Source organism: Musa acuminata, chromosome BXJ2-11 (assembly GCF_036884655.1).
Source record: "Musa acuminata AAA Group cultivar baxijiao chromosome BXJ2-11, Cavendish_Baxijiao_AAA, whole genome shotgun sequence".
NCBI lineage: Eukaryota > Viridiplantae > Streptophyta > Magnoliopsida > Zingiberales > Musaceae > Musa > Musa acuminata.
Window position 1 is genome coordinate 21,207,923 of NC_088348.1, and position 72,089 is coordinate 21,280,011.

Below are 72,089 nucleotides of genomic sequence, written 5' to 3' on the forward strand. Positions count from 1 at the left end.
TGTCTAGACTCTATTGAAGGAAATTTTAGGGTAAGTTGATTAGAATCAAAAAGTCGGGAGTCATAATTTTCATATAATCTCCTCTTCCCTTTATCCCTAGAGGATCTTCTAGAAGCCATGAGTCTAAACACATAAATGATAAGAGAGCCACACATAAGAGGTAAGATCTATTAATAAATTGAGAGAAGAGGTTTGAGAATTACCCTTGTAGTAATCTTCTTGAAAGGTTGAGATTAATCCTTGAATTTGAAGGAGAGAAGGGTTTCCTTGAGTTTCTAGAGGAGGATCAAGAAGAATAAGGGGTGGAGAGGTGTTTAGAGGTGTGAGGAAGAAGTTTAGGAGGGCTTGGGGTCAGTTCTACCGCCAGCCCTAAGTTGATTTTTATGGGGCAGAGGTTACGAGCGGTGGCACCACCTGCCAACCGAGACAACTGGCGGTGCTACCGCCAGCTGGACAGTGCTACTGCCTGCCACCCGAGACAACTGGTGGTGCTACCACCAGCTGGACGGTGCTACTGCCTACCACCCGAGACAACTGGCGGTGCTACCGCTTGCCACCCGAGACAACTAGCGGTGCGACTGCCAGTTGGGTGGTGCCACCGCCTACGGGCAGTGAGCACTGCTCACATTGGTGTGTGATGCTATCATAGGTGATTCCAATTTTGTAAGATTTTTATTATTGTGAAGCACACAACCTTATTTACTTCATCATGTAAAAATTCATATCATAAGAGAAGAAAATTATTATTAAATACTCTACGTTCATGATTCATCATATAAAAGACACACCATACTCAAACGTTATATTGAACTCGTATTGTAAAATGCCTACCATAAGTTCATGATTCATTATTTGTACGCAAACATCGTAAAAACTCGTATGGAAAAATACATATGGCTTATTGCGCATACTATAAGATAATGATTCAGGTGAGTGATCAAGAAAGTCCAAAAATAAAAATTTAACAAATTCATGATCTTGTTAGATAGAATTCGATCCGAAAAAAAATTGGGAGGGAATGTATCCTAGAAATTTAGAACTCCAGAAGAAGTTAGAAAAGGAACTCATGCATAAGAATTTTCAGGTTTGAGAGATCAAGATCAAGTGTTTATCACTTAAGATTTCAAATAATGATTACATCATCAAGTTATCAAACATGATCTTATTTTAATTCTAATGATCTTCTCTTTATGTTTTCTGTTTTTGGCTAGAAAGCTTTATGGGTTATTTTGGATCTCCGGCCTTGAGCATCCACTATTAATGTACCCTCTCTTACTCTTAGCTTGTGATGGTAAATGTTTCTATGAAAAAGGATGATTTTTAGGTACAAATTTGACCTTGGGTGCCTCAAAAGTCGATCTACATTGCTTATCATGTTGCATTGAGCCATTTGAGGTTCTTTTAGGAACTCAAATCAATTTATATAGACTACATTTCTTAAATGGACAATAATAAGCTATATGCCCAAATTTGTAACAAAAGTTGTATTTGTTTCGGGGTGAGACATGTAAAGTAGGAATTTTAACAAAAGTGGTTGGATTTTGGTGAGAGCTACTCACAAATCCGATTCCACCTTTTCTATGAACGTGACCCTTGTTGGCAAATCATGTTCAAGGATTTAATATCAACCTCAAACTTTTCTTAGGTTTTTTTAAGTAGCAAGTTTTCTTTTTGAAGTAATTCTAGTTCATCACATTTCGTACATAAAGCTAGACTATCATTGTACTCAACTTTTAATCTATCAAAATTGCTAATAAGAGAAGCATATTCCTCTTTTAAAAAGTTATATTTTTTACTCAAGATTCTACATTCATCAAACAATTTATGAAAAACACTTAAAAGCTCATCGAAAGTTAAATTTGCATCTAATGAACTTGTTACCTCATCTCCAATAGCCATTAGCACATAGTCAGTAACTTGCTCGGTGTTGGTTGGCTCCTCTTCTTCGAAAGCACTTGAGTCGTCCCATGTAGCTTTGAGAGCCTTTTTCTTTGGTTGCCTCCTATTTACTTGGGGACATTCACTCTTGAAGTACCCCGATTTCTTATATTCATAACATATTACTTATTCTTTCTTAGGTTCAAATTTATTTTTAGTATCATTTTTAAATTTATTTTATTTTATGAATCTTTTGAACTTTCTTGTTAAGAGTGTCAAATCATCATCAAAGTCCTCATCACTTGAGTTTTCTTTCAAGTGATCTTCTTGAGTTCTCAGTGCTATGTCCTTCTTATTCTTTGGAAGGGTGTCCTCAAGCTCTTCATGAGCTTTACATGTAATTTCATAGGTCATTAGTGACCCAATTAGTTCTTCAAGTGGAAAATTATTTAGATTTTTAGTCTCTTGAATGGCCGTTACTTTAGGATCCCAACTTTTTGGAAAGAATCTTAAAATCTTATTAACCAGTTCAAAATCTGAGAATCCTTTACCAAGTCCTTTTAGACCATTGACGACATCCGTTAATCGGGTGCACATATCTCCAATGGTCTTACTCGGTTTCATACAAAATAACTCATAAGAATGTATTAAAAGATTAATTTTTAACTCCTTCACTCTACTAGTGCCTTCATGAGTCACTTCAAGTGTGTGCCAAATGTCAAAAGTCATTTCACAAACCAATACTCGATTAAACTCGTTTTTATCTAATGCACAAAATAAGACATTCATAGCCTTTGCGTTTAAAGCGAAAGTTTTCTTCTCCAATTCATTCCAATTATTCATTGGAAGAAAAGACTTTTGAAAGCCATTTTCTACAATATTCCATAATTTGAAATCCAATGAAATTAGGAAGATTCTCATTCTAGTCTTCCAATATATATAATCCGTCCCATTGAACATGGGCGGACGAGTAATTGAATGACCCTCTAGGTTGCCAGCAAATGACATCTCTCTTGGGTTTAAAACCAAATGAGAGTGAACCTTTCTTTAATATCAATTGTTAGGATCCAGAGCAGCACTAAGAGGGGGGGGGTTAATTAGTGCAGCAAAAAATTCTTCGATTTTTGTATAAAATATTTCATACATTCGATGAAAATCGAATCGGAAGGATAGCAACTTGAAATGTATGAGAGCGTAAGCAAGATGAGGAGGAGAAATAGTTTGCTATGAAATAAATTACAATTAAAGTAAATTACACTAATGAAAAGCAAACCAGAATTTAGAGTGGTTCGGTCAACGTGACCTACATCCGCTTTCGGATTCCTCCTTCGATGAGGTCTCCGGCATCCACTAAAGGCCTTCCTTCAATAGGTGAAGACCGAACACCTATTTACAACACTTTCTCCTTTTCCTGAGTTTAAGAGATGAACCCTTACAAGTCTCACTCCTCTTTCTTTAATGGTTATAAGGCTAAGAGATGAAGGAGGATAACTCTAACTTTTACAATCCTTTAAGACTCAAGAACTCAAGATTATGCCAATAGGTTTCGTGCCCTTTTATGCAGAAAATGGTGGTGTTTTTATAGGCCCCAATGGCTTCAAAAAATGGAGCCAAAAAGTATCTAATCTCGGATTTCTGGGGTCCTAGCGGTACTATCGCCATTACTAGGCGGTACCACTTCCTGACACCTGATATTGGGCAGTGCTACTGCTCAGTCTGGGCGGTACCACCGCCTAACGAAGCTCATAGACCGAGCTCTGGCGGTACCACCACTTGATAGGGGCGGTACCACCGATGGCAGCAATAACTGCCGATGGTACCACCACCCAGTCTGGGCGGTACCACCGCCTAACGAAGCTCATAGACCGAGCTCTGGCGGTACCACCACTTGATAGGGGCGGTACCACCGATGGCAGCAATAACTGCCGATGGTACCACCACCCAGTCTGGACGGTACCACCATCCAAATTTCTTAAGGTACTGCTTTCAAGGCGATGCCATCGTCGGCCAAGAATTCAGGGGTTAAATTGGGTGCTCAATTCGGCCCAATTCAACCATGTTAAGGGCCCAATTGGCCTCTAATTAAGTTAGTGGGATTATCTCCCAATCTTAACTTAATTTATGCTCTAACTACGATAATTAAGACATGTTTACTGCACTTTTTGTTCTGGTACGTCAATTGCTCTTCTGGCGAGCTTCCGATATACTTCCGGCGAACATCCGACAAACTCTCGGCAATGCTCCGGTGGACTCCCAACAAGCTCCTGGACTTTGCGACAATCTTCTTGGCGAGTTCCGATGAGCTTCTATGGCAAGCTCCTATACTTCTCGGTTGGTTCCCGCAGAACTTCCAATGAACGTCCGGACTTCCGTTGAACTCTCAAACTTCCAATGAGATCTCGATCTTGACTCCGGCACAATACCTGCTTTATATCTTACTACCATCGTAGTTAATCCTGCACACTTTTCTCAATATATAGATTAGATCAAATAAATTATAATTGACTTCATCATCAAAATCCGAGATTCAATAATATTTTTGCTTCTTAGGATAGGCAAGCTAGCAATTTTTTGTGATGTTCAAAATAGCAAGTTCTTTCTTCTCTTTTGAGAAGTGTAATTTTTTGCCTCCTTAGAAAAGCGTAAGCTAGCAAAATTTTATATCATTTTACAACATGTAAGCTAGCAATAATGTTGAGTTTTGCAAGTTTGCAAATTTTGCTAGATGAGCATGTTAGCATATTTTGCTTTTGAGATAGGCAAGATAGCACTTTTGCTTCTCTTGAGATTGCAAGCTAGCAATTTAAGATAGCAAGTTCTTTGGTTCCCTTTGAAATATGCAAGCTAGCAATTTTTCTCCCCCTTTGTCATTGTCAAAAGAAAGGGAAGGATACAATAGTACAAAATATTTTAATCATTACAAGGCATACAAGCCATAAATATAAAGAAATCATGTCATGAAGGATTAAATCATGAATACTAAAGGACATGATTTATTTTAATAAATATCCCTTTTAGTAAATAACAAAAAAAAACATGGGAGTTCAAAAATAAGATCTTGATTCATAAAAAAATCTCATGCATCAAATATTGAGAAATCAAGATGAAAATAAATCTTAACCCATAAAATTATCTTATATGAAATGCCAAGTCATCATTAGTATCACGTTAGGTATTATACTAAATCAATAAATGTTCAAATCAATATTACTAAGGTATACATGATACCAAAACATTGTTTAAGTTTTCAATATATAACATGCATAATTTCAAACCATTACATTTCATCCTTGCTTCATGCATGATACCAAAAATAAATCAATCATCACTATGGGCATATCATACATGATACTAAGACGTTAAAATTTTGAAGTATTTATCACTTAATGTATTAAATTAACATTTTGATCATGATACCAAACATTCATCATTTATTTTCTCCCCCTTTGTTATAGGCAAAAAGAGGGGAATAGTACAAAAGTGTAAATATTTAAGTCATCACATAGAAGATATCAAGAAAAATTTAATGATGAGATATACTTCATGGATATAAGGAATTATACAAATAAAAATCATATCATGAAAGATGAGATCATGTGAATACCAAAAGACATGATTCATTTTGACAATTCTCAAGGAAATCTTAGGAGATCAAATAAAAAAGATCTTCAAAAGAAATTTTTAGTCATGAATTCTGAAAAAGATATTCTCTTTAGTAAATAATAAAAAACTTGTAGGAGAATAAATAATAAATGATCTCGATTCATGCATAAGAATTCTCAAGATTCATATAGAAAATCTCCTCTTAAGAAAATATTAAGAAAAATTATAAGAGGAAAATTAATGAAGAATCAAGATTCGTTTGAATGAATCTCTTCTTTACGAAAGAAAAAAATCATGATTCATAGAAAACTTTTAAGTTGTAATCAAACAAAAAATTTAGATAAATTTTTCTCTTTAGCAAATGGAAAAAAGAGACATAAGAGATCAAATGAGATATCTTATCATCAAAATCATCATGACCAATCACATTAAACATAAGGCTTCTTTTAAACAAGCGATTTGATTTATCATTTTGATTCCAATGATAATACATTTTTCTTTTTATGTGTTTGATTTTATGTGATTGATTTCATATAAATATGCTCAAGTTTTTCATATGAAATTATTCATCTTGTTTAAAATCAAAAAAGTAACTTTCATTGTGACAAAGATCAATAAGCCATAAATCACAAAAATCATCATGTATAATAACTTCAAAATCTCATGTATAGTATAAAATCATCAAGTATGGTATCAAAACTTTAATATTTTTATTACATCTTATATCATTATGTCATTAAAACATCAAGCATGATTTCATTGAGCATTTTCAATCAAAGTCGAAAATCTATACAGAAATAATCAAAATACACATTATTGCTTCTTAAGAGCATTCATAAGATTAATCTTATTTGGTGTACAAGTATTAGGTTTATTTCTAACATTTTATTATATTTTCATAAAACATGCAATTGTCATTATCATTTTTAAAATTACTAGCATTATCCTAAAATTTTTATTTTTATTACATCATGTAATTTTTAAAAAATAAAAAAATTATATATAATTTTTTAACTAATTTAAAAATAACTCATGAAATGTATTATGTAATTTTAAAATAAAGCAAAGGGGTTTTGGTTACCTCGTCGTCGAAAGTCGTTAAGGCATAATTTGCCATCTTGTCTTTGTTAGTTTGTTTTTCATCTTCGGATGAACTCGATTCGTTCCAAGCCACCTTGAGTGCTCTTTTCATCTTTGGCAACTTCTTTTTAAGTTCATTTTTATTCTTTAATTCTTGTTTAATGAACCTTTTAAATTTTATAGTGAGAAGTTCGGGTTCATTATCACTTGAGCTTTCGTTCGAGTGGTCTTCATTTGTTCTAAGTGTCAAATCCTTCCTATTCTTTGGAAGGTTGTACTCAAGCTCTTTATGAGCTATATAACTCATTTCGTAGGTCATCAATGACCCAATCAGTTCTTCAATGAGAAAATAGTTCAAGTCTTTTTATTCTTATATTGCTATGATTTTAGGATCACAAAATTTTAGAAGGGATCTTAATATCTTGTTAATAAGTTTAAAATTTAAAAAATATTTGCCAAGAACTTTTAAACTATTGATGGCATCCGTAAGACGAATGTACATGTCAATAATAGTTTTGCTTGGCTTTATATGAAACAACTCAAAATCATACATCAAAAGATTAACTTTAGAATCTATAACCTTACTTATGCATTCGTGTGTAATTTCAAGTCTATGCCAAATGTCAAAGGCCATTTCACAAATAGAAATATGATTAAACTCATTTATGCTCAAAGCATAAAATAAAGCATTTATAGCTCTAGTATTCAAAGAAAAAGTTTTCTTTCTCCAAATCATTACATTTATTCATTGAAGTATAAGACTTTTAAAAATCGCTTTCAATAATATTCCATAAATTCAAATCCATTAAAAGCAAAAAAACTCTTATTTGAGTTTTCCAATAAGTGTAGTCCGTCCCATTCAACATGAGAGGACAAATGATAGAAAAGCCCTCTTGAAAGCCGAAAAGAGTCATTTCTCTTGGGTGTTAAACCAAATGAGAAATAACGTGACTCTAATACCAATTGTTATAAATGAGTCGGCACTAAGAGGGAGGGGGGGTGTGAATTAGTGCAGTGGATAAAAGTCATCGATTTCAAAAAATATTCGTTCGTTGAAAATCAATCGGAAAGATGTTAACTTAAAAATACTTTCGTAAGCATGTAAAATGATTTTCAGCAAAGGTAAACAGCAAAGTAAAAGACAACAAACCAATTTTATAGTAGTTCGGTCGTCGTGACCTACATCTACTCTCGATTCCTCTTCACTCGAGGCCACCGACTTTCACTACCAGTCTTCCTTCAATGGGCGAAGACTACCTACCCTTTTACACCTCGATTCTCCTTTTGATAGGTTCAGGAGAGAACATTTATACCCCCTTTTTATAAAGTTTCCCTCACACTCTCTCTTAGAATGGTTTTTAAACTCTAGAAGGAGGGACTCTACACTTTACAAGGGTTTTCAACTCTAGAAATATAGAGTTTTTGTTCACTTTTCTTCCTACTCTATGTAGAAATATCTAGGGTATTTATAGACCCCAAATTACTTCAAAACTTAGAGCCAAAATTCAAATCCCCGAAATTTTAAGGTACGAGCGGTACCACCGCCTACACTAGGTGGTACCACTACCTAGTCTAAAGGTACCACTACCTAGAAGACTATGCCTAGGCAGTACTACTGCCCAGACTAGTGGTACCACCGCTTGACACAATCTCGGAGATTGTGCCATGATGATTTCACTTGTTAAGTCACTGTTTGAATCTTTTTACTTGGCCTAACATAGCCCAAACTTGGGCCTAGTTGACCCTTAATTGAATTGACCTAATTATATTCTAAATTAACTCAATTAGAGTCTAAATTAACTTGATCTAGACATAATTGATTACAAGTGAATCCTATATTGTCCGGCATGTCATTGGTTCTTCTGGCACATCATCCTCTCCTTCGGCGTATTGCCCAATTAGCATGTTGTCTTCTTGTAACTTTTGATCTCCTTAGCACAATGTCTGATCTTCTTAGTCCGATGCCTGAATTCATGGACCGAAGCCTTCTACCGACACGTCAACCGATCCTCCGGCTCGACGTCTAATCTTCTGATATGTTTGCTCCGGCCTAACATCTAATTCCTCCTGCTTAAATCGATTTGCCTCTTCTGATCGAAGCTAGTTCTGCATCACTTAAACGCATATCAGATTAATACTATCAATTGGTTTCATCATCAAAATTTGAGATTCAACCAGCTAAACAATAATAAAGAATAGAATAACTCATAAGAAAAAATATAATTTATTAAAAATATAAACCTGATTAAAACCCTCCAATACTTTAGAGCTCATATGCTGCTCCTCTCATTTTGATGTAATGCTCTCGTAAATGGAGACATATTCCTGTTTATAGTTTAGATTTATGACACTAATACATAAAAAAACTCATCACAATACTATCCACATTAGTACTCCTAACTTATTTAAGCTATTGTTAACACAATCTCAACTTCTACTAAATTAATTAAACTCTTGTTAGTATTATCCTTAACCCTCCAACGTAATATATTATATCATTAATTTTACTTTCATCCCTTCGAAATAAAAAGTTCTCCAATGACAAAAGTTTATTGAAAATATTCATAAGATGATCTCTTCTGTTGTAGAACACCTGTGATAGACTTAATTCTTAAGAGTAATACGTGTAGTCTTATCAAGAAAATCATCTTTATAAAAATAAAAATAAAAAACCATTTCTAAAGTGTTCACTAGATTCATCCATACCCCTTCATCAAAAAATTGAAATTCATTATCTTCGATCTCTTCGAATAGTTTTGTATTTTGCTTCATTCCCCTGATTAATGGCTTTCAACAAACTCACAACTTTCAAAAGTTTTAATAAAAGTTAATACTTTAGTAGTTCAAGCTTCTTGTGTAGAATTGGATAAATTCTGAAGCAATTAATAACTATTGCTCCCAGTGTTTGTAGAATTTTCTTTAACGATATTAAGATTTAACACTGAAGTTGCAAAGTACATATTATCAATTCAAGTTTAAACCAACATTAATGTTAGTTTTCAACTGAACATTGACTTTGAGGGGATTCAAATATTGATAATAACTGTATCGTGATCATCATCTAGAGCTATAGTGTCACCACCTTCATCAACATAAGAACGAATAATATTGTCTTCTGAACCAAATTTTTAAAGGTCGAATATGTTTTTTCTCACTTTAGTCATGTTGTAATATGTAAATACTAAGTCGCTAGAAGTGTAGCACCGTACTTTACCTTAATAAAAAAAATCCCATTTGTTTGATGCATCATCGACATGTAAAATATAATTTTCAGATTTATCATCTCGCCGTGCAAAACTAACTTATTAATGCTTCCTTTTTAACAAAAATTTCAATATGATTATGCCTTTTGGAATAATAATATTGGATTTTTTTTTTATATAGAAGTTTGATTATTACCTTTGTTGTTTGTTTGATTTTCGATCGTCAGATTCATAGTGCCTCTAATTGTTTGGACCTCTTACATCACTACCACAATCTCATCCTTGGCAGTTAAAATTTTGTTTGCTTAATTTTTCTACATCACTATTTTTTTTTATCTTTGAAATATTTAATTTACTTTGCAAGACATGCTCCATATTAGTACTTTAAATTCTATTGAATTTATCCTCATGTAATTGTAATGAACTAAGTAATTTACTAACATGTAATTTATATAGATCTTTTGACTTTTCAAGAATAGCAACTACATAATCATATTTATCTAAAAGACTTTTAATTTATTAATTTTTTGATAAAAAATAATTTCTCATATTTTCTGTTCTGATATCTCCACAACTCTTGAAAAGTAAACTTATATTGTTTTATTTTTCGTTCATAAATAGATTTTTAAAATTTATTTGAAGAGTTTGAAACTTAACGACTAATACTTTAGAGCTAGAACTCTTACTTCAAGGCCTCCCAAGCCTTCTTAAAATTTATTGCTGTAAAAAATCTAAGGAAATATCAACTATAATCAATTGACTGTTAAAGCGAATAAAAAATATGTAAATCTTTTCACTGATTTTCTTTGGTACCTGTTACTACATCATAATTTTTTTTAATAACCTTTCATAAATCTTAGTATCAAAACCAAGTTTTCATCTATATGTTTGATGTCAAATAAGATCTCATGGCAGCACTTGTACTTTTGCTCACCATTACAAATAAAATATATCAGAACTCTCATATCACTTTATTGAAAAAGAGAGGATATAAGGCCAAATAGTAATAAAAGAACTATACAAAATAAAAAAAAAAAGATTACTTGATTAATAAATAAACCTGATCATAACCCTTATACTAACCTTGACCATAATTTAGTTCAAACTGAATGCAAATCAGACTCGAACCCGTTCGATTTCAAGCAAATATTAATAACTCTAATATATAAAGTAAGCTCTAGAGGACTCATGCCAGATGAAAACCCGGTCAAGTATGACTCCTGCATCAACTAAAGCTCAAACATACATTGACAATTTGATCAAGACAGGATAAAAATAAAGGATTGTTTACAAGGACAATAAATTCTTATTCCGATTGAAACATTTAGCGCTAGAAGCGATTGAAAATTTTATAATTTTATTTATTTATAATCATCAAACCCATTATACATCCATTTTTCAAAACTTAGAAAGAAAATTATGATTTTTTTTATACTTTAAATTATTATTAATTTAAATTTAAAAAAAAAAAACAGTGGTTTGAACTCGAACAGTTGGAAGCAGAAGTGTGGGTTTCCAGTTCGTCCAATGCTGTTTGGTTTTGGTTTCCAATTTCTAGGAATTATAATCTTGGTTCCAATGATCTTGGAACCATAATCACAGGTCATGTCTATCGTCCATTGGTATCTTGTAGCTCATATGCTACTTCTTTAAATCTGATTTGACAATCTCATAAGGGGGTGGGGGAGATCACACCCCTACTTATAGTCTAAACAGATGACGGTTGAATAGATAATGACTCGTCACAATCTATTAAGACTCCTAGTAAATTAAACTATTATTAAAAATAATATAACATCTTCTAAATTAATTATTCTTATTAGTATTATTATTAACAGTTTGAAATCTCAATGGACGCCTTCTGAGTGGGGTCATATGCGCCCAGATTGTGTTTGCAAGAGAAAGTAAAAACATGATCAATTGCAATACCTAGTGTCATTAACCCTATTTAGAGGTCACTGATGATGACACTGATTTGAGCACCACTGTGCGGCTATTCCCTTCTCATCTTCTAGGGTTTGTGAAGAACCCAACCCTTCCTGCTTCCAGTGCAGTCACCATTACTTTGGTGATCACCTCCACCATGCACTTGTTCCCCTTGAACGTAGCCTTTCTGGCCAGATTCCCTCACCTTCGCAGCACTCCTGGCTCAACCAGATCGTTGGCACTGCCCCATTAGTTCATTCCCAACCATGGATCATAACATGCTACTGACACAAGGGAGGGCAGGCCAAATGATCGAGGAAGAAGAAAAGAAGAGACGAGATAGGAAAGCCAATATCAACACGTCACCCTGAAGCGCCAACACCAATATGATAAGAAACGCCTTACCATCGCAGTGCTAATCCAGGCAGTCGAAAGCAACAGCGATATGGGATAAGACGCCGAGAAAGACAGTAGAAAAGAAGTTGTGGCATAGTGCAGATTACAGCGGTGCGAGGTTTGACGGACTGGGCGCCGATGGGTTGACAGCAGGAGCGCAAGAAAGGGATAGAAGAAGAAAATGATGGCAACCTTCACCACTGACATCTCTATCTTCATTCCACCCACACGAGATATAGATGTAGACGGAAAGGACGAGAAGCTTGTTCTACAACGACGGAAGAAGGCAGGGGGAAGACGATGTAGGGAAGGCAGTAACTGAGATGTTGTGCAGCTCTTTCGTATCTCACAAATTCTTTCTCATCCCACGGCTGCATTTGACAGGACCAGTGATGATGTGGGTTAACTGATCATCCATAACATGTCTCCGTTGTCTGCCAACTTAATACATTAATACTTTTCTTTCTTTCTTCTCCAGAAAGATGTATTATATATATATATATATATATATATATATATATATATATATTTATTTATATTCATTCATTCCTTCTTAAATTGGATTTCTTCCTAATTTATGAGATTAGTAGTCACCAAAATCAAATTATTTATCATTGTATCAGAGGAGTTTTTATATTATGTTTATCTCCTATTTGTGTTGCCATACACTTGGGTTCAATTGAAAATTTAATATATAATAGGTCATTTTTTTTAACAATTTAAGCTTTTGAATTAATGAGTTTGAGTACTTTGTCATGTAAATTTACTATGTTTGCATTTTTTTATGTGAACAATTAGTTACATATTTAGCACTTTGAGTAGGTAATCCTATATTTTATTCATGGATGATTTCATGATATATTCTTATGAGTGTATAATCTGAAGAAAGAAAATTTCTCTTTTCCCACATTAATGCTCTCCAGACTCCATATATTCATAAAAATCTCGTGCATTAGATTGCTCTTTGTAATCAACAATAAACAGTGAATTTTCTTTTATTGAGAATATGTTTTTTGAGTTTGACAGGAATATGTATGTGCAATTTCAACAAAAAAATGGTATTTTTAATTCGATGAAAAGATAAATTCCATGCCATTGCATTTTGTTGTTATGTGATTACAAATTCCACCATAAATCTTTAAGAATGGTTTAAGGGGGAGTGGCGGGGCATTTTGGGAAACCAAAGCAACAAGATCATGCACCTTTACAAAAGGTAATCTAAAGTTTGGCCGCTTTACATTTTGTGCCAAACCAACATGAAAATGCCGGTAGAGCCTAAGATTCTCTAACAAATGTAGATCCAGTGAGGGCGGGCAACCCCAACTTACATGAAAGTGATTTGACGGGACTATTCTTATGAATTATACCTTTAACCATTTTGTTCAAGTTAATATCTTAATTATCTTATGGAAACAAATAACTAATATCAAATATAGTGATGAATAAAGTGGATAGGTCTAGAGGCAGATCATGCCACGAAATATTTTTTTTTGATGAGAATGATAATTTTTAAGCAAGAGAGATCACAAAACTCTTCATTTAGTTTTTATATTAAAAATAAAAATTAAATTAGTATATAAGAGTTTGATGAGTGTATTATCCTTGTATTATGGTGTTGTATTTTTAACTAATGATTCAAGCTCGATACATTAATGAGTTAATTATCTTGACTTGTGATTGACACCTAATTTTAAATTTTAGGTAGGTTTTAGATGAGATTAGATAGTGAATTAATATCATGTGATTCTATGATTTTTTAATTTTTAAAAATTTTCTGCATCATTTTTATTGACACTTTCTTTCCTTTATTTTAGGCCTCTCAGCCTTTTGAACAACTATTTCTAGAGGAAATTCTTTTTTGGCCAAAGCTTTTGGTTTTTTTGCCTTGCTTCACTCTTGTCCATACTATTTTCCCCTCTTACCACATTTCTTACATTTTAATTTCTACGAAACATTATATATCCAATAAAATTGTAAAGTCCATATATTTTCTTCTATCAAATCTCATCCCCCCTGCCATCTACATTAGTGTATAGAATTATGAGATTGAAACTTCCTAAGCCAAACATCCCTTGCTCATCATTTAATATTAGAATTATCTATATTCTGTCTCCATGCTCATTAAACCATCAAGAAAAATGTATCATATTTGATACGAAAAACATTTTTCATTAGTCACACTGTGAGAGATGGTCTCTGAGTCATCTAATTCCTGACCAACATAAAATAAACTAGATTTTTTCCTCTTCTTGAACATATCAAATACTGTCTCATCAAAGAAGAATAGTTCCAGTAATGTTCTATCATTCCTAACATGCAGAACCACATTAATTTCTGAATAGTTGTCTTGAAACTATTCTTTACTGATTGTAATTGTCTTGGAAACAAAGCATCAATAGACCACTCCAAATAAAAAATCTGTGTCTAATTACATCAAAGAAACAAAAGAAATCACCATTCTGATCAAAGAAAACATCGATAAACATCACCATTAATTGTACATGATAAATGCGAATTCCAAGATCAAACTGTGACTGTAATGCTCACAAGAAGAAGTTGGCACTACTTTGAGTCCATTGCCTACCGAGGATGGAAACTCCACCTTTTCGTGCAGGCCTGCACGACTCTACGTGTAAGAGAGCCAACGCAAGTCTCAGTAAACAACGAATGCATGGGAAAGCTACGAAGGTTCGCATCGAACCGTCCATTCCATCATAATCCTTGTCTCAACCACTCGCTTGAAACTAACGGACGGCTTGGGTCAACAATTATCCTGGGAAAGATCATCCAAAGTGTTGACTTCCTCTTTCTTACGTTCAGTGTATTTATTGTACATATCACGGAAAAGATCCACCCCCAACCCTTTCGGCTATACCTCCGACATAGCTTTCACGGCTCTGCAATCCCACAGACCCAATACATATACTGGCCCATAGAATACAATCGACACAGATGACTACAAAAAAGGAAATGACTGCATATGGTTGTAATGTGGTATCGAGTCATATGGACCGGTGTTCGAGTGTGCTGGACAAGGTGGTGGTGCGCTGCCGCTTGATGCCGCCGGCTGCAGTTGGCTCGTCAGTCGACGATGCCCGCTCCATGACGGCTCTGAGCGCGTCCTGGATCGATGCGACGGACTGCTCCGGCTGCTGGTGGTCGGCACCATCTTCTCCGGTGATGACAAGCACGTGCTTGATGCGGCCGCCGAGGGTGGCTATCTCGGCCTTGAGCGTGCGCAGTTTCAGGACCTTGAGGGCTTTGATGAGATCCGGGAGGAGGTCCGACCGGTCGTCGCAGCACAGGGAAGCCCTCACTAGGAACCTGCCATCCTCGTCGTTGGTGGCGTCGACGGTGAGCTCGTCGGTCTCCGTGGGAAGTGGGCTGTCTTCTGCCATCTCCAACGTCTGGCGCTTCAATTCTTTGACGTGTTGGATCACCTCCGCAAGCAACGACGCCTTGTCTGTCTGCACAACAGATTTAGATCAAGTTAAGAGGAAGAAGGAAGTGGGAATTGCTTTCTCTACTTCTGAACTGTACAACCACAGAGGTGAAAGAGAACAGTGGAGGAAGCTAGATGTGCTTGCATGCACGCCTCCACATGGGAATGGAATGGGAGGACGACAAGCTACTGCTACTGAGTTCCTTTATCTGACAGGAGTGCGCATGTATGTCTTTCTTAGGTCCATCGTTTTGCCGGCAGCAACAATCTCATCGCAAGCTTTCTGTGAGTCAGCTCCTCACCTGGTTCCACTTTATCATGTCAACGAAGCGGCTCTTCCACAACACTTGTCCTTCCTCTCCTCCCTCTTCTCTCCCTCCTTCCCACAACACTTAGTACCCCCAAACACACAAAGGACTGCAGTAAATGAGCCGAGTTTTGTCGCATAATGGAATCCTAGGAAAATCTTACTAGATCTCTGTAGTTAATAGCCGAGATATGGAACGATCTCTGTCAATTGTGGATGGAGAATTAAGAAAGATGGTGTAATTATCAGAGATGTAAGTGAAGATCGATTGGTCATGGGGTGTAGTGTATGCTTACTTTGGTGGTGCTGGGGAGCAAGCTGCGCAACCGAGCGAGATGGGCGTTGATGCGCTCGCGGCGTCGTCGCTCGGCCTCGCTGTGACTCTTTGATGCGGCGAGCGCCTTTGCGTCCATGATTTCCTGGGGTGTCATCTTGCCCAGCTCGGCATGAAGACCTGCGAAGGGGGATGAAGACATCAACCCCCGGCCGCGAATCAGTACTTCTGGTCCCATGTAAAGTCCCGCCAATCCCAAGGGGTCCGATGACGACGATCCGAGACCGCCGCCGTCGCACGCGAACTGCAGCGCCGTTGACGCCCGACGTGCATACAAGTCATGGTAGAACGCAGGCAGTGGCGGAGGTGGGAGCGGTGGAAGAGAAGGAAAGAAGCGTTCTTGATCGCGAGCCAGCGCCAAGCTGTTTACGAGCGGAAGCGGCCATGGAAGAACAGCAGCAGCAGCGCTAGCAGCATCAGTCACGATGGATTGGGCTGGAAACATTAGCGAAGCAGCACCTGCTCCAGTTTGGCTGTTGTTGTGGGTGGCGTTGGAGTCATCTTCTTGATAGCCATGGAAGTCGTGGGCCTCACGACCGTTGTCCATTCTTGGACTCTCGAAGCCTGTGAACTCCCCGTGTATATAGTTCTCGCCACGCAGCACGAGCATGCTACAATGATGCCTTTAGAGGGGGTGGAAGAGCTTTTTGTCTTCCCCTTTGGCCTTGTAATCCTTGCGGGAGAAATGAAGGGTACGGCGAAGACCTGTTTTACTTTGCTCTTACGCGATTCGCTCTGCCATTCCCCATGTTCCAAGGGGCTCACCACGTAGACATATTATTACGCTGCTGCAGCTGAGGCCGCTGCTACCGCGACAGAGGAGAGAATAGAGAAAAGGAATAGGAAGGGAAGAAGGGAAAGAAATATATTGGGAGGAAGGAACGCAGATGAATTTAGCCAAAGGGAGAATACAAACCAAAAGATTACAGCGGCCCACGTCGGTCAAGCTCCATGTTCTACCCCTCCCTCTTCCCTCCTTGGCTTTCCAGTTCCACGCCTCTCTTCCTGCTTCCCCAGAACGTAGCAATCATTGTGTCTTGACATACACTCCTCTCTTTCTCTCTCTCACACACTGTTTCTTTCTTTGCAACTGTATCTCTACTTACACAAGCTTCAGTAACGTGATCTCACCGATCTTTGTTTCTCCACCTACACCCTCGTCTGTCTAGAGAGATTCTACAGAGTACTCGACACTGCTTTCTTAAAACGCACACCCTCTCTCTCTCTCTCTCTCTCTCTGGATGCAGCTAAATCTCTCTACTTATACTGGCTTCAGTAACGTGATCTCTCACCTATCTTTTCTTCTTCACATACACCGTTGTTTCTCTAGTGAGATCCTACCGAGTACATGAGATTTGATTTCCTACAACTCTCTCTCTTTCTCACTCTGTCTCAGGTCTTCATCTTCTTCTCTTCCACTGAAGAGAGTTTGTGGAGCTGTTTTATCTGGAAAAGATGTGGGACTGGGAGTGAGTTACTACTAGAATACGGACCGGCAGTGGCTTGGGTGGGCGGGCACATGCGCTTGAGCTGGTCCCCCAGCGCTTGGCCTTTCCATCTCTTTTACCTCCCCATTCAATGATCTGAATGATGTCTCCACCACAAGCAAATGGGGGAGGAAGGCAGGAGAGAGAGAGAGAGAGACGAGGTTGATGATGATGTCAGTGATACCATGGCCTTACGTTGGTAATGGAGGCATTGATTCTTTGTTCCCTGTGTACACCTTGGTGTGGCGATTATGTACTTAGATTGAGCAAATGCATGCAGTGACTGTCCCCCTGCCTTTTGGGCCGCTAATTAGTGCCCTCAGTTGCCGACTCAGTGTACTTAATGCTGCATGAGATTGCAATGTCTTAGATCGATTCCGAGAGAGAAAATTTGGGGATGTTTAAACCTTCGTTAATCAGTTTTCTCACCCACCAACAAATTGATTTAGGCTTCTTGATAATAAAACCAATTGATATAGTTTATGATTTAATCTGTGTTTTGAGTGATGCGGGACTAACTTCGATTATGAAGAGACGATTAAAGCAAGAAGAATCGACCGGAGTGGAACATGTTAAAAGATTGGATGTTGAGCCGAAGGATTGATCGACGTGTCGACAGAAAACTTCATGCAATGAGTTCGGGCATTGGGCCTAGAAAAACAGATATTGCACCAAGAAGATCAGAGTTGCGGAGGTCAACATGTCGATTGGGCAAAAGGCCGCAAAAGAGGATGATGCACTGAAGGATTGGACAAAGCGCCGATGAACCGATGACATACCGGACAACATGTGATTAATATTTTGTAATAATTGTTTAGATCGAAGTAATTTTAAGTTGTAATTGGGTTGAAATTAGGCCAACTGAATTAGGGGCCAATTGGGGCTATGTTGGGGCTATTTTAGGCTAAGAGAAAGGTTCATTTAGTAACCCAAAAGTAAGGTCCGGTGGTGGCATCGCTAGAAGCTTAGTTTTCAAGACAATCTCCGAGAGGTAATAGTACTGCCAGAATGGGTGGTGTTACCACCCAGTGTCAAACGGTGGTACTACTAGTCTGGGTGGTAGTACCACCCAGATATAGTCTCTCAAATTGTGTCAGACAATGGTATCGTCAGTTTGGGTGATAGTACCGCCCAGTGTTAGTGTTACAAGCGATAGTACCGCCCAACACAAGTGGTGGTACAACTAGAACCCGGGAAACCTAGGATGAGACCTTTTTTGGTTCTATTTTTGAAGTCATTTATGGTCTATAAATACCCCAGCTATTCCTGTATAGAGATGTAAGAATTGAGTAGAAAGGGGAAAAAAATTCTAAGTTAAAAAGTGTTGTAATCTCTCCAAGTTTAGTGAGTCTCTTCCTCCTAGAGTTAGAAGGTTTCTATGGGAGGAATGAAGCCTAAAAGAAAGAGAGGTGTAAAGGTTCTCTCCTGAGCCTGTGAAAAGGAGAAAGATGTGTAAAAAGATAGTTGATCTTCGCCCATTGAAAGAAGATCGGTAGTGGAAGCTGGTGGCCTCGATGAAGAGGAATCGGAAGTGGATGTAGGTCACGACGACTGAACCACTATAAATTTGGTTTGCATTTACTTTATACTTTTCATTCATATTGTAAACTAATTTACTTATTCACTATGCTTACGAATGCTTTCATGTTAAACTCATCTTTCCGATATAAGCTTTATCGAACATAAGTTTTCAAACTGATGTTTTTAATGTAAGCACTGATTCACCCCTGCTCTTAGTGCCGAATTGATCATAACAGTTAGCATTAGAGCCATGTCTCTCTCGGTTGGATTAACACCCAAGAGATATACTTTTTTCGACTTTCAAGAGGGTCTTTCTATCATTCATCCTCCTATGTTCAATGGGACGGACTACACATATTGGAAAACTAGAATGAGGATTTTCTTGCTTTCTACGAACTTAGATTTATGGAATATTATTGAAAGCGATTTTGAAAAGTCTTCCAAACCAATGAACAAATGGAATGATTTAGAAAAGAAAACTTTCTCTTTGAATACTACAGTGATGAACGCTTTGCTTTTTGCTCTAGATAAAAATGAATTTAATTAGATTTCTATTTGGGAAACTACACTTGACATTTGACATACTATTGAAATCACATACGAAGGCACTAGTAGAGTTAAAATATCTAAAATAAATCTTTTGATGCATGATTTTAAATTATTTTGAATGAAGCCAAGCAAAACTATTGTTGATATGTACACCTGTTTTAAGGATGTCGTTAATAATTAAAATGCACTTGGTAAAAGTTTTTCAAATTTTAAACTTATTAACAAAGTTTTATAATTACTTTCTAAAAATTGGGATTCGAAAGTAACGACAATACAAGAGGCAAAAGACTTAAATAAGTTTTTACTTAAAGAACTTATCGGGTCTTTGATAATCTACAAAATGACTTATGTGGCACATGACGAACTTGAGAACAACCTTCCAAAGAACATGAAAGATTTTGTACTTATAACAAAAGAAGACCACTTAAGCGAAAGCTCAAGTGATGATAAACTTAATCTCCTAACAACAAAGTTTAAAAAGTTCAAACAAGAATAAAAAATAAAAAACAAACTTAAAAAGAAGAGGTTGATAAAGAAGAAGAAGACACTTAAGGTGACTTGGGACAAATCGAGTACCTCTAAAGACGAGGAGTAAACCAAAAAGACAAAGTGGTGAACTATGCCTTGGTGGCTCTCGACGATGAGGTAAATGACTCACCCGAAACATCTTTATTTTACTATGAAATTACTTAATACTTTTCATGAGTTATTTTTAAATTAATTAGTAAAAAATAAAAAAAATATATAAAAAATATCATTCTCTCTTTCTAGTCATTTTGAAAAAAAAAATTAAAAATTTGATCATGACAATTGCATGTTAACTCATAGCACTAAGCATGAAAAGTCAGATTCACTTAAAAAGAAAAATACATTACTATAACAAACAAAATGATTTTGATTGAAAATACTTTATATTTAATAAAATCATGCTTGATGTTTTAATGATGTAATCATATAATGAAAATGTTAAAAGGTTTGGTATCATGCTTGATGATTTTATATTATGCATGAGGATTTGAAGCAATGATGATTTGAAATCATATGTTTTGGAATTATGTGTTACACTTTTGATCTTGATAATTTTTGTGATAAATCTTGCTCTTTATGATGCATGTTTTGATTTGGCATAAAAGACAAAGACATGCTTGTATGAAATAAATCACATAAATTGAAACAACTAAAAAGTGGAAAGTATTTTTCTTGAAAATTTCTCAAAGTCTATCTTATCGAGTTTTTTAATAAAAGATTGATGAATTTATGTTATTTTATGAATCTCTTGAACTAAGAAAGTGATTTTGATTATGTTACAAATTAAATTTGAATGAGTTTTATCCGAATCATGATCTTGATTTCTCAATATATATAACTTGAGAATATTTTTTAAGAATCATGATTTTTCTTACGGATTCTAGGAATTATAACTTAAAATTTTTTAATATATTAATCATGATCTTGACAACTAAAGATTTTTTATAGATGAATTGAGATATTTTATTCTCCTATATTCCTTTTTTCTATTTACTAAAGGGAATATCTTTTTCAGAATTCATGACTTAAAGATTTCCCTCACTATTCGATCTCCTAAGATTTTTTTTTTAATATTTTTTTAAATAAAAAAGAAGATCAAAATGAATCATGTCTTTTGGTATTCACATGATCATTGATATTATATCTTTCTTGATATAATTTTCATTATGTATACTTCTTTTGTATTTATGATTGTATACCTTATGTGATGCTTAGAGAATTGATGTAAATGGAAATAAATTGTACCCTTGTATTATTCCCCTCTTTTTGCCAATGACAAAGGAGGAGAAAGAATTGCTAGTGCGTACATCTCAAAAGAGAACAAAAAATTATTAGCTTACAAAATTCAAGAAGAAGCAAATTATGTTAGCTTGCACATCGCAAAGAAAAGCAAACTTACTAGCTTGTATGTTTTAAAATGATATAAAATTTGCTAGCTTGTATGTTCCAAAATGATATAAATCTTACATTCTTTTTCAAAAAACTTGCTAGCTTGAATATTGCAAAGAAAAAAAAACATGATATCTTGCACATCTTAAAAGATGAAAAAGTTTTGCTAACATTCATATTTGAAAAACTTACTAGATTGCATGATGATATATGCAATGATATTTCAAAAACTTGAAACTATAATTATAATGCAATGATTTGAAATTATATCTCAAAAACTTGCTAGTTGCACTTCTCCTTTTGTTGATGACAAAGGAGGAGAAGTCATGATGACGATCATGGATGAAATGATGTATTGAAATTTTGATTATGCATGATTTTATGATGACATGTTGCTTGGATTTATAATTTATTTTTGAATTTATGTTTCTATTAATATAACATATTGATAGGGGGAGTTTGGTTTAAATTCCGTCATCAATTATTTGTCATCATAAAAAAATGGAGAGATTGTTGAATCTTAGATTTTGATGATTAAACCAATTGATAAAGTTTATGATCTAATATGTGTTTTAAGTGATGCAGGATTAACTTCGATTATGAAGAGACAATTAAAGCGGGAAGAATCAATGTTGGGTCGGAGTAGAATATGTCAAAATATTGGACATTGAGCTGGAGGATTGGTCGACGTGTCAGTAGAAGGCTTTATGTTATGAGTTCAAGCATCGGGCCTAGAAGAGCGGACATTATACCAAAAAGATTGGAGTTGCGGAGGTCAACATGTCGATTGGGTAAAAAACCACAAAAAGAGGATGATGCGTTGAAGGATTGGACGAAGTGTCGATGAACCAATTGTTTGGAATGAATTGGCACTAAGAGGGAGGGGGGTGGGGGGGTGTGAATTAGTGTAGCGGATAAAATTATGTCGGTTCAAAAAAATTTCTTCGTTCGATTAAAACCAATTTCGGAAAAATGTTAACTTGAAACACGTTTGTAAGAGTGTGTCGCTAGCATAATGAGGAAGTATGGTAGTTTGCAATAAATGTAAATAGTAAAGTAGAAATGCAAACCATATTTTATAGTGGTTCAGTCATCGTGACCTACATCTACTCCCGATTCCTCTTCCATCAAGGCCACCGATATCCACTAATGATCTTCTTTCAATGAGCGAAGATCAACTATCCTTTTACACCCCTCTTCTCCTTTTCATAGGTCTAAGAGATAACCTTTTACAACCCTCTTTTACAAGGTATCCCTCACACACATCCATTAGAACTCTCTCTAAGATTTAGGAGGAGAGAACTCAACTTTCTAATAGAGTTTACAACTTTAGAATTACAGAGTTTTGCTCAACTTTCTAGTATTTATAGACCCCAAATGACTTCAAAACTGCGATCCAAAATTCAAATCCACGAGATTTTGGGGTACGGGAGATACCACCGCCTGCACTTAGCGGTACCACCACTTGTAGCTTGACACTAGGCTACAAGTGGACCCAACAACTGCCTGACACAGTCTGGTGGTACCATTGCTTGACAGTCTCTTGAAGACTGTGTCTGGGCTATACCACCGCCTGACACAGTCTCGGAGACTATGCCACAACCGTTCCACATGTTAGGTCATTGTTTGGGCCTTCCACTGGACCCAACACAGCCCAAACTTGGGTCTAGTTGGCCCCTAATTGAGTTGGCTTAATTTCAACCCAATTATGTGCTAACTACGAATTTTAAGGCATACACTAAGCTAAATAAATATGGTAAGTCTAGGTTTCTTCCGGCGAGCTTCCAGCGAACTTCCGATGATCTCTCGACAATATTCCAATGGACTCCCGGCAAGCTCCTAGACTTCACGACGATCTTTTTGGCGAGTTTTGATGAGCTTCTTTGGCAAGCTCCTAGACTTCTCAGTCAATTCTGGTAGAACTTCCGACGAACGTCTAGACTTTCGACGAACTCTCGAACTCCTAACGAAATCTCAGTCAATTCTGCCTTGATCGCTATCATAGTTAATCTTGCATACTTAAAACCTAGTTTAATCTAGACAATTATTGTAAAGCTAATCAAATGTTGTCTAGTATGTCATTGGTTCATCGACGCTTCGTCCGAATCTTCGACGCATTGTCCTCTCTTGCGGCCTATTACCCAATCGGCCAGTTGACCTCCGCAACTCTAATATCCTTGGCTCAATTTCTGCTCTTCTTGGCCCGATGCCAGAACTCATGGACTGAAGCCATCTGCCGATATGTCGACTGGTCTTTTGGCTCGAGTCCAATCTTCTAAGATGTTCCACACTAGCACAACATGATTCTTCATACCTTAATTGTCTCTCCCTGATCGAACTTCTTGCGTCACTCAAAATGCAGATCAAATAATAAACACTATCAATTAGTTTCATCATCAAAATATGAGATTCAACAATCGCCCCCTCTTTGATGATGACATCCAATTGATGACAGAGTTAACCTTAACTTCCCGTATCAATATGCCATATTCATAGAACCTTGAATTCAAATTGAATTCAAGTTAAAGTAATCATGATTCACATCATATGCAATACATCGTATACATCATCATAATAAAATCATGAGTATTGCATTCATCATATGCATGATCATTATCATAAGTATCATCATGGTATCAAAGTATATTACATCCTACCATGTATGATTCTCATATCATCATATCTTCTCCCCCTTTATTATTAACAAAAAAGAGAAGTGCAATTATCAAGTTTTAGATATGTAATTTCAAATCATTATATTATAAATATAATATCAAGTTTTATCATCATGTAAGTTAGTAATTTGGCAAGTGTTACTTGAAGTATGAAGGTTAGCAAGTTTTCGAAAAAGAATACAAGATAGCAAGTTTTATATCAAGCAAGCTAACAAATTTTGTATCATGCAAGCTAGCAAATTTTACATCATTTTAGAATATACAAGCTAGTGAGTTCTTTCTCTCCCTTTGTCTTGTCAAAAAGAAGGGAAGAATATAATTTTATAATTCTTTTCCCTCTACATCAATTTTCACATCATGACAAAGATAAATTTAAATAAAATGTGATGAGGTATACAATTTATGAATACGAGAGAGTATCATAAATAAATTATGACATGAAAGATATAATATCAAAGATTATTTGAATACTAAAAGACATGATTCATATAGAAAATTATCTATAAAGGCAAGAATCATATGAGAATAAAAGAAAATCTCAAGTTAAGAAATCAAGAGAACGTTCATGATTTTATTGAAAAATCTCATTTAGATTCAAATATTCTAATCATCAAAATCATTATCAAGAGATTCCAAATGACATAAATAGATTTATCAATCTCTTGAGATGCTAGCGATTTTCTTTCTCCTCTTTTTCATTTTAAACAAGAAAGAAGAAGAGGAGAATTTTGTAATAGTACAATTCATTTCCTTCTTACATCAATGCTCTAACCATCACATAAATACAAAGGTGTCATATGAAAATCATGACATGAAAGATGGAAGATCAAGAAAGATCAATTGTGAATGATTCATCTAAATAATTCTCCTTTTTAGTAATTAGCAAAAATAAATCTTAAGAGATCAATTAGTATGAAAAATCTTAAGTCATGAATTTTGAAAAAGATATTCTCTTTAGTAAATCACAAAAAGAAACAAGGAGAAAAAAATCTCAATTCATAGAAAGATCTCAAGTATCAAATATCAATAAATCAAGATCGTGATTTGGATTAATAGCTCATTCAAATCTAAGTCATCAAAATCACTTTAGAGATTCATAAAATAATATAAATAGATTCATTAATCTCTTTTTTCAAAAAATTGATAAAGTAGAGAGAAAGAAAATTTTCAAGAAAAAATGCTTTCCTCTTTGTAGTTGTTTCAATAACTGTGATTTATTTCATACAAGTATACCTTTTTCATTTATGTCAAATAAAAATATACATCAATATTTAAAATAAAAAAAGAACTTTCATTATGGCAAAGTTTAATAAGTCATTAATCACAATAATCATCACGCATAATTTTGAAATATAAACTCATTAAGCATGATCATTATGCATCATTGCTTTGGGCATGATACTTAAAACATGGTTTCAAGTTTTCAAGGTATAACATGCACAATTTCAAACTATAAACTCATTAAGCATGATATCAAACCTCTTAAGATTTTCATTAAAACATCAAGTATGGTTTCATTGAACATGAGACATCTTCAATCAAAATTAAAAAGCAATACGAAAATCAACATGATACATACTATTGCTTCTTAAAAACATACATAAGATTAATCTTATTAGGTATACAAGCATTAGATTTATATCTAATATTTTATTATATTTTCATAAAACATGCAATTATCATTATCATTTTCAAAATTACTAGCATGATCCCAATATTTTTTTATTTTTATTTTTTACTAACTAATTAAAAATAACACATGAAAAGCATCAAATAATTTCAAAATAAAGTAAAGGGGTTTAGTTTACCTCGTCGTCGAAAGTCGTTAAGGTGTAGTTTGCCCCCTCGCCTTTGTTGATTTGCTTCTCGTCTTCGGATGTACTTGTTTTGTCCGTTGTCGCCTTGAGTGTCTTCTTCTTCTTTTGCAACATCTTCTTTTTAAGCTCATTTTTAATTTTTGATTCTTGTTTTATGAACTTTTTAAATTTTATTGTTAAGAGTTCAAGATCATCATGATCATCATTATCACCATCACTTGAGTTTTCTCTCAAGTGGTCTTCTTTTGTTCTAAGTGTCATATCCTTCATGTTCTTTGGAAGGTTGTTCTCAAGCTCTTTATGAGCATTACAAGCCATCTGATAGGTTATTAATGACCCGATAAGTTCTTTGAGAGGAAAATTATTCAAGTTCTTTGATTATTGTATTGTCATTATTTTCGAATCTCAATTTTTAGAAAGTGATCGTAAAACTTTATTAACAAGTTCAAAATTTGAAAAACTTTTACCAAGAGCTTTTAAACTATTGACGATATCCATAAAACAGGTGTACATATCTCCAATAGTCTCGCTTGGTTCCATATGAAATAATTCAAAATCACACATCAAAATATTTATTTTAGAGTAGTTAACTCTAATAGTGCCTTCGTGTGTGATTTTGAGTATGTGCCAAATGTCAAAAGCCGTTTTGCAAGAAGAAATCCGATTAAATTCATTGTTGTCTAAGGCGCAAAGTAGAGCATTCATAGCTCTAGCATTTAAAGAGAAAGTCTTCTTCTTCAACTCATTATAATTGTTCATTGGAAGAGAAGATTTTTGAAATCTATTTTCGATAATATTCTATAAATCGAGATTCAACAAAAGCAAGAAATCTATCATCCAAGTTTTTCAATAAGTGTAGTCTGTCCCATTGAACATGAGAGGATGAATGATAGAAAAACCCTCTTGAAAGCTGAAAAGAGCTATTTCTCTTAGTTGTTAAACCAAACGAGAAAGAACGTGGCTCTGATTGTTGTATCTTGGATTTTGATAATGAAGTCAATTGTCATTTGTTATATAATCCATATGTTGCGATAAGTGTACAAGATTAACTACGATTAAAGTAAGACATGCAGTAGGAATTGAGCCGGAGTCAAAGACTATGATCACGTTGGGAGTTCGAGAGCTCGACGAAAGTCTGGACGGTTGTCGGAGGTTCTGCGGGAACAAATCCGAGAAGTCCAGGAGCTTGCCAAAAGAAGCTCGTCGGAACTCGCCAAGTGGATCGTCGCAAGTCCAGGAGTTTGCCGGAAGTCCGTTGGAGCATCGCCGGAGGTTCGTCGGATGTTCGTCGGAAGTTCAACGGAAGCTCGCCGGAAGAAGCAATTGACGCACCGGAGCAAGCTGTAGTAAATGTCTTAAGAATTGTCGTAGTTAGAATGTAGATTAAGTTAGGAATGGCAGGTGATCCCATTAACTTAATCTGAGGACAATTACGCCCTTAACAGACCCAAATTGGGCTGAATGAACCAACCCATTCGGACTAGAATTCCTACTCGGCGGTAGCACCGCCCAGGAGAGGGTCTCCCAGGAAAGCTGGGCGGTGCAATCGCCCCAGGCAGGCGGTGGCACCGCCCAGAAGCTCAGTCTCCGAGCTGCCAGGCGGTTGTACCGCCCCAGTCAGGAGGTGGTACTGCCAGGACCCCGAAAATCCGGGAAAAGATATTTTTGAGCTCCAAATTCAAACTAGTTTGGGGCCTATATATACCCCACCCTTTCCTGCATGAAAGGGCACTGAAAATCCAATCTTACTCTATGATTTTTAGAGTTCAAAAGTGTTGTAAAGGCTAGAAGTTCTCCTCCCTCTTTTTCCAAGTTTTGATCTTTCAAGAGAGGAGAGAAAAGTTTGTAAGGGTTGTCTCCTAAGCCTGTCAAAAGGAGTGAAGCTGTAAAAGGGTGGTTGGCCTTTTCCTATTGAAGGAAGGCCTCTAGTGGATGTCGGTGACCTCGTTGGTGGAGGAAGCCAAAAGTGGATGTAGGTCAAGATTGACCGAACCACTCTAAATCTCGGTTTGCATTTACTTTGAGCATTTTATCTTTACTGCAAACCTCCTTAATAGCTTACTGCCTTCTGCTCTTTTACGAACTCACTTTCAAGTTAAGTTTTCAAAAACGGTTTTACGTCGGAAATCAGTTTTATCGTACGAACATCATATTTTAGTTTGCGCTTACATTCTGATATCTAACTTAACTGCAAACTTCCTGCCTTACTTTACTTCAAATACATTTTCGTAAGCTTTCAAAGTTGTTATCTGCACGAAATGACTTTTACGTCGGAATCAGATTTAGACGTATGAACCCAGTTTTAATCATTGAAAATTTTTCGCTGCACTAATTCACCCCCCCCCCCCCCCCCCCCCCCTCTTAGTGCTTTGATCCTAACAATTGGTATCAGAGCGGGGTTAACTCTCAAACGGATTAAAACCCAAGAGAGATGGCATATGTCGGAAACCAAGAGGGCCACTCTATTACACGTCCACCCATGTTCAATGGGATGGACTACACCTATTGGAAGACCCGAATAAGGATCTTCGTTATTTCAATGGATTTTGAACTTTAGAATCTTGTTGAAAATGGATTTTCGAAGTCTTCTCTTCCAATGATCGATTGGAATGAATTGGAGAAGAAGACTTTCGCTCTTAATGCAAAGGCTATGAATGCCTTATTTTGTGCGCTTGATAAAAATGAGTTCAATCGTGTTTCAGTTTGTGAAACCGCGTTTGATATTTAGCATACACTCGAAATGACTCACGAAGGCACAAGTAGAGTGAAAGAGTCAAAAATCAATCTTTTGATATATTCTTTTAAACTTTTCCGAATGAAATCGAGCGAGACTATTGGCGACATGTACACTCGTTTCATGGATGTTGTCAATGGTCTAAAAGGACTCGGCAAAAGTTTTTTGGATTTTGAGCTTGTAAATAAGATTCTAAGATCCCTTCCTAAGAGTTGGGACCCTAAAGTCACTGCTATTCAAAAGGCTAAAGATTTAAACAACTTCCCTCTTGAAGAACTAATCGGGTCATTAATGACCTATGAAATAACTTTCAAGGCTCATGAAGAGCAAGAAGACATCCTTCCAAAGAATAGGAAGGATATGACACTTAGAACTTTAGATGACTACTTGAGAGAAAACTCAAGTGATGAGAACTGTGACGATGACTTGGCATTTCTAACAAGGAAATTCAAAAAATTAATTAAAAGAAACAAGTTTAAAAGTGACACAAAAGATAAACTTGAACCCAAAAAGGACCAAGTTATTTGTTACGAATGTAAAAAGCCGGGACACTACAAAAGTGATTGTCCCAAACCAAGAAGAGAACATCAAAGAAGAAGGCACTCAAAGCAACGTGGGATGACTTGAGCGCGTCCGAAGAAGAGGAGTCCAACACCGAGTAAGTTGCTCATTACGCCTTAATGGCCATCGGAGAAGAGGTAACAAATTTAATTGATGCAGATTTATCATTTGATGAATTATTAAATACCTTCCATGACTTATTTGATGAATGCAAAACAATTAATAGAAAATATAAATTGCTGAAAAATAAGCATGATAGTCTTGTTAGCAATTTTGATAAATTTAAAACTGAATATCATGATAGTTTAGCTCAATGTGAAAAATGCTATGATCTAGAAACTCTCCAAAAGGAAAACTTGCTACTTAAGGATACCTTGAAGAAATTCAAGGTTGATAGCAAGTCTTTGAACATGATCCTTGCAAACAAGGGTCACGTTCCCAAAAGAAGTGGAATCGGATTTGTGAGAAGTCCTCACCAAAATCTAACCACCTTCATAAAAGGCTCTATCTTACATGTTCAACACCAAAGCAAATGTAACTTTTATTGCAAACATGGATATAAAACGTATCATTGTCCATTCAAGAAAATTAGTCCGAACAAACTGATTTGGGTTCCTAAAGGAACCATGATATGTTGAATCTCGTATTTTGATGATGAAACTACTTGATATATGTTTATGATTTAATCTGCGTTTTTGAGCGACGCAGGATATTTCGATCAGGATGAGACAATTAAAGCAGGAAAATCATGTTGTGCCGAAGGAATATGTCAGAAGATTGGACGTCGGGCTGGTGGATCGGTCGACGTATCGACAGAAGGCTTCAGGTTGTGGACTCGGGCATCAGGCCAAGAAGAGTAGGTATTGTGCCAAGGATATCGGAGTTGCAGAGTCAACTGGCCGATTGGGCAATAGGCTACAGGAAAGGACGATGTGCCGAAGAATCGGACGAAGCATCGAGGGACCAATGACATGCCGGACAACTTGGTTAATATCGTAGGATTAATTATCTCAATCGAAGTTTTGTTTTAAGTGTGCAGGATTAACTACGATGAAAGTAAGATATGCAGCAGGAGTTGCGCCGGAGTCAAGACAATGATCACGTTGGGAGTTCGAGAGTTCGACGAAAGTTCGAACAGTCGTCGGAGGTTCTACGGGAACAAATCCAAGAAGTCCATGAGCTTGCCAAAGAAGCTCGTCGGAACTCGCCAAGTGGATCGTCGCAAGTCCAGGAGTTTTCCGGAAGTTCGCAGGAGCATCACCGAGGGTTCATCGAATGATCGACGAAAGTTCGTCGGAAACTCGTCGGAAGAAGCGATTGACGCACCGGAGCAAGTTGCAGTAAATGTCTTAGGAAATATCGTAGTTAGCACAATGATTAAGTTGGAAATGGGAGGTGATCCCATTAACTTAATCTTGGGGCAATTGGGCCCTTGAAAAACCAAAATTGGGCTGAATGGATCAATCCCATTCGGACCCTGATTTCTGCCAGGCGGTTGAACCGCCCAAGCCAGGAGGTGGCACCGCCTGGGCTTAGTCTCCAAGCGAGACTGGGTGGTGCAACCGCCCCAGCCAGGAGGTGGCACCGCCTAGGCTCAGTCTCCGAGCGAGAGTGGGCGGTGTAACCTCCCCTGACAGAGGTGGCACCGCCTGGGCTCGGTCTCCGAGCTCTGGCTGAGTGGTGCAACTGCCTCAGTCAGGAGGTGGCACCGCTTGAGCTCGGTCTTCGAGCTCTGGCAGGAGGTGCAACCGCCCCTGACAGGAGGTGGCACCGCCTAGAGGCTCAGTCTTCGAGCTCTGCCAAGCGGTGCAACCGCTCCAGTCAGGAGGTGCAACCGCCAGATCCCGGAATTCCGGGAATTGACAATTTTGAGCTCCAAATTCAAACTGGGTTGGGGCCTATAAATACCCCACCCATTCAGCACTGAAAGGGCATTGAATATACACCGAAATCCTGATCTTGTTCTATGATTTTTAGAGCTCAAAATTGTTGTAAAGGTCAAAAGTTCTTCTCCCTCTTTTCTTCCAAGTTCTGAGCTTTAAAGAGAGGAGAGAAAATTCTGTAAGGGTTGTCTCCTAAGCCTGTCAAAAGGAGTGAAACTGTAAAAGGTTGGTTGGCCTTCGCCTATTGAAGGAATGCCTCTAGTTGACGTCGGTGACCTCGTCGGTGGAGGAAGCCAAAAGTGGAGTAGGTCAAGATTGACCGAACCACTCTAAATCTCGGTTTGCATTTACTTTGAGCATATTATCTTTACTGCAAACCTCCTCTAAAGCTTACTACTTTCTGCGCATATACGATCGGGTTTCAAGCTCTGCACTTTCCAAATCGGCGTTTAGACGTAAATCAGTTTTATCGTACGATCATCATATTTCTGTTTGCGTTTACGTTTTGATTTCTATCATAACTGCAAACTGCCTTTATATCCTTGCTTAAACTACATCTCGCTTAATCAAGTGATTTACGAATCAACATTTAGACGTAAATCATTTTTATCGTACGAACATCATATTTCAATTTACGTTTACGTTTTGATTTCTATCTTAACTGCAAACTGCCTTTATATCTTTGCTTTAACTACATCTTGCTTGGTTACAAGTTAAAGTGATTTACGAATTGGATTTTCTACCGAAATCGCTCTTATCGTACGAACGCGATTTTAATCGTCGAAAGTTTTCTGCTGCACTAATTCACCCTCCCCCTCTTAGTGCTCTTGATCCTAACAATTGGTATTAGAGCCCGGTATTTCTCATTTCGGATTTACACCCGAGAGAAATGGCTCTTCATGGCTTTCAAGAGGGCTTTTCGGTTGTTCGTCCACTGTTGTTTAACGGATTGGACTACACTTATTGGAAAACTCGAATGAGAGTTTTCTTGATTTCTATGAATTTGGATTTATGGAATATTATTGAAAACGGTTTTCAACTTCCCTCTAAACCGATGAATGAATGGTCGGATTTGGAGAAGAAGTATTTTTCTTTAAACGCAAAGGCTATGAATGCCTTATTTTGCGCTTTGGACAAAAATGAGTTCAATCGGATTTCTATGTGCGACACGGCTTTTAACATTTGGCGAGTACTTGAAATCATGAACGAGGGAACTAGTAGAGTCAAAGACTCGAAAGTTAACATTTTATTGCATGATTTTGAGCTTTTTCGAATGCAACCAAGCGAGACTATAGGCGACATATACACCCGTTTCACGGATGTCGTCAATAGTTTAAGAGCCCTTGGAAAATGTTTTTCGGATTTTGAACTTGTAAACAAGATTTTGTGTTCTCTTTCTAAGAAGTGAGATTCTAAAGTAACTGCAATACAAGAAGCTAAAAACCTAAACAACTTACCACTTGAAGAATTAATTGGTTCGTTGATGACATATGAAATGGTGCACAATGCACATAATGAACAAAATCACCTTCCAAAGAACAGGAAGGATTTGGAACTCTGGACAAATGAATACCACTTGAGCGATGACTCAAGTGATGAGAATAATGATGAACTTGAACTTCGAACACTAAATCTTAATAAGTTTATTAAACAAAAATCTAAAATAAACAATAAACTTGAACGAAGGAAGAGGCCAAATAAGAAGAACACAAAGTGGGATGAATCGAGCTCCTCCGAAGACGAGGAGAAAATCAAGAAAGGCGAGGTGGCAAACTACGCCTTAACCGCTTTCAAAGATGAGGTAATCGAAATCCCCCTAATTTATTTTGAAATTACTTGATGCTTTCATGATGTATTTTCTTTTTTAGTTTAGAATTAATGTTTAAGAAAAATTATGATCATACTAGTAATTTCGAAAATGATAATATTGCATATTTTATGATAAACAAACAAAATGATTTTGATTGAAAATATGAAATCATGGTTAAGAAATAATAACGTGTATCATGTTGATGTCCATTATTATTTCTCGATTTTGAGTATATTAAATCATGTTTAATTTAAAGTTATGATTAATGAGTATATATTTTTGAAATTATGTATGATGATTCTTGATAATTATGGATTATCGATTTTCATGATAATAACAGTGGCTTTAAAAATTGATGCATGTTTTGATTTGACATAAATGAAAAGGCATGCTAACTTGAAATCGATCACTTAAGATGAAACACTTAAAAAAGGGGGAAAAATATATTATCAATGAAATCATGAATCTATTTATGTTATAAATTTTGTGAGCCATAAAAATGATTTTGATGATTTAAATTTGAAATGAGTTTTATCAAAATCATGATCATGATTTGTCAAATTGAATGAATTAAAAATGAATGATGATTTTTCTCTTGAATGATTGTGACCTGTATTCCTTGTATTCATGATATGATTTTTATGCAATTCTTTGTATTCATGAAAGGTTTATCTCATCACCCAATTATTTTCTTCTTGATATTCCTTATGTGATGATATGAATACATGAAATATTCATTAATTTATTTTGATGTATACAAATGAAAAGTTATGATCATGGGTAGGATATAATTTAACAAAATTGATACCATCATGATATGAAACATTTATGATTTGCAATGATGCACGCAATACTTGAGCTTTTTAATTATGATGTGATGTATTGCATATGATGTGAATCATGATTTAAAATGCTATGAGTTGTTGCTAAAATGAAGTATTATAAATATTGATTTAATGTTCGGTATCATGAACACTTTATTATCATACATGAAAATAGTGATAAATACTTTGAAAATAAATGTTTGTATCATGTTAGATGGTTTGACATATTGTGCATGATAAGCTATAAAGATGATTGAAACAATGATTGAAATAATAGGAATGATGATTTGGAATCATATAATAATGAGTTTATATGTTTTAAAAATATATATGATGATAATGATGCATGCAATGATGAAATATTCATGATAAAATAATTGTTTTGACATTCAAGACTTGAATTTTCATCAATGCTATTTACCTTTGTCATAATTTAGAAATTAACGTAAAGGGTCTTCCCTTCTTTTTGACAATGACAAAGGGGGAGCAAAACATGCTTGAAAGCTAATTTGCTAGCTCATATAATTCAAAAAAAAAAAAGGAGAAAGAAAATAATTACACTTCTCAAAAGAAAAAGGAATTGTTATCTTGAACATCACCAAGGAATGATATCTTGCAGAAGCAAAAAGTTAACTTGCACATCTAGCAAAACTTATATTTCAAGAAGCAAGAGTTGCTTTCTTGAACATCTCAAAATTACTAGCTTGCGTGTCTTAAAATTGTAAACTTGCCATCGTACTACCATGATAATGAGCATGCCTTATCTTCATGATTGTATTTGAAAAACTATGGCAAAAATACGTCCGAATGATTGAACGTGTTAAAATTATTTTTTGAACTTTCTTGATTGAATGATCAAATCACTTGATTGCCATAATGATTTTACACAATTACATGTTGGAAATTATGTGCTTGAATACAAAACTTCCATGATAACAAGCATGCTTTACCTTCATGATTGTAATTGAATATCTATAGCAAAACCTTGTCCGAATGCAAGAAAGAGTCAAATTTCATTTTCGGATTTTCTTGATCCTAACAATCAGATTTTCTCAATACATTACTCTCTTCTGAACTTAACAAGCATATGTCATATCAAGTTTAGTTCATATAATTGATTTTTGACATATGTAATCAACTAGCAAATACATCTCTCATACACATATCATGTGAAAAATATTTTTTGAGAAATGGATTTGATGAATATGGATGAAAGTGTTTTTACTTGCAAGGATTTGTTTCACATACATATCTTGATCCTTGTAAAAATGAAGCATGATTTAATCTCTCATCGATTTTAACTTCACTCAAAGTAAACTCACAAATAGCATGTATCACAAATAGTCTTCCTCCTTCATGCAAAAAGATAATAACAGATAAAAAGGAAGAAGTTTTCAAAGCTATCTCCATGTCATGTTTTCCTTGAGATGTTTGTATAATTGATATCCTATGAAAATGATATGAACCTAGTTATGACATGAATAATTACAAGCACTTATGCTTAAAATTTGCTTATATCGTTCTCCTTTTTGTTGATGACAAAGGGGGAGAAATATATGAATTGATGCTATGATTATGCCATGCTTGCATCATCAAGAGATATATGAATTGATATGATTGCCATATTTGCAATGCTTGCATCATCAAGAGATATATGAATTGATGCTATGATTGCCAAATTTGCATTATGCCATGTTTGCATCATGCGTTAAGATATCAAGAACTTGTATCGTAATTTTACGCGTTGATATCTTACTATGTGATGAAATGCTATAATTGATAAACACTTGAAATGTTTGCGTTATGATATCAAAAGCTTACATCGTAATTTTACATTTTGATATTGATAATAGCAAACTTGCATGATGATAAAACTTGATATTATGTTTTTCATGCAATGAGTTGAACCAATATCACAAACACTTGATTGTGGTACTTCTCCTTTTTGTTGATGACAAAGGGGGAGAAGTATGTTGATGATATGACATGTTATGCATAAGTTTATGCATAAGTTCATGATGACGTGTTGCAAGTATTCATGATGAATATTGCAATGACTTGAATTCAGTTTGAATTCAAGATTCTATCAATATGACATATTGATAGGGGAGTTTGTTTAAACTCCGGGAGTTAAGTTTAACTCCGTCATCAAGTGGTTGTCATCATCAAAAAGGAGGAGATTGTTGAATCTCGTATTTTGATGATGAAACTACTTGATATATGTTTATGATTTAATCTACATTTTTGAGTGACGCAGGATGCTTCGATCAGGATGAGACAATTAAAGCAGGAAAATCATGTTGTGCCGAAGGAACATGTCAGAAGATTGGACGTCGGGCCGGTGGATCGGTCGATGTATCGATAGAAGGCTTCGGGCCGTGGACTCGGGCGTCGGGCCAAGAAGAGCAGGTATTATGCCAAGGATATCGGAGTTGCGGAGTCAATTGGCTGATTGGGCAATAGGCTGCAGGAAAGGACGATGCGCCGAAGAATCGGACGAAGCGTCGAGGGACCAATGACATGCCGGACAACTTGGTTAATTTCTTCGGATTAATTGTCTCAATCGAAGTTTTGTTTTAAGTGTGCAGGATTAACTACGATGAAAGCAAGATATGCAGCAGGAGTTACGCCGAAGTTAAGACAATGATCACGTGGGGAGTTCGAGAGTTCGACGGAAGTTCGGACAGTCGTCGGAGGTTCTACGGGAACAAATCCGAGAAGTCCATGAGCTTGCCAAAGAAGCTCGTCGAAACTCGCCAAGTGGATCGTCGCAAGTCCAGGAGTTTTCCGGTAGTCCGCAGGAGCATCACCGAGGGTTCATCAGATGATCGACGGAAGTTCGCCGAAAGCTCGCCGGAAGAAGCGATTGATGCACCGGAGCAAGTTGCAGTAAATGTCTTAGGAAATATCATAGTTAGCACAATGATTAAGTTGGAAATGGGAGGTGATCCCATTAACTTAATCTTGGGGCAATTGGGCCCCTGAAAAACCTAAATTGGGCTGAATGGATCAACCCATTCGGACCCTGATTTCTGCCAAGCGGTTGAACCGCCCAAGCCAGGAGGTGGCACCGCCTGGGCTAAGTCTCCGAGCGAGACTGGGTGGTGCAACAGCCCCAGCCCGGAGGTGGCACCGCCTGGGCTCAGTCTCCGAGCGAGACTGGGCGGTGCAACCTCCCCTGACAGAGGTGGCACCGCCTGGGCTCGGTCTCCGAGCTCTAGCTGAGCGGTGCAACCGCCTCAGTCAGGAGGTAGCACCGCCTGAGCTCGGTCTTTGAGCTCTGGCAGGAGGTGCAACTGCCCTTGACAAGAGGTGGCATCGTCCAGAAGCTCAGTCTTCGAGCTCTGTCAGGCGGTGCAACCGCTCCAGTCAGGAGGTGCAACAACCAGATCCCGGAATTTCGGGAATTGACAGTTTTGAGCTCCAAATTCAAACTGGGTTAGGGCCTATAAATACCCCACCCATTCAGCACTGAAAGGGCACTGAATATACACCGAAATCCTGATCTTGTTCTGTGATTTTTAGAGCTCAAAATTGTTGTAAAGGCCAAAAGTTCTTCTCCCTCTTTTCTTCCAAGTTCTGAGCTTTAAAGAGAGGAGAGCAAATTCTGTAAGGGTTGTCTCCTAAGCCCGTCAAAAGGAGTGAAACTGTAAAAGGTTAGTTGGCCTTTGCCTATTGAAGGAAGGCCTATAGTTGACGTCGGTGACCTCGTCGGTGGAGGAAGCCAAAAGTGGAGTTGGTCAAGATTGACCGAACCACTCTAAATCTCGGTTTGCATTTACTTTGAGCATATTATCTTTACTGCAAACCTTCTCTAAAGCTTACTGCTTTCTGCGCATATACGATCGGGTTTCAGGCTCTGCACTTTCTGAATCGGCCTTTAGACGTAAATCAGTTTTATCGTACGATCATCATATTTCTGTTTGCATTTACGTTTTGATTTATATCATAACTGCAAACTGCCTTTATATCCTTGCTTAAACTACATCTCGCTAATCAAGTGATTTACGAATCAACATTTAGACGTAAATCATTTTTATCGTACGAACATCATATTTCAGTTTGCGTTTACATTCTGATTTCTATCTTAACTGCAAACTGCCTTTATATCTTTGCTTTAACTACATCTTGCTTGGTTACAAGTTAAAGTGATTTACGAATCGGATTTTCTACTGAAATCGCTCTTATCATACGAACGTGATTTTAATCGTTGAAAGTTTTCTACTGCACTAATTCACCCCCCCCCCCCTCTTAGTGCTCTTGATCCTAACATGATAAACGCTATGCAACATAATAAACAATGTAGATCAGTTTTTGAGACATCCAAAAGTAAATGGGTAGCTAAAAATCACCCCTTCTTGTAGAAACATACACCTTCAAAAGTTAGGAGCAGGAGATAATATCTTGCTTTTTGGGTACTCGATATTCATGACTCGAGATCCAAAAGAACACGTAATGCTCTCTAGCCTAAATAGTAAAAAGAGGATTAGAAAATTAATATTGCAGAGTGATACTAATACAATCCTATTTAATCCCTCAGATTTTGAAACTCATAATTCTCCCTTCACATACCCTCCAGATTTCTGAACTCATCGAATTGATTTCTTCTTCGGATCCAACTATATCATTAACTTACGTCTTGCAAGCAAAGTTTGTCATAAACTTGCAAAGCTTACCAACTTAGATTATAAGTCATGAACATGTCTAAAATTGTGTTTGACATTTAAAGTAGAATATGCGCATCACAAGATCTATTTTGAACGTACGAAATTTCTCATCTTGAAATGGAAACTCTTACGTAATTACGAAAGTAAAGTTGATTGCTCTACAAATGAAACCTCTCCTCAAGATTGAAAACATCCAAATCAGTCCATACAGCCCCCAAACAAGTGCTCGTCGCCTGTAGGCGGTGGCACCACCCAGCTGGCGGTAGCACCGCCGGCTGTCACGGGTTGCAAGCGGTTGCACCGCCCTAGCCAGCGGTGCAACCGCCCACAATCTTGCCCCTTTTAAACCGAGCTAGGGCCGGTGATGGAACCGACCCCAACTTACTCCCTTCCCCTCTTTACACCACCAAAACTTCTCCACCTTCATTTCTCCTAAATACTCCTCATTTCAAAGCAAAAGATCAACAATCTCTCTTTCTCTTAAGGATCTCACTTAAGGTATTCTCCAAGAACCCTTTAAATTCTATTTTTGAGTCATTTACTCTTGCTCATTACTATCTTCTTAAATAGCAGTAGTTATGGGCTCTAGAAGATCCTCTAGGGACAAAGGGAAGAGGAGATTAGAAGAAGACTTTGATATTACCCTTTTTGATTAAAAATATCATGCTGAAAAAATTTCTTCCTTCGAATTTAAAAGTGTCAATAAGGAAAAACATGTAGATCTAGATGAACTAAGAGACTTAGATACAATCCAATGGTTTGCAAACTTAGATCTACTCCCAATTTGACAAATTAGTGAACCCATCTATCCAAGACTTATTAGATTATTTTACAACAATCTACAAGTAGATGAAGAAGAAAGAATGTCTACCATCTCCTAGGACAACACATCTCCATTACGGATAGATTCATTTGCGACATGATAGGCATTCCCGTAAAAAATAGAGGTCTTTATTTTAGAGAATCGTGGGATAATGAAACAGTTGGGACAACATATGTTGAAGCCTTAGGAACAATTTTCGGTAATCCCAACTTAGTGATAGTTCATAAAAGCTGTGAACATCTACTACCACTAAACACTAAGGTACTTCATCATATCATAACTAGCATCATTCTCCCTAAACAATACCATCATGATGAAGTAAGTCAAATGGAATTAGGAACCATGTATTGGATCATGAAAGGACATAACATCTGTTTTGGTTACCTTATCTAACAAAACATGATAGAACTATCTAAGAAAGACATGATGCTTCCATATGGTGGTATAATCACTAGAATACTTAAAGCCTATGATATTCCAATACCACCCGACGAAGAATTGATGAAAGTAGACAGGTTTAACATAATAAATAAAAATCTACTTCACCGATTGAGATGTTTTTATAGAAACGGTAATTGGGTTAGAATGCCTAGAAGAACCGATCCCTCTCAACCTGAACCAGAACCCAAAACACTAGTCTTTAGGGGTACTCAATCTCCTCCGATCTGTCCCTTTGAGGAAACACATCCATTTGAGCAAGCTCCTGCATCATCTATCGAAGACATTGGAATTCGGATGGACCGATTTGAACAAAGACAAGATCGGCTTGAACATCGACAAGATCAAATCCTATCTGAACTGCAGCAAATTCATCGACAATTTGACTCTTTATTTAGGCACTTTAATTTTTCACCTCGTGAATAAGCTTGTATATGTGGACACAATCACCTCTTGTTGTAACAATTACGTTGTTGTAAACTCTTTATGTTACTCACCTTGATCACAATGCCTTGATGACTACTAATCTTTGATATGGTTACTTGATGTATTAATTGGTGAGAATAAGCAGGGTTACGTTGCTCAATCTCATTACTCATTGTCGGATTTCATGTTGAAATTAAATTTTTCTATAATGCCTACTTTGAAAACCTTGTGTCTTGGTTTCTATGATAAATGTGATTTGAGAAAGTAATATAGCCATGAAATTGATGTGTCATTTCCATGATGTTAATGTGACATAATATTACCATGATGTTGATGTATTGCCATAATACTAAACATCAACTAGTTGATATTTTTACAAAACCTCTAAGAAAAAACAATTTGATTTCATTAGAAAAGAATTAGGAATGTTAATGTGTCCGAATGCATAAACTTGTTAAAATCATTTTTTGGATTTTATTGATTGAATAATCAAATCACTTGATTGCCATTATATGCCTAAAATTACATGTTGGAAATTATGTTTTTTGGATACAAAAATTTCCATAACAATGAGCATGTTTTGTCTTCATGATTGTATTTGAAAATCTATAGTATAGTCTTGTCCGAATGCATAAAAGTGTTAATTTCATTTTCGGATTCTCTTAACTAGTGGTATCCTAACAATCAGATTTTCTCGATACATTATCCTTTTCCGAACTTAATAAGCATATGTATATCGAGTTTGATTCTCATCATTGATTTTTGACATATGGAATCAACAAGCAAAAACATCTCTCATACACTTATCATGTGAAAAATATTTTTTTTAAGAAATAAATTTGATTCCTACGTGTAAATTCCTTTTTGAAATATGGATAATAGTGTTTTTACTTATAAGGATTTGTTTCACATACATATCTTGATCCTTGTAAAAATGGAATATGATTTAATCTCTCACCGATTTTAACTTCATTCAAAGTAAACTCACAAATAGCTGGTATCACAAATAGCCTTCCTCCTTCATGCAAAAAGATAATAACAAATGAAAAGGAAGAAGTATTAAAAGCTATCTCCATGTCATGTTTTCCTTGAGATATTTGCATAATTGGTATCCTATCACTCACTGTTGGAAAATGACATGAACCTAGTTATGACATAAATAAAACCACACTTATGCTTAAAAATTGTTTATATCATTTTCTTTTTTGTTGATGACAAAGGGGGAGAGATATATGAATTGATGCTATGATTATACTATGCTTGCATCATCGAAAATATATGAATCGATGATAACTATGATTGCCATATTTGCATTATGCCATGTTTGCATCATATTAAGATATCAAGAACTTGCATCGTAATTTTACATGTTGATATCTTATGTTGAACTGCTACAACAATCATTCATATTTGAAATGTAAAACTTAAGAATGGATGTCAAGTCTTGACATCATTTTTAGTAAGATACATCTGTTAGGATCAAGAGCACTAAGAGGGGGGGGTGAATTAGTGCAGCGGAAAACCTTCTGCGATTAAAATCGAAAACTGCTTTCGTTCGATATAAGTGATTTTGGTAAGAAAGCCGATTTGTAAATCACTTCAACTTTTGACTAGGAGAGATGCAGCAAAGATATGAACGCAGTTTGCAGTTATGATGGAAATCAGAATATAAGTGCAAACTGAAATACGACGTTCGTACGATAAAAGCGATTTCGGTATAAAACCTGATTCATAAACCACTTTAACTTGAGATAAGGCGAGATGCAGTTAAAGCAAAGATATAAAGTCAGTTTGCAGTTATAATGGAAATTAGAACATAAGCACAAACTGAAATACGAAGTTCGTATGATAAAACTGATTTACGTTTTAAAGCTCGATTAGGAAAGCACTGAACTTTGAAACACGTTCGTAAAAACAGAGAAGGCAATAAGCTATTGAGGAGGTTTGCAGTAAAGATAAGATACTCAAAGTAAATGCAAACCGAGATTTAGAGTGGTTCGATCAATCTTGACCTACTCCACTTTTGGCTTCCTCCACCGACGAGGTCACCGACGACAACTAGAGGCCTTCCTTCAATAGGCGAAGGCCAACCACCCTTTTATAGTTTCACTTCTTTTGACGGGCTTAGGAGACAACCCTTACAGAATTTTCTCTCCTTTCTTTACAACTCAGAACTTGGAAGAAAAGAGGGAGAAGAACTTTTGGCCTTTACAACAATTTTGAGCTCTAAGAATCATAGAAAAAGATCAAGATTTCGGTGTAAGTTGATACCCTTTCAGTGCTGAATGGGTGGGGTATTTATAGGCCCCAACCCAGTTCAAATTTGGAGCTCAAAACTGTCAATTCTCGGAATTCCGGGATCAGGCGGTTGCACCTCCTGACTAGAGCGGTTGCACCGCTTGGCAGAGCTCGACGACTGAGCCTCTGGGCGGTGCTACCTCCTGTCAGGGGCGGTTGCACCTCCTGACAGAGCTCGAAGACCGAGCTCAGGCGGTTGCACCTCCTGACTGAGGCGGTTGCACCGCTTGGCAGAGCTCGAAGACTGAGCTCAAGCGGTGCCACCTCCTGTCAGGGGAGGTTGCACCGCCCAGTCTCGCTCGGAGACTGAGCCCCAGGCGGTGCCACCGCCTGGCTGGGGCGGTTGCACCTCCCAGTCTTGCTCGGAGACTGAGCCCAAGCGGTGCAACCTCCTGCCTTGGGCGGTTCAACCGCTTGGCAGAAATCAGGGTCCGAATGGGTTGATCCATTCGGCCCAATTTGGGTTTTTCAAGGGCCCAATTGCCCCAAGATTAAGTTAATGGGATCACCTCCCATTTCTAACTTAATCAATGTGCTAACTACGATTTTTCTTAAGACATTTACTGCAACTTGCTCCGGTGCGTCAATCGCTTCTTCCAGCGAACTTCGGTCGATCATCCGATGAACCCTCGTTGATGCTACTGCGGACTTCCGGCAAACTCCTGGACTTACGACGATCCACTTGGCGAGTTCCGACGAGCTTCTTTGGCAAGCTCATGGACTTCTCGGATTTGTTCCCGTAGAACCTCCGACGACTGTCCGAACTTCCGTCGAACTCTCGAACTCCCAACGTGATCATTGTCTTGACTCCGGCGCAACTCCTGCTGCATGTCTTACTTTTATCGTAGTTAATCCTGCACACTTAAAACAAAACTTCGATCGAGACAATTAATCCTAAGCAATTAACCAAGTTGTCCGGCATGTCATTGGTCCCTCGACACTTCATCTGATTCTTCGGCGCATCGTCCTCTCCTGTAGCCTATTGCCCAATCAGCCAGTTGACTCCGCAACTCCGATATCCTTGGCACAATACCTACTCTTCTTGGCCCGATGCCCGAGTCCATGGCCCAAAGCCTTCTGTCGATACGTCGACTGATCCACCGGCCCGACGTCCAATCTTCTAACATGTTCCTCCGGCACAACATGATTTTCCTACTTTAATTGTCTCATCCTGATCGAAGCATCCTGCGTCACTCAAAACGCAGATTAAATCATAAACATATATCAAGTGGTTTCATCATCAAAATACGAGATTCAACAATCTCTCACTTTTTGATGATGACAACTACTTGATGACGGAGTTAACCTTAACTCCCGGAGTTTAAACAAACTCCCCCTATCAATTTGCCATATTGATGGAATCTTGAATTCAAACTGAATTCAAGTCATTGCAATATTCATCGTGAATACTTGCAACATGTCATCATGAACTTATGCATAAATTTATGCATAACATGTCATGTCATCAACATACTTCTCCCCCTTTGTCATCAACAAAAAGGAGAAGTACCACAATCAAGTGTTTGTGATATTGGTTCAACTCATTGCATGAAAAACATAATATCAAGTTTTATCATCATGCAGTTTTGAAGCTAGAAAATTTAGCAAATGTTACATCATGCTTAGAACATTCAAGCTATCAAGTTTTAGATATGCAAGTTTTACAGCATACAAGATAGCACTTTTAGAACATGCAAGCTAGCAATGTTACAACATTTTAGAACTTGCAAACTAGCAATTTAGAGATGTTCAAGAAGGCAACTCTTGCTTCTTGAAATATGCAAGTTGTAAGCTAGCAAATTTTTACGATATGCAAGTTTTGCTTCTTGAGATAGGCAAGATAGCACTTTTGCAATTTTTGTTTGGCAAGCTTGTGATGTTCAAGATAACAAGCTCTTTCTTCTCTTTTGAGAAGTGTCATTTTTGCTTTCTTTACAAATTGCAAGCTAGCAAAATGCCAAACTAGCAAGAGATAATGTTTTACATGAGGCAAGCAAACAATTTGGCAAGTGTTACATTTGCATCTTCTCTTTAGAGAAGTGTAATTTTTGCTTTCATCTTGAATTGTGTAAGCTAGCTAGTTTGCCTCTTTTCATGATGTCCACACTAGAAATTCTTGCTCCCCCTTTGTCATTGTCAAAAAGAAGGGAAGACACTTTTTTCAATTTTCAGATTATGACAAAGGTAAGTATCAATTTTATTCGTGCATCATTATATATTCAAATTAAAACATATACAATTTCAAAAGTCTTATTTTTCATGCACGATACCGAAAAATAAATCAATCATCATTAATGGGTATGTCATACATGATACTCAAACATTAAAATTTTTAAGCATTTATCAACATGTTGATCATGATACCAAACATTCATCATTTAAAGCATTCATGATGCATATCATATGCAATACATCGTGTACATCATTGTCATAAGTATTGCATGCATCATGCCAAATCATAAAATATACAATCATCATTAATGCATGATTCCTAATCATCATTTATTTTGCAACATGATGGTACCAAATTTGTCAAATTACATCCTACCATACATGATCGAAACTTCTTATTTGTATACATCAAAACAAATTAATGAATATTTCATGTATTCTTCTCATCACATAAGAAATATCAAGAAGAATTATTAGGTGACGAGATAAACATTTCATGAATACAAGGAATTGCATAAAAATCATATCATAAGTGTTTCATGTATTCATATTATCACATGAAGCATATAAGATAACAATGCAAAGAAATCATGTCATGAAGAATATCAATGTGAAAATTCAGCAAAGATCACATGATACAATCGCAAAGCATGATATAATTACGTGATATATCATGAGATGATAATTTATCATATCAATGAAAGATATCAATGAGGATCAATTCGTGAATACCAAAGATATGATTCATGGTTCATTAAAATTCTTCTTAACAAGTTCACGATCAAGATTCATATAATTCTTAATAAAGCAAATTGATGTACAATCATCACATAAGACATACAAGGCAAAGAAAACTTGTTATTTCTATATTATGAAATATATGATATCAAGGCTCATGATTCATTTGAAAAGATATAGTACAAAGAACAACTTGAAACATTCTTATCAAGATCACATTTTAAAATATTCCAAGTATCAAGATATCAATATGACACTTCATTGAATTCTGAGAAATCAAAAGACAAGTTACATTTCATTTGAAGAACTCCTTTTTGATAAATGTAGGGAGCATAATGAATGATCTTGATTTGTAAAGAGCTTCATGTTATAATTATCAAGATCATGATTTTAATAATTATTTTCTTTAGCAAAGAATCACAAAAGCACTTTATTTTTGCATAAGAAATCTCATTGTATTGTTAGGATCAAGATATGTATGTGAAACAAATCTTTGCAAGTAAAAACACTATCATCCATATTTCAAGATGGAATTTATAAGCAGGAATCATTTCATCAAATCCATTTCAGAAAAATATTTTTCATATAATAAGTGTATGAGAAAATCCGATTGTTAGGATACCAATTGTTAAGCGAATCCGAAAATGAAATTAACACTTTCATGCATTCGGACAAGATTTTGCTATAGATTTTCAAGTTCAATCAAGAAGATAAAACATGCTTATGATAATAAAAATTTATGTATCCAAAACATATAATTTCCAACATGTTATTAAGGCATGTAATAGTGTAAAATCATCATGGCAATTAAGTGATTTGAACATTGAATCAAGAAAGTCCGAAAAATAATCTTAACAAGTTCATGCATTCGAGCACATTTTTGCCATAGTTTTTCAAATACACTCATGAAAATAACACATGCTTATTATCAGCTTAAAATCTCATGCATAAAATTGTTAATCAAAATATCATTATGCATTTCTTCAAATCAAACATGATTTTTAATTAAAATCGAGAAATAATAATGGAAATCAACGTAATACACATTATTACTTCTTAACCATGATTTCATATTTTCAATCAAGATCATTTTATTTGTTTATCATAAAATATGCAATATTATCATTTTTGAAATTACTTAGCATGATCATAAATTTTTTTTTTTTTAAACATGTAATTTTTAAGAAAATTAATTCTAAACTAAAAGAGAAAATACATCATGAAAGCATCAAGTAATTTCAAAATAAATTAAGGGGATTTCGATTACCTCATCATTGAAAGCGATTAAGGCGTAGTTTGCCACCTTGCCTTTCTTGATTTTCTCCTCGTCTTCGGAGGAGCTCGATTCATCCCACTTTGTTTTCTTCTTCTTTGGCCTCTTCCTTCGTTCAAGTTTATTGTTTATTTTAGATTTTTGTTTAATAAACTTATTAAGATTTAGTGTTCAAAGTTCAAGTTCATCATTGTCCTCATCACTTGAGTCATCGCTCAAGTGGTATTCATTTGTTTGGAGTTCCAAATCCTTCCTGTTCTTTGGAAGGTGATTTTGTTCATTATGTTCATCATGTGCATTGTGCACCATTTTATATGTTATCAACGAACCAATTAGTTCTTCAAGTGGTAAGTTATTTAGGTTTTTAGCTTCTTGTATTGCAGTTACTTTTGAATCCCACTTCTTAGAAAGAGAACGTAAAATTTTGTTTACGAGTTCAAAATCCGAAAAACATTTTCCAAGAACTCTTAAACTATTGACGACATCCGTGAAACAGGTGTACATGTCGCCTATAGTCTCGCTTGGTTGCATTCGAAAAAGCTCAAAATCATGCAATAAAATATTAACTTTCGAGTCTTTGACTCTACTAGTTCCCTCGTGCGTGATTTCAAGTGTTCGCCAAATGTCAAAAGCCGTTTCGCACGTAGAAATCCGATTGAACTCATTTTTGTCCAAAGCACAAAATAAGGCATTCATAACCTTTGCGTTTAAAGAAAAATACTTCTTCTCCAAATCCGACCATTCATTCATCGGTTTAGAGGGAAGTTGAAAACCGTTTTCAACGATATTCCATAAATCCAAATTCATAGAAATCAAGAAAACTCTCATTCGAGTTTTCCAATAAGTGTAGTCCAATCCGTTAAACAACGGTGGACGAAAGACCGATAAACCCTCTTGAAAGCCATGAAGAGCAATTTCTCTCGGGTGTAAATTCGAAATGAGAAATACCGGGCTCTGATACCAATTGTTAGGATTAAGAGCACTAAGAGGGGGGGTGAATTAGTGCAGCGGAAAACCTTCTGCGATTAAAATTAAAAACTGCTTTCGTTCGATAGAAGTGATTTTGGTAAGAAAGCCGATTTGTAAATCACTTCAACTTTTGACTAGGAGAGATGCAGCAAAGATATGAACGCAGTTTGTAGTTATGATGGAAATCAGAATATAAGCGCAAACTGAAATACGACGTTCGTACGATAAAAGCGATTTCGGTATAAAAGCTGATTCGTAAACCACTTTAACTTGAGATAAGACGAGATGCAGTTAAAGCAAAGATATAAAGTCAGTTTGCTGTTATAATGGAAATCAGAACGTAAGCGCAAACTGAAATACGAAGTTCGTACGATAAAACTGATTTGCGTCTTCAACCACGATTCGGAAAGCACTGAACTTTGAAACACGTTCGTAAAAACACAGAAGGCAGTAAGCTATTGAGGAGGTTTGCAGTAAAGATAAGATGCTCAAAGTAAATGCAAACTGAGATTTAGAGTGGTTCGGTCAATCTTGACCTACTCCACTTTTGGCTTCCTCCACCGACGAGGTCACCGACGTCAACAAGAGCCCTTCCTTCAATAGGCGAAGGCCAACCACCCTTTTACAGTTTCACTTCTTTTGACGGGCTTAGGAGACAACCCTTACAGAATTTTCTCTCCTCTCTTTACAACTCAAAACTTGGAAGAAAAGAGGGAGAAGAACTTTTGGCCTTTACAACAATTTTGAGCTCTAAGAATCACAGAAAAAGATCAAGATTTCAGTGTAAGTTGATACCCTTTCAGTGCTGAATGGGTGGGGTATTTATAGGCCCCAACCCAGTTCAAATTTGGAGCTCAAAACTGTCAATTCCCGGAATTCCGGGATCAGGCGGTTGCACCTCCTGATTGGAGCGGTTGCACCGCTTGGCAGAGCTCGAAGACTGAGCCTCTAGGCGGTGCTACCTCCTGTCAGGGGCGGTTGCACCTCCTGACAGAGCTCGAAGACCGAGCTCAGGCGGTTGCACCTCCTGACTAAGGCGGTTGCACCGCATGGCAGAGCTCGAAGACTGAGCTCAGGCGGTGCCACCTCCTGTCAGGGGAGGTTGCACCGCCCAGTCTCGCTCGGAGACTGAGCCCCAAGCGGTGCCACCACCTGGCTGGGGCGGTTGCACCTCCTAGTCTCGCTCGGAGACTGAGCGCAAGCGGTGCAACCTCCTGCCTTGGGCGGTTCAACCGCCTGACAGAAATCAGGGTCCGAATGGGTTGATCCATTCGGCCCAATTTGGGTTTTTCAAGGGCCCAATTGCCCCATGATTAAGTTAATGGGATCACCTCCCATTTCTAAATTAATCAATGTGCTAACTACAATTTTTCGTAAGACATTTACTGCAACTTGCTCCCGTGCGTCAATCGCTTCTTCGGGTGAGCTTCCGGCAACTTCCGTTGATCATTCGATGAACCCTTGGTGATGCTACTGCGGACTTCCGACAAACTCCTGGACTTGCGATGATCCACTTGGCGAGTTCCAACGAGCTTCTTTGGCAAGCTCATGGACTTCTCGGATTTGTTCCCATAGAACCTCCGATGACTGTCCGAACTTCCGTCGAACTCTCGAACTCCCAACGTGATCATTGTCTTGACTACGGCGTAACTCCTGCTGCATGTCTTACTTTTATCGTAGTCAATCCTGCACACTTAGAACAAAACTTCGATCGAGACAATTAATCCTAAGCAATTAACCAAGTTGTCCGGCATGTCATTGGTCCCTCGATGCTTCGTCTGATTCTTCGGCGCATCGTCCTCTCCTGCAGCCTATTGCCCAATTGGCCAATTGACTCCGTAACTCCGATATCCTTGGCACAATACCTGCTCTTCTTGGCCCGATGCCCGAGTCCACGGCCCGAAGCCTTCTGTCGATACGTCGACCGATCCACCCGAGTCTAATCTTCTGACATGTTCCTCCGGCACAACATGATGTTCCTGCTTTAATTGTCTCATCCTGGTCGAAGCATCCTGCGTCACTCAAAACGCAGATTAAATCCTAAACATATATCAAGTGGTTTCATCATCAAAATACGAGATTCAACAACATCATGATAGGAATCATGATGGGAGTAATTGATATGGTTAAGAGTTCTTAACTTATCAATAAGTCTGTTGATTTCAAAGGCCTTGAATTCAAGAATGACTTATCTCAAGTATGACATATAGATAGGGGGAGTTAAGGTTAACTCCATTATCAATTGATTGTCATCATAAAAAATGCAGAGATTGTTGTATCTCGGATTTTGATGATGAAGTTAATTGTCATTTGTTATCTAATCCATATATTGAGATAAGTGTGTAGGATTAACTACGATGAAAGTAAGACATGCAGCAGGAGTTGAGCCGGAGTCAAAGACTATGATCATGTTGGGAGTTCGAGAGCTTGACGGAAGTCCGGACGGTCGTCGGAGGTTCTACCGGAACAAATCCGAGAAGTCCAGGAGCTTGCCAAAAGAAGCTCGTCGGAACTCGCCAAGTGGATCGTTGCAAGTCCAGGAGTTTACCGGAAGTTCGTCGGAGCATCGCCGGAGGTTCGTCGGAAGTTCGCCGGAAGCTCGCCGAAAGAAGCGATTGACGCACCAGAGTAAGCTGTAGTAAATGTCTTAAAAATTGTCGTAGTTAGCATGTAGATTAAGTTAGGAATGGGAGGTGATCCCATTAACTTAATCTGGGGGCAATTGGACCCTTGACAGACCCAAATTGGGCTGAATGGACCAACCCATTCGGACCAGAATTCCTACTCGGCGGTAGCACCACCCAGGAGAGGGTCTCCCAGGAAAGCTGGGTGGTGCAACCGCCCCAGGTAGGCGGTGGCACCGCTAGGGCTCAGTATCTGAGTGAGACTGGGCGGTGCAACCGCCCCAGGCAAGCGGTGGCATCGCCAGGGCTTAGTCTCCGAGCGAGACTGGGCAGTGCAACTGCCCCTTTCAGGCGGTGGCACCGCCCAGAAGCTCAGTCTCCGAGCTGCCAAGCGGTTGTACCGCCCTAGTTAGGAGGTGGTACCGCCAGGACCCCGGATATCCGGGAAAAGATATTTTTGAGCTCCAAATTCAAACTAGTTTGGGGCCTATATATACCCCACCCTTTCCTGCATGAAAGGGCACCGAAAATCCAATCTTACTCTATGATTTTTAGAGCTCAAAAGTGTTGTAAAGGCTAGAAGTTCTCCTCCCTCTTTTTCCAAGTTTTGATCTTTCAAGAGAGGAGAGAAAAGTTTGTAAGGGTTGTCTCCTAAGCCCGTCAAAAGGAGTGAAACTGTAAAAGGATGGTTGGCCTTCGCCTATTGAAGGAAGGCCTCTAGTGGACGTCGGTGACCTCGTTGGTGGAGGAAGCCAATAGTGGATGTAGGTCAAGATTGACCGAACCACTCTAAATCTCGGTTTGCATTTACTTTAAGCATTTTATCTTTACTGCAAACCTCCTCAATAGCTTACTGCCTTCTGCTCTTTTATGAACTCACTTTCAAGTTAAGTTTCCGAAAATGGTTTTACGTCAGAAATCGATTTTATCATACGAACATCATATTTCAGTTTGCGCTTACATTCCGATATCTATCTTAACTACAAACTTCCTGCCTTACTTTACTTCAAATACATTTTTGTAAGCTTTCAAAGTTATTATATGCACGAAACGACTTTTACGTCGGAATCGGATTTCAACGTATGAACCCAGTTTTAATCATCAAAAGTTTTCCGTTGCACTAATTCACCACCCCCCCCCCCTTCTTAGTCCTCTTGATCCTAACACTGATACCAACTATTAGGAATGAGTCGACACTAAGAGGGGGGGTGAATTAGTGCAGCAAATGGAATTACATCGATTCAAAAAATATTCTTCGTTCGATTAAAACCAATTTTAGAAAGATGTTAAATTGAAACATGTTTGTAAGAGTGTGCAGCTAGAGTAATAAGGAAGTATAGTAGTTTGTAATAAATGTAAATAGGAAAGCAAAAATGCAAACTAGATTTTATAGTGGTTCGGTCGTCGTGACCTACATCCACTCCCAATTCCTCTTCCGTCGAGGCCATCGGCATCCACTAATGATATTCTTTCAACGGGCGAAGATCAACTACCTTTTTACACCCTTCTTCTCCTTTTCACAGGTTTAGGAGACAACATTTTACAATCCTCTTTTACAAGTAATCCCTCACACACCTCCCTTAGAATTCTCTGTAAGCTTTAGGAGGAGGGAACTCAACTTTCTAATAGGGTTTATAACTTTAGAATCACAGAGTTTTGCTCAACTTTCTTGCTACTCTATGCAAGACTAGTTGGGATATTTATAGACCCTAAATGGCTTCAAAATACGGAGCCAAAATTTAAATCCCCGAGATTTTAGGATATAGGCGGTACCACCGCCTGCACTGGGCTGTACTACCACCTGCAGCCTAACACTGGGCAGTATCACCGCCTAAAAGACTATGTCTAGGCTGTACCACCACCCAAACTGACGATACCACCACCAAATAGTCTCTCGGAGATTGTGTTTGGGTTGTACCATTGCCTAGACCGACGGTACCACCGCCTGACATAGTCTCGAAGACTGTGCCACGACGGTTCCACTTGTTAGGTTATTGTTTGAGCCTTCAACTTGGCCCAACACAACCCAAACTTGGGCCTAGTTGGCCCCTAATTGAGTTGACCCAATTCTAACCCAATTATGTGCTAACTATGAATTTTAAGGCATATACTATGCTAAATAAGTCTGGTAAGTCTAGGTTTCTTCTGGCGATCTTCCGACGAACTTCTGACGATCTCTCGGTAATATTCCAACAGACTCCCGGCAAGCTCTTGGACTTCACAACAATCTTCTTGCTGAGTTCCGATGAGCTTCTTTGGAAAGCTCCTGGACTTCTCAGTCCATTCCGACAGAACTTCCGATGAACGTCCGGACTTCCGTCGAACTCTCGAACTCCCAATGAAATGTCGTTCTTGACTTTGGGACTTCATTTTGCTTTATGCCTTAATCGCTATCATAGTTAATCATGCACACTTAAAAACTACTTCGATCTAGATAATTATTATAAAGCTAATCAAATGTTCTCCGACATGTCATTGGTTCATCGGCGCTTCGCCCGAATATTTGACGCATCATCCTCTCTTGTGGCCTATTTCCCAATCGGCCAGTTGACCTCTGCAACTCCGATATCCTTGGCGTAATTTCTACTCTTCTCGGTCCGATGCTTGAACTCATGGCCTGAAGCTTTCTGTCGATACGTCGACTGGTCCTTTGTCTCGATATCTAATCTTCTGACATATTCCACTCTACCCCAACATGATTCTTCCTGCCTTAATTTGTTAGGATCAAGAGTGGCACTAAGGGGGGGGGGTGTGGGTGAATTAGTACAGTAGAAAATTCTTCGATTTCGTAGAAAGTTTGTCTCGATTCAAATTGTTTCAAAAAAATGTTGAACTTAAAACTTTTATAAGAATGTAAGGAGAAGCTCAAGGAGATTTGCAGTAAAGTAAATTATACAAAATGAAAAGCAAACCAGAATTTAGAGTGGTTCGGTCAATGAGACCAATGTCGACTTTGGATTCCTCCTTCGTCGTGGTCATCGGCGTCCACTAAAGGCCTTCCTTTAATAGGCGAAGACCAACCACCTATTGAATCTCGTATTTTAATGATGAAACTAATTGATAGGTGTTTATGATTTAATCTACGTTTTGAGTGACGCTGGATGCTTCGATCAGGATGAGACAATTAAAGTAGGAAGAATCATATTGTACTGGAGGAAAACATGTCAGAAGATTGGACGTCGAGCCAAAGGATCGGTCGATGTATCGACAAAAGGCTTCGGGTCATAGATTCGGGCATCGGGCCAAGAAGAGCAGATATTGCACCAAGGATATCGGAGTTGCGAAGTCAACAGGCCGATTGGGTATTGAATCTCAGATTTTGATGATGAAACAAATCGATATGTGTTTATGTTTTAATTTTTGTTTTGAGTGATGCAGGATGCTTCGATCAGGACGAGACAATTAAAGCAGGAAAAATCATGTTGTGTTAGAAGAAAACATGTCATAAGATTGGACGTTAGGCCAGAGGAATGGTCAATGTATCGACAGAAGACTTCGGGCCATGGATTCGGGCATTGAGCCAAGAAGAGCGGATATTGCACCAAGGATATCGGAGTTGCGAAGTCAATTAGCCGATTGGGCAATAGGCCACAAGAGAGGATGATGCGCCGAAGAATCAGACAAAGCATCGAGGGACCAATGACATGCCAAACAACTTGATTAATGCTTAGTATTAATTGTCTTGATTGAAGTGTGTTTTACATGTGCAGGATTAACTATGATAGCAAGGCATAAAGCAAATTGAAGTCTCAGAGTCAAGAACGTGATTTCGTTGGGAGTTCGAGAGTTCGTCGGAAGTCCGGACGTTCGTCGGAAGTTCTAGCGGAACCAGCCGAGAAGTCTCGAGCTTGCCAGAGAAGCTCATCATAACTCACCAAGAAGATCATCGTGAAGTCCAGGAGCTTGCCAGGAGTCCGCCGGAACATTGCCGAGAGATCGTCAAAAGTTTGCTGAAAGATTGCCAGAAGCTCGCTGGAAGAAACTGGACTTATTTTGCTCAGATTATGTCTTAGATTTCATAGTTAGTACTTAATTAGATTTCGATTTGGGCCAACCCAATTAGGGGCCAACTAGGCCCATGTAAGGACTATGTTGGGCCCAATGAGAGGCCCAAACAGTGCCCCAAGAAGTCTCACCGTCGTGGCATAGTCTTCAAGACTATGTCAGACGATGGTACCGCCAGTCTGGACAATGGTACCACCTAGCACTACCCCCCAGGCGGTGGTACCGCCAGACTGAGTGGTGGTACCACCTAGGGCAGTGTTAGTGTCAGACTGATTCTAGGCGGTGGTACCGCCCAGCATAGGCGGTGGTACCGCCCGTGCTCGGGAAACCCGGAATGGGAAAGTTTTAGGCTCCAAGTTTGAATCAACTTGAAGCCTATAAATATCTCTCTCATCCCTGGTTAACACACACAAGCACAAAGTATTCAAAAGTAAGAAAACGCTACTACAATCTCTTTAGAAATTCCCTCCTCCACTCTAACTTTAGAATTCTGTAAGAGGAGTGTGAGTGCTTGTAAGGGTTGTCTCCTAAACCCGTGAAAAGGAGAAGAGGGGTGTAAAAGGTGGTTGGTCTCCGCCTATTGAAGGAAGACCAATAGTGGATACCGGTGGCCTCGACGGAAGAAGAATCAATGAAGTGGATGTAGGTCACGACGACCGAACCACTTTAAAATCAGGTTTGCATTTTATTTGTGTAATTTACTTTAACTGCAAACCTCCTTACTCGCTCTTTACATCCACTACTCTTTTACGAACACGCTTTCAATTTAACATCTTTACAAAACCAGTTTTATTGCAATGAAGTTTTTAAACCGACATTATTTTACCGCTACACTAATTCACCCCCCCTCTTAGTGTCGACCTCTTGATCCTAACAATTGATATCAGAGTCTCGTTATTTCTTACTTGGATTAACACAAGAGAAATGACTCTTTTCGGCTTTCAAGAGGGTCACTCTCTCATACGTCCTCCCTTTTTCAATGGGACGGACTACACTTATTGGAAAACTCGAATGAGAGTTTTCTTGCTTTCATTGAATCTCGATTTATGACACATAGTCGAAAACAGATCTGAAATGTCTTCTCTTCCAATGAACAATTGGAATGATTTGGAGAAGAAGACGTTTTCTCTAAATGCAAAGGCTATGAATGCCTTATTTTACGCCTTAGACAAAAATGAGTTTAATCGAGTTTCTATGTGCGAAATGGCTTTCGACATTTGGAATATTCTTGAAACTACTCACGAAGGCACAAGTAGATTAAAAGATTTGAAAATTAACTTTTTAATGCATGATTTTAAACTTTTTCGAATGAAACTAAGTGAAACCAGTGGAGACATGTACACCCGTTTTAAGGATGTTGTCAATGGTTTAAAAGCACTTGGTAGAAATTTTTTGGATTTTGAACTCGTTAACAAGATTTTACGATCACTTTCAAAATTACGGGTGTACATGTCAACAATGGTTTCACTCGGCTTCATTCGAAAAAGCTCGAAATCATGCATTAAAAAGTTGATTTTTGAATCTTAAACTCTAGAAGTGCCTTCGTGTGTGATTTCAAGAGTGTGCCATATGTCGAAAGCCGTTTCACACAAAGAAACCCGATTGAACTTATTTTTGTCCAAAGCGCAAAATAAGGCATTCATAGCCTTTGCGTTTAAAGAAAAATACTTCTTCTCCAAATCCGACCATTCGTTCATCGGTTTAGAGGGAAGTTGAGGAAGTAAAGCATGTATAAAGGTTTGCAGTAAGGTAAATAGCAATAAGTAAATGCAAACCAAAGAACACTCCAATTTTATAGTGGTTCGGTCAAATGACCTACATCCACTTAAGAAGCCTTCTTCGATGAGGCTCCCAACTTCCACTAGCAAATCACTTTGAAAGGAAAGGACAAATACCCCTCTTACAACCTTTTACAAGTGGTTCACACTCTTACAAATTTTCAAAGAGAATGAGGGATGTGAACACTTAAACTATTGAAAACAAGACTTGCTAAAGACTTTGCTAAGGCTTTATCTCAATCTCTAACTTCTCAAAGGTTGTAATCTCAGCTCAGAATTGAGGGGTATTTATAGGCCCCAAGAGGATTCAAATTTGGACTCCAAATTTTGAATTCTCTTGGGTTTCCAAGGCTGGCGGTGCCACCACCTGTCAATATTATATTGACCATTTACTAGCGATGCCACCGCTCAGTTCGGCAGTGCCACTGTCGGACCTCTCGGGTGCTGGGCGGTGCCACCGCCTACACTATTTCAGCTCACTGGTTGGGCTCCAAACTTGGCCCAAACCAGTCCGAACTCAGGCCCAATTAGCCCCTACTTGAGTTATAGGATTAACACCTAATCCTAACCCTAATTAATATGCTAACTATGAATTTAAAGATATTTCCTAAGCTATTACAAAGTCCGCAAGTCAAGACTTCTTCCGGCGAGCTTCCGACGAACTTCCGGCGGTCTTCCAATAAACTCTCGGAAACCATTATGCGGACTCCCGGCAAGCTCCTAGACTTCACGATTTGATCTTGGCGAGTTCCGATGAGCTTCTTTGGCAAGCTACGATCTTTCTCGGCGAGCTTCGTGAACTTCCGACGTACCTTCCAGCGAGCTTCCGAAAACCCTTCGGCAAGCTCCCTACTCATTCTCGACTAGTTCCGGTAGCATTCCCGACAAACCTTCGGACTTCCGTCGGACTCTCGAACTCCCAACGAATCCTTCGCGCTTGACTCCGGCACTTTGTTTTGCTTTAGGTCTTCATCGTTATCATAGTTAATCCTGCACACATAAACCAAAACTCCACTCCAATCTAGACAATTATTACAACGCGAATTGACATTCTATTTCCCGGCATGTCATTGGTTGGCGCTTCGTCCGATTCTTCAGCGCATTGTCCTCTCTTGTAGCTTGTTGCCCAATCGGCGGTTGACCTCCACAACCCCAATATCCTTGGTGCAATTCCGCTCTCCTTGGCCTGATGCCCGACGTCCGAAGCCTTCTACCGTCTAATAACCTGACGTGATCTCCTCCAACGCAACGTCAATTCCTCCTACATCACTTGCCTAATCCTGATCGAGTAGACCTACATAACTTAAAATGCAGTTAAACATCTAAACACAATCAATTAGTTTCATCATCAAAATTCGAGATTCAACAGACGCTTCGTCCGATTTATCGACGCAACGTCCTCTCTTGTGGCCTATTGCCCAATCGGCCAGTTGATTTTGTAACTCTGATATCCTTGGTGCAATATTCGTTCTTCTTGGCCCGATGCTCGAATCCATGGCCTGAAGCCTTCTGTCAATACGTCGACCAATCCTTTGGCCCGACGTCTAATCTTCTAACATATTTTCCCCTGGCATAATATGATTATTCCTGCTTTAATTGTCTCATCCTAATCAAAGCTTCCTATATCACTCAAAACATAAATTAAATCATAAATACTATCAATTGGTTTCATCATCAAAATACGAGATTCAAGAGAAAGTAATGGCAATACAAGAATCAAAGAACTTGAACCACTTTCCACTCAAAGAACTTATCGGGTTTTTGATGCCCTATGAAATGACTTATATTGAACATAATGAATATGAAAACTACCTTCCAAAGAAGTAAAAGGATTTGGCACATAGAACTCAAGAAGACCACTCAAGCGAAAGCTCAAGTGATGATGACTTTGAAATCTTAACAATAAAACTTAAAAAGTTCATGAAACAAGAATAAAAAAATAAAAACAATCTTAAAAAAAAAACACAACTACTTTCTATGAATGCAAGAAGCCAGGTCACTCCAAAGATGAGTACATAAAACTGAAGAAGAAGTTGCCAAAGGATGAATCGAGCACATCCGAAGACGAGGAGCAAACCAATGAAGACAAAGTTAATTCGCTTTGGTGACTCTCGACAGTGAGGTAAATAACTCAAACGAAACTCCTTTACTTTATTTTGAAATAACTTGATGCTTTTCATGAGTTATTTTTAAATTAGTTAGTAGAAAAATAAAAAAGAAAAAATATCATGCTTCTTTTTCTAGTGTTTTTGAAAAATTAAAAAAATCGATCATGACAATTTCATCTCTTTTTGATAAAGAAACAAAATATTATATTTAAATCTAATGTTTATACACCTGATAAGATTAATCATATATATGTTTTTAAGAAGCAATAATGTGTATCTTGATGATTTCCGTATTGCTTTTTATTTTGATTGAAGATACTTTATGTTCAATGAAACAATGCTTGATGATTTAATGATGTAATAATATAATGATGATTTGAAGTAATGATGATTTGAAATCATGCATGATGATTTGAAATCATGCTTAATGAGCTTATATTTCGAAATTATGCATGATGATTTTTTGTGATTTATGGCTTATTAATCTTTGTCGTAATGAAAGTTTCTTTTTCGGTTTCAAATGATGATGCATATTTTTGTTTGGCATAAAAGACAAAAACATGCTTGTATGAAATCAAACCACTTAAATTAAAACAAAAAGGAAAGAATGCATGTTTCTTGAAAATATCTCTAAAGTTTTTTTATTTTTTTTTCAACAAGAAAATGATAAATCTATGAATCTCTTAAAAGTAATTTTGATGATTTGACGATTTGAATGAATTTTATCTATATCATGATCGATCTTGAATTCTTGATAATTTCTTTATATGAATCAAGATCCCTCACTTTTTATTCTCGAATGATTTCTTATATTTTATTAAAGAGAATATTTATCAAAATAAATCATGTCTTTTAGTATTCATATGATCTTATCTTTCATGATATGATTTTTACTATGCAAGTATATCTCATCACCAAACTTTTCTTGTTATCCTTTATGTGATAATTTGAAAATGGATGTAAAGGGAAATGAATTACACTATTGTATTGTTATTCCTCTATTTCTGCCAATGACAAAGGGGGAGAAAGAATTGCTAGTATGCACATCTCAAAAGAGAACCTAAATTTGCTAGCTAGCGCAATTAAAGAAGAATCAAATCATGCTAGCGTGCACATTGCAAAGAGAGGCAAACTTACTAGCTTGCTCATTTAAGAGAAGCAAGAAGTGCTATCTTGCAAATCTCAATAGAAAAAATGTTTACTAAATTACACATTTCATGAAGATGCAAAAACATGCTATCTTATACATTTCAAAAATTGCTAGCTCAAAAAGCAAAATTTGAAAACTTGCACATTGCAAAAGGAAGAAAAACTTGCTAGCTTAAACACTTCAAGAAAATGCAAAAACAAGCTATCTTACACTTCTCAAAAGAGAAGAAAGAATCTCACTAGCTTGAATGTTCTAAAGTGATGAAAAATTTGCTAAATAGCTAAGCTTTCATATCTTTAAAACTTGATAGTTGCACTTCTCCTTTTTGTTGATGACAAAGGGGGAGAAGATATGATGATATGAGAATCATACATGGTAGGATGTAATATACTTTGATATTTTGATAACATGATGATTTGAAATATTTATGATGATGCATGTAAAACTTATGATAATGATACATGCAATGCAATGATATGCATATAATGTGTTACATATATTCATGATGAAATATTTCTTTGACTTGAATTCAACCTAAATTCAAGGTTCTATCAATATGGCATATTGATAGTGGGAGTTAAGGTTAACTCGGTCATCAATCGGTTGCCATCATCAAAAAGGGGGAGATTGTTGAATCTCAGATTTTGATCATGAAACAATTGATAGTATTTATCTGATCTACGTTTTGAGTAATTAGGAAGCTTCGATCAGGGAGAGACAATTAAGATAGGAAGAATCATGTTGGGCTAGAGTAGAATATGTCAAAAGATTGGACGTCGAGCTGGAGGATCAGTTGACGTATCGACAGAAGGCTTTCGACCATGGGTTCAAGCATCGAACTAAGAAGAGTGAAAATTGTGCTAAGGAAATCGGAGTTACGGAGGTCAACTAGCCGATTGGGCAATAGGCCACAAGAGAGGATGATGCGTCGAAGAATCAAATGAAGCCTCGATAAACTAATGACATGTCAGACAATATTTGATTTAAGCTTTATAATTGTCTAGATCGAAGTAGGTTTAAGGTGTAATTGAGTTAGAATTGGGCCAACTCAATTAGGGGCCAATTAGGCCCAAGTTTGGGCTATGTTGGGCCAAGTAAAAGGCCCAAACAATGATCCAACAGATATAACCATTGGTGGCATAGTCTTTGAGACTATGTCAAGTGGTGGTATCACCCAGACTCAATCTCCAAGAGATTGTCGGGCAGTGGTACTGCCAAACTAGGCGGTGGTACCGCCCAACGATAGGGTGTCAGGCAGTGGTACCACTAGTACCTTGAAAACCGAGGATGAGACACTTTTAGGCTCTAAGTTTGAATCCACTTGAGGGTTATAAATATCCCTCTCATCCCTGGTTAACACACACAAGCATAAAGAACTTAAAAGTGGGAAAATGCTTAGTAATCACTTGAGAGATCCTCTCCTCTAGATCTAAAGTTTAGAATTCTATTTAGGGAGGAGTGAGTGCTTGTAAAAGGTTGTCTTCTAAACCTATGAAAAGGAGAAGAAGGATATAAAATGGAAGTTAATCTTTTCCTACTAAAAGAAGATCATTAGTAGATGCCGGTGGCCACGATAAAAGAGGAATCGGGAGTGAGTGTAGGTCACGACGACCGAACCACTATAAAACTCAGTTTGCATTTACTTCTTGTCATTTACCTTTACTGCAAACTGCCTTACTTACTTTACTTTCTCATTACACTCTTACTAATGCTTTCAAGTTAAATATATTTCTGATATCGATTTTATCAAAACGAAGATTTTTCATAACTAACGTTTTTATCCACTACACTAATTCACCCCAACCCCCCCCCCCACCCCCCCCAATCCTCTTAGTACCGACTCGATCCTAACAAACCTTACGAGGACTATTGAGTATCGATAGAAAATTATCCACTCTCGGTATCATGAGAGAGAAAGAGAAAGAGTCTTAAGTAGGGTCACTCGGATTGAGAGAGAAAGAGTTATCCGGGAGAATCCGATTAGAGCGAGACTTAAGTAGAAACCATATGGGTCTGACAGCATCATGCCCAGTATACAGTCTCTAGGATATTAGATGGATAAGAGACTATAGGTACATGGTAAGTGAGGATAGACATGTCCAATGGATTAGATTCTCCTATATCATCTTGGGACTACGGCGTAGTAGCCTAGTACATCCACAATCGATCAGTCGAGTGAATTATTATGGAAATAATTATTTACTGAGCTAGAAGGAGTTCTGATAAGTATGACTCACAACCAGCTCAATATTGGGCCTAGAGGGTCACACACATATGGTAGGCGTTACGATGAGTAGAGATTCGAATATGAGATATCCGTCGGAGCCCCTATCTTATTGAATATCTGATAAGCTCCTAAATTATTAGATCCTATGGATGAGATCCAATAAGAGCTAATAAGAGATTATTGGATAGGGATCCACTAATCTAAGAGGCTTGGGTAGTTGGATGGAGATTCAATACTCAATAGGGTAGGATCCATTAGGGTTAAGTTGATAGGGGGCCTCTATAAATAGGAGAGAACTAATGGTTCATAGGCTAGAGCTTTTTTGGGTTACCTCTCCTATTCTCCTCCCTTTCTCCTCCTTAGATAGCAAGCTTGGAGTTTAGAGGAGCATCGTTGTAGTCCTGCTGTGTGGATCATCACTAGAGAGGAGGACGCTTGACCTCTTTCACCATCTCCTAGAGATCTACAAGGATTCAAGAATATACGATCTCCCTAGGAAATACAATCTTTTATATACGTAGTTTTAAGTTTCATGATTTTTGCTCACTAATCTTCTCACCACGACGAACACATCTTTGGGAAATTAGAGATTTTGTATTTAATGTTTTTCCGCTGCGCATGTGATATCACCCTAAGATTTTCCAACAATTACAACTAAAACTATTTTGATCTAGACAATTATTACAAAGCATTAATCATATGTTATCTGGCATGTCATTGGTTCATTGGCACTTCGTCCAATCCTTCGACGCATCGTCCTCTTTTGTAGTCTTTTGTCCTCGAGACTGACGATCCATGAATTTTGGGAATTTGATCTTCAAGTTGTCATAGTTCTCCCAAGTGGCATCTTCTGGTGGTAGGTTCGCCCACTATGTTAGCACTTTAGTAGTGGATCATCGTCGTCGAGTCACGATCCATCGATCAATAATGGCACTCGGTTGGGTCTGTAGTTCTCCTTGGGTAGCCATATTTAGTAGATGGCTTTGGGCTATCTCGTTTTGTCCTAGCTTGAGCTTTAAACACGACACATAGAAGACTAGATGGATTCGGGAGCTAGCGGGTAAGTCCAATCTATATGCAACTGCTCTAATGTGCTCCAAAATTTATAAGGGCCTATAGAACCGAGGTAAAAGCTTCATAGATACTCTGGTCTGGATTGATGTTTGCTTGTATGGCTGGAGCCGTAGGAAGACCCAATCTCCTACTTAAAATTCTCTTTCGCCTTTGTATTGATCGTATTATTGTTTCATCCTTGCTTGGGCTGTAGTGAGATTATCTTTTAGTAATTTCAGCATTTTGTCTCTGTTTTGTAGTTCCATGTCTACTTATTTTACTTTAGAGGTGCACAACACATATTTTGGGATCACAAGGGGAGGTCGGTCATACATAGCCTCATAGGGAGTACATTTTATGGATGAATGATAAGTTGTATTATACCACCACTCGGCCCAGGGAAGCCACTTTGTCCACTCTTTTGGTCGGTCACTGGTGAAGCATCTGAGGTATGTCTCCAAGCACCTGTTCACCACTTCAGTCTGGCCGTCGATTTATGGGTGATATACCATACTTATTTTCAATTTATTGTCCTGCATATAGAATAACTTTATCTAAAATCTGCTTGTGAATACCCTATCATGATCACTTATAATAGATCTTGGCATCCTATATAATTTTATAATATTCTTCATAAATATTTGAGAAATACTAGAAGCAGTATAGGGATTACGAACAGCGCAGAAGTGAGCATACTTTGTAAGGCGATCAACCATGATAAGAATTGTACTTTTTTCTTATGATGAGGGAAGCCCTTCGATGAAGTCCATTGATATATTAGTCCACATTGAGTCCGGGATGAGTAGAGGTTGCGGCTTTCCGAGGTTTACCACTGTCTCGTCTTTGTGTCGTTAACATACATCACATTGTGCCACAAATTTAGCAATAATATTTTTTATCCCTACCCAATAAAAATTTTGCTTAATTCTCTTATAGGTTCTAAGGAACCCGGAGTGCCTAGTTGTAGGTATGGAATTCATCTCTTGAAGGATGGTCTTTATGTAAGTAGAATTTGACACAAGCACAATGCATCCCTTATAGCGCAATTCTTTTGAGTCCCAACTATAATGAGCCACGAAGCTTAGTGCTTCCTCCAATTTTTTTATGATCTTACAAGTATAAATGAGGGGGTAGCCATCTTGTATTAGTATAGCACTAATTCCGACTCTGGAGGCATCGACTTCAATAACAAAAGTCATGCCAAAGTCGGGTAGCGCTAGTATGGGCATTGTCGTCATTGAAGCTTTAAGTTCGTCGAAGGTGGTGGTGGCTTTGTTTGACCATTAGAAAGTATCTTTTTTCAACAAGGAAGTAAGGGGTGTACTGATCTTTCCATAGTTTTTCACAAACTTGTGATAGTAGCCTGTTAAACCGAGAAAGCTACATAGCGATTTTATGTTCCTTGGGGTCGGCCATTTCTTCATTACTTCAATTTTGGAGGGGTCCACTACCACACCTTCCTCTGATATGATATTCTTAATATATTCCACCTTCTGTTGAAGAAAGCTACACTTCTATTTTTTGACAAAAAGAATATGTTCTCACAAAATCGTCAAAACAAGTCATAAGTGCTTAAAATGACTTTCAAGAGAAGGGTTGTAAATAAGGATATCATCGAAGAAAACCAGCACAAACTTATGAAGATAATTCCAGAAAATATTATTCATAAGGCTCTAGAAGGTGTAGGGATCATTGGTGAGACCAAAGGGTATTACCAAAAATTCGTAGTGGTCGTTGTGTGTTCGAAAAGTGATTTTCGGTATGTCTTCTTCGCACACTCATATTTGATGATAACTAAATCGAAGGTCTAGCTTTGTGAAGACTCATGCTTCCTTTAATTCATTAAGCAATTCATCTATTACTAGAATAGGGTATTTGTCCTTGACGGATATGCCATTGAAAGCTCGGTAATCAACACACATTCGACATGTTCCGTCCTTTCGTACGAGGAGTATCGGTGAAGAGTAGGGGCTGCAACTTAGCCGAATAACTCTTATTTCAAGCATTTCTTTTATAATCCTTTCTATTTCATCCTTTTGGAGATGTGGATACTGATATAGTCAAGTATTTGCTGGAGGTTTTCCCAGAAGAATCGGTATACAATGATCATGCCGACGGGTAGGAGGTAGGTTGCAAGGTTCGTCAAATACATCTGAAAATTCAGTGAGCAAAGGAAGTAGGTTTGGATCTTCAAATTCTATTGGCTCTCCCTTAGTTTGCTGCTCAAGTTGTACCAAAAAGCTGCTACATACTTTGTGCAAAACCTTCTCCATTCGTTATATGCAAATTGTTCTTACGTCGCTCCCACATTTCCCATGTAGTATCACCTATTTCCCCTTACTGTAAAATTTCATAATTAGTTTCATAAAATTTCAGAAAACATCACCTAATGTCGTCTGCCATTCGATACTAAGCACAACCTCATAATAATCAAGAGGGAGGAGGAAGAAATATGCAATTATTTCTTGATCCTGCAGCAATAGTTTCACTCGCGGGCACCTATGATCACACTTTAAAATTCGTCCGTCGGCGACCTTAACATCAAACCTGCTACAATTCTTGATAGGTAAGGCCATCCATACAGCAACCTTGTTGTTCATAAAATTATTAGTGCTCCCGGTGTCAATAAGAACAGTGATAGGTTGTTGCTTCAGAAGTCCTCCCACTTTCATCATTTGTGGGTTTGCATAACCGGCAAGGGCATGCATCGTAATATCAACTGATTGCTATTCTTCATCCTTGACCTCTTCCTAATGCTCCTAGACCTCCTCCTCCAAGAGGTTCAATCAGTAGGAGGCAGCCCCTTTTTGCAGCGATGATCGTAATTCCATGGCTCGTCGTAATGCCAACAAAGATCCTTTGCTGATCGGTCATGTAGTTCTTCTCTTGTCAATTTTTTTGACACCGAAGGATAGTTGGGAGTAGAAATAGATTTATATGCCATGGGCCTAAGAGAGGTTCTTATCCTCTGAGCATCCTGGTTGAGCCGTTCTTCTTATATTCGGGCGAAAGAAATCGCAACTATCACGGTACGGGACTGTCGTGCCTTAACCTCCCCTTTTATCTCTGGCTTGAGTCCTTTGATGAATATTCCTAATAATTGACGATTAGTCCAATCATGAGCAAGGTAGGATAGCTTCTTAAACCTGGTTTGGTACTCTTGAATCATAGAGGTTTGTCGAATCTTTGCATGTTGGCCATTGATATTTTCATACTCCGTAGGTCTAAAACGATTCAGCAGTACGTTCTTAAATTGATTCCACGTCGAAGCCCCATGATTGTATTCCAGCCAATTATATCATTGAATAGTATCTCCTTCAAGGTGAGTGATAGCAATTTCCACCATAACATTATTTGACGTTCGGTAGTAGTGAAAGTAATGTTCGGCGCGCGAAATCCACCATGGCTAAAGCATGTCTGAGGGCTGTCCCTCCTTCTCTGGAGGCCTCTCTGAACTCTCTCTTTACTGAAATTTGGTTGAACTCGGCGGTTGTCCAATTCTGAATTCTGCAAACAAAGCGCACAATTTGTCCTCCAAGCGCGATTCAAGTCACGATTCAATCCAAGATTCTCATGCTTCAAATTTGACATCAATTGGATCTTGAGAAGCTGTAGTATATGCTTGTAGATTAGAGATATCCATGTCTATTTTCTGTTGATGGGTTAATGGTATAGGGTGGTAGAAGGTTCGGAAAAATTGAGGATCACGGAAAAGTACTACCGCAGATTTTTACGTCTAAAGTGTAGCAGTTTAGATGTAAAAGGTCAGTGGTTTTTATTAAGAATTTTTTGATGAAATTAAAGGAAAATATACTATTAGGAATTTTCAAAGTTGTCGTAAAAATTTCATAGAGATTTGGATAGAAAAAATGCAATAGCAAAATCAAACAAACTGTGCTATGCGGTTGAAATTTTACAGTGCATCTAGCAGTTTAGACATAAAAGATCAGTGATTTATATTAGAAATTTTTGGATGAAACTAGAGAGAAATCTGCTGTTATAAAGTTTCAAAGTTATCAAAAAAATTTTATAGAGATTTGGATAGAAAAAATGCAGTAGCAAGATCAAACAAACTGTGCTATGTGGTTAGAATTCTGTAGTGCATCTTTCATCATAGAGATAAAAACTTTGCGACAAAAAGTTTATGCAGCAATATAGGAATGATTTTTTTAGATTTTCGAATAGAGATAACTAAATTGTAGCAGTAGTAAGGTAGGAAACCAGAACCTGTTGCAATTCACGGGGAGATCAAAGGATGATCCACGATGGTAGAGATGATGGCAGAATTTGGCAATGATCTTTTAAGCAATTATGGGAATTTCTTTGGGCGGTTATGGAGGGCTAATGGATGGCTGGATTTTTGAATAAGGATAACTGAATTACAGCAGTATTAAGGTAAGAAATCAAAATCTATTGTAATTCATAAGGAGATTAAAGGACGATCCGCGGTGGTGGGGATAATGGCGGAATTCAGCGACGATCTTTTAAGCAATTGTGGGAATTACTTTGGGTGACTGTGGAGGGCTGATGGATGGCTGTGGAAGGGCAGTGAGATGCCAAGAATATTACTCTGATACCAAGTATTAGAACTATTAAGAATGAGTCAGTACTAAGAGGGGGGGTGGTGAATTAGCACAGCGGTAAAATCACGGATTCAAATTGTTTCATTTAGATTAAAACTGATTCTGATAAAAACCGTTTCGTAAAAATCTTAACTCGAAACACATTCATAAATGTATTGAAAGTAGTAAGCAAGTAAAGTGGTTTACAATTAAAGTAAATTGCTTAAGACAAAATGCGAACCAGATTTTATAGTGGTTCAGTCATCGTGACCTACATCCACTCATCGATTCCTCTTTAGTTGAGGCCACTAGCATCCACTATTGGTCTTTCTTCAATAGACAAAGACCAACCATCTTTTATAACTCGATTCTCCTTTTACCAGGTTTAGGAGATAACCCTTACACCCTCAGTCACTCCTCTCTCAAACTATTCTAACACTTAGAACTTTGAGAGGAGTTCACACAAGATTACAACAGTGTTTCTTTCTTTTACGGGCGGTACCACCGCTAGTGTCAGTCTGACACTAGATGATACCACCACCTGATAGGGGCGGTGCTACCGCCTGGCACCCTGCCATTGGGCGGTACCACCACTTGTAGTCTCTCGGAGACTATGTCTGGGCGGTATGTTAGGACTCTAGCTATGAGAGTCCTAATTGAGAGGGACACTCATGTAAAACCTACCTAAGCTGACCCCTATTAAAGTGGTGAAGAGGCCAACTAGGGTTAGGAGGTTGTTTCTTAGAGAAGAATTATGAGTTGTAAAGGAATAGGAGTCTTGAGTAGGAGTCCTATTAGGAGTTGGTGAGAAGTAGGAGTCTTGAGTAGGAGTACTATTAGGAGTTAGGGTTTAGAAGCCCTGTAAATAGCCATATATTTCTCCTCTTTTGATAAGCAATAGATGAATCTTTTCTGCAGCCTTTGAGCAGCAACTTGGAGGGAGGAACCCCTATAGAGTTCCAAGGAGGCCGATCCCCTAAAGAGATCAACCCCAAGTTTAGAATCTACAAGGGTTCTAACACTTGGTATCAGAGCAGCGTTCTTGGCATCTCGTTGCCCTTCCATAGCCATCCATCAACCCTCCACAGCCACCCAAAGCAATTCCCATAATTGCTTAAAAGATCGTCACCAAATTCCGCCGGCATCTCTACCACCACGGATCATCCTTTGATCTCCCCGTGAATTGCAATAGGTTTTGGTTTCCTACCTTACTACTGCTGCAATTTAGTTATCCTTATTTAAAAATCTAAAAAAAATTATTCCTATATTGCTGCATAAACTTTTTGTCATAAAGTTTTCATCTCTACGACAAAAGATACATTGCAGAATTCCAACCGTATAGCACCGTCTGTTTGATCTTGCTACTGTATTTTTTCTATCTAAATCTCGACAAAATTTTTATTACATCTTTGACACTTCCTAACATCAGATTTCCTTTTGGTTTTATCAAAAAATTCTTAATATAAACCATTGATATTTTATGTCTAATCTACTATACTTGAAAATCTGTACTGTAAAATTTCAGCCGCATAGCACTATTTGTTTGATCTTGATACTATGTTGTTTCTATCCAAATCTCTACGAAATTTTTATGATAGCTTTGACACTTCCTAACAGTGGATTTTCCTTTGGTTTTATTAAAAAATTCTCAATATAAACTACTAATCTTTTACGTCCAATCTTAAAAATCTGTGCTACAGAAAATTTCAGCCGCATATTGTTGCCTTAACCCATCTATTTGCAATCTTTTTTGAATGAAATTTCTTATACACTTCATAGATCATCTTGGTTTCTATCTAAGATTGATCTATTAAGGAATTCATCTCTATAAACGATTTTGTGTTGCTGCAAATTTTCATCGTAAACCGCTGAAATTTTTCGACGAGAATTCTGCTATCGCAACTTGCACCAATTTCCTTGCTATTATACAGCCGAAATTTTCTTGATTAAATTAGACATCCTTGCTGTCATATAAACTGTAATTTTTCTATTAATTCTCTCCTCAATTCTCTCAAGTTTTTGGTGGAAATTACGTTGAGAAACTGTTGTTTCTTCGATGACAATTCTGCTCTTACAAGACAGCATATACTTGCTGCAACTTCCACTGATTTCTATCAAACCTTTGCTGTCATCTACCACAGATCCAAAACTTTCATCACAGCCCTAAAACTTCATCAAACCACACCCTCAAACGGCACCCAAAATAGCCACAAAACGAGCCCAAACCGTAACATACATCCACCAACCCTTTCGACCATCACTTCTCTCAACCTATACATGCTTTTAACCCAACAACAAAAGAGAGATCTTAACATCATAGATTTGGAGGCATATACTATGGCATCTAAGGAGGCAATCAATGCTAAATTCAAAGCCTTGGAGGCACGAATAGAGGATAAGATTCGGACGCTCTTTACCAAACTCAAATTAGGCCGACCACTAAGCCTGAAGAAATCATATCAAGGAGAGAGCTTTGCTCAATCGCACCAAGCCCGAAGAGATGACTTCCAAGGGAGGGGAGGCTCTATGACCGACCCCAACTATCCATACATGAGATTGAACTTCCCTAGATGGGAAGAAGGAGACCCGATTGGTTGGATTTCGCATACAGAGCGATATTTTCGATACCACAAAACCGCGGATGCATCTATGGTGAAAATTATAGCTATACATCTTGAAGGGGATGTCATACAGTGGTTTGACTAGTTTGAACATACTTATGGAGTTCTTTTATGGTGACAATTCAAAGAAGGACTGCTGATCCGCTTTAGACCAACCGATTACGAGAATATCGACGGACAACTAGCAAAGTCTGACAAACCTCCACCATTCAGGAGTACCAAACTAGGTTTAAAAGGTTATCTAATCAAACTTGTGATTGGTCTCAAAAATAGCTATTGAGGACCTTCATTTAGGGCTTGAAGCCGGAGATTCAAGGAGAAGTTAAAGTGCGACAACCATATACGCTTATGGCAGCCATCTCTTTCGCACGACATCAAGAGGAGCAATTGAACCATGAAGCTCGGAGGACTAGGGTCACTCCTCAACCAGCAATATTGAAGCCCTTAGCCCCCCTTACTGTCAACCAAGTCCCTACACCCAAGAGGTTAATAAGAGAAGAGCTTCGGGAGTGATATTCAAAGGGGTTATGTTGGCATTGCAACGAGCCGTGGAGCTGTGAGCATCGCTGTAGTAAAGGGAGACTTCTTATGATTGAACCAATAGAAGAAAAGGTCATTGGACATCCAGAAGAGAGCCTTGAACATGAAGAAGAAGATGCAGAAGAAGAGTCACAATCGATCGAAGTTACGGTACATGCACTAGCCGGCTACTCAAACCCGCAAACGATGAAAGTTGGAGGCCTTCTCAAACAACAACCGATCACTGTTCTCATCGACACAGGCAGTACTAATTGTTGAATCTCGGATTTTGATGATAAAGTCAATTGTCAATTGTTTGTCTAATCTGTGTGTTGAGATAAGTGTGCAGGATTAACTACGATGAAAGTAAGACATGCAGCAGGAGTTGCGCCGGAGTCATGACAATGATCACGTTGGGAGTTCAAGAGCTCGACGGAAGTTCGAACAGTCGTCGGAGGTTCTGCGGGAACAAATCCGAGAAGTCCAGAAGCTTGCCAAAGGAGCTCGTCGGAACTTGCCAAGTGGATCGTCGCAAGTCCAGGAGTTTTCCGGAAGTCCGCAGGAGGATCACCGAGGGTTCGTCGGATGATCGACGGAAGTCCGCCGGAAACTCGCCGGAAGAAGCGATTGACGCACCGGAGCAAGCTGCAGAATATGTCTTAGGAAATAATCGTAGTTAGCACATTGATTACGTTAGAAATGGGAGGTGATCCCATTAGCTTAATCTTAGGGCAATTGGGCCCCTGAAAGAATCAAATTGGGCCGAATGGATTAACCCATTCGGACCCTGATTGTTGTGGGAGGTGCAACCGCCCAAGCCAGGAGGTAGCACCGCCCAGGCTATGTCTCCCAGCGAGACTAAGCAGTGCAACCGCCCCAGCCAAGAGGTGGCACCGCCCCGGGCTCAGTCTCCGAGCGAGACTGGGCGGTGCAACCTCTTCTGTCAAGAGGTAGCACCGCCAAAGCTCAAGTTTCGAGCTCTGCCAGGCGGTGCAACCTCCCCAGTCAGGCGGTGCAACCGCCTGAGCTCGATCTTCGAGCTCTGCCAGAGAGGTGCAACCGCCCCTGACAGAGGTGGCACCGCCCAGAGGCTCAGTCTTCGAGCTCTGCCAGGCGGTGCAACCGCCCCAGTCAGGAGGTGCAACCGCCTGATCCCGGAATTCCGGGAATTGACAGATTTGAGCTCCAAATTTGAACTGGGTTGGGGCCTATAAATACCCCACCCATTCAGCACTGAAAGCACAGAACACACACTCGAAATCTTGCTGTCTTTCTATGGTTCTTAGAGCTCAAAACTGCTAGTTCTCCTCTTTCTGTTCTTCAAAGTTTGAGTTGTAAAGAGAGGAGAGAAAACTTCTGTAAGGGTTGTCTCCTAAGCCCGTCAAAAGGAGTGAATCTGTAAGAGGGTGGTTGGCCTTCGCCTATTAAAGGAAGGCCTCTAGTTGACGTCGGTGACCTCGTCGGTGGAGGAAGCCAAAAGTGGAGTAGGTCAAGATTGACCGAACCACTCTAAATCTCGGTTTGCATTTCCTTTGAGCATTTTACCTTCACTGCAAACTTCTCAATAGCTTACTGCCCTCTGCAATTTTACGAATGAGTTTCAAGGTTTAGACGTAAATCTGCGTTTAGACGTAAATCTGCTTTTTCGTATGATAATCATATTGCAGATTGCGTTTACGTTTTGAGCTTTA

The 72,089-nt window shown here is 37.9% G+C and overlaps 1 protein-coding gene across 1 annotated transcript; it reads right to left on the bottom strand.

Moving 5' to 3' along the window:
- Positions 1-14,867: 14,867 nt before the first annotated feature.
- LOC135627406 (transcription factor bHLH30-like) lies at positions 14,868-17,619 on the bottom strand. Its single transcript, XM_065133497.1, has 2 exons — positions 16,132-17,619; positions 14,868-15,553 (listed from the first exon to the last, which is right to left on the bottom strand). Exons 1-2 carry the CDS (start codon positions 16,777-16,779, stop codon positions 15,089-15,091), a joined length of 1,113 nt encoding a protein of 370 aa, XP_064989569.1. The 5' UTR covers positions 16,780-17,619; the 3' UTR covers positions 14,868-15,088.
- Between the last annotated feature and the right edge of the window lie 54,470 nt (positions 17,620-72,089).

Coding starts and splice junctions, on each gene's coding strand:
- LOC135627406 (XM_065133497.1), bottom strand. CDS start 16,779: ATGCTCGTGCTGCGTGGCGAGAACTATATACACGGGGAGTTCACAGGC. Junction 15,554..16,131: donor TGCTCCCCAGCACCACCAAA/GTAAGCATACAC, acceptor TCTGTTGTGCAG/ACAGACAAGGCGTCGTTGCT.